Genomic DNA, 72089 nt, shown 5'->3' with positions numbered 1-72089 from the left:
TACCACAAATGGATGAAGCTCTCCCTCCTACATACAGTATGTGGAAAAAAAATCATGACAAAAGTTGGTTATAAAAGTTTCTTCAGCCTGAAGCTTCTGTAACTAATCCCTTGATTTATATGTGATTTTATGCTCCTAGTTTCCTCACAAGTTATGAAATAATCATACTCTGGTTACTCTAACCAACTGCCACATTATATCTTACTCACACTACACAACTAAAGCTGTGCAGGTAATAACCACATTTGCAGAGCAGGTACTGAATGTTTACTCACAGCTGGCAGGTCAACTCAAATTATCTGCAAAAATCCACATTAGTCATTTATTTGACAAAAAGACACTATAAAGACACACTACATGTTGGTAGAAAAAATATAAGAAAAGATGGGAAACAAAAGTTTTCTCTGTGTCTGACCTAGTGTATTATGCTCCATTTTGGATTTATCCTGAAAAGTGCTGAGCACCTTCATAGCCTTATTCTCAGTATCGATACTGTTGTCTATTTTTCAGATGCCTAATAAAGAGATGTATGGTATCTGTCTCAAAAAGAAATTGCCCAGACAACCAGCAAGAAATACATGTATATATTATATGCCTAAGAAGGAAAAAGACAACAGGAAACGGATTTGTTATTAGGTCTAGCAAAACAACACATTTCCTTTTAGGAATTATTAATTAGCTAATGTTTGTAATGTACTTGAAAAATATAATTCTCTGCTTTTTGTAAATGCTACAGGTTATCATCCTTATTATTATGACCTGGGAAAATATATTCATTAATTTTGGAGGCCACCTAGACACCAATTAGATGCACAGGTCAGCTAAATGTATATTTTTGTATCTATTATGTAGCATATTATCATATAAATAGAGAAAAAAAAAAGGACCTAGAAAGTAACCTAGTCTATTATGCTGCCAGTACAGAATTGTTCCCTGCTGTATATTTCCTAATGCATTGCATATATGTGCAACTGAGCCAAAAGCTATTACCATTAATAATTCATATTTATATACTGCCCTAAGTATATTAAGGGGGAGATTTTCAAAGGCAAAAATAGGAAGTTAGGCACCAGCTTGCATACAGACTTCCAAGAGAATTAGGCATCTAACTCCCATCAGCTCTTTTGAAAATCCCAGGCTGTATAGTACCTGCCCTGAAGATTATATAAAGTATAATTGTGCCTATTAAGTAGAGGCCCATACTGGGCAAAATGTGATCTGCACTCTCACCCCCTTCCCACCCCGCTCCCTCACTTCAGGAGATCCAGAAAGCATTATACCTCATACAGCTAATGATCAGGACCAGTAGTAGATTATTTTCCTCAAGATCAAGAGGGCACAGTTCCTTTCCTGGGCTCTTCCTGGGGCAATGCACCTCTTATTAAAGGTTAGATTTTAAAGCACTTCCTTGCAGATAATTTATATACATAAAAGCATGCTAATTTCACTAAATAAATTAATTGCAAATTGCTCCCCCAGCTCTACTCAAAGTTCAGTACTATAGGTCTTAATGATCCACAATCTAGCAGCTCTTTGTCCTTTTTTAGGTTTAGGGCAATCACAGGCCTGGTAAGATTAAGCTTCAGCATATAAAAATGACTTAAACAGAATTCTGCCTGCTATCCAACTTCATGATTTTTCTGCCTACCTTGATTTAGTTACCTTTAACTCTTCCTCCACATGTATGGAGTTTAGCTTATCTTTTTGTAGCTTATGAGTATAGACAGTTAAAGGCTTACAAGAACACCTTCATTTCAGAGTCTGAAATCTTGACTTGTGAGTTTAGTAAAAGTCATGCTGGTATCCACAAAGATATGATTATTTTTGGAATGATTTGTGTGGATTTGCCTCAAACTGCACCTGATGACAGAGATGCTTGTGCATCTTTGTCCTTCTGTGTAGGACAGGAATATTTTCCCTTGTCCCCATGTGCCTAGTGTCTCTGATTGGTGTATCTAATTGATTTTTCTGTTTCAGAGATTTGGAGAATTGCCAGTTTTCTGGGGCTGTCTGAAGCATTTTTGTAGATCTATCCACTCCCCCTTACTTTCTTTATGAGCTTTCTCCAATTGTCAGATGTGCTGTATTTAAGTAATTGTCTTTTAATTTTTGTCTTGTTTAAGTGGGACATTGAAGGGAAGCATTTCCCTCAGATCACTGCTTTGATGTGCTTCCCAACTAAGAGAGGATCCGTATTCCTCCTTAGAATGGGGGATAAATACCAGATGAAGGACTTGCTCCATAGATGTCACAAAGAGCTTCAACAGGAAAAACTGAGGGAGCTCCCCATCAGAATATCCCATAATGAGGTAGGATCAGAAGCTAAAATGGGAACAGAACAAGTTAAAAATTACTTACACATATTAGATGTCTTCAAGTCACCAGGGTCTGATGAAATGCATCCTAGAATACTCAAGGAGCTGACTGAGGAGATATCTGAGCCATTAGTAATTATTTTTGAAAAGTCATGGAAGACGGGAGAGATTCCCAAAGACTGGAAAAGGGCAATATAGTGCCAATCTATAAAAAGGGAAATAAGGACAACCCATGGAATTACAGATCAGTCAGCTTAACTTCTATGACCAGAAAGATAACTGAGCAAATAATTAAGCAATACATTTACAAACATCTAGAACAGTGGTTCCCAAACTTGTTCCGCCGCTTGTGCAGGGAAAGCCCCTGCTGGGCCAGGCCGGTTTGTTTACCTGCCGCGTCCACAGGTTCAGCCGATCGCGGCTCCCACTGGCCGCGGTTCGCTGCTCCAAGCCAATGGGGGCCGCTGGAAGCGGCAGCCAGTACGTCCCTCAGCCCGCGTCGCTTCCAGCAGATAATAAGAAGCTAGAAGATAATAAGGTGGTAAGTAACAGTCAGCATGGATTTATCAAAAACAAATTGTGTCAAATCAACCTGATAGCTTTCTTTGACAGATTACAAGCCTTGTGGATGGGGGGAGGGGGAAGCACTAGAGGTAGTATTTCTTGACTTTAGTCAAGCTTTTTATACTGTCTTGCATGACCTCCTCATAAATGAACTCAGGAAATGCAACGTACATGGAGCTACTATAAGGTGGGTGCAAAACTGTTTGGAAAACTGTTCCCAGAGAATGGTTATCAGTGGTTATCACAGTCATGCTGGAAGGGCATAATGAGTGGGGCCCCACACAGATCAGTTCTGGGTCCGGTTCTGTTCAATATCTTCATCAATGATTTAGATAATGGCATAGAGAGTAAATTTATAAAGTTTGCAGAGGATACCAAGCTGGGAGCGGTTGCAAGTGTTTTGAAGATAGGATTAAAATTGAAAATGATTTGGACAGACTGGAGAAATGGTCTGAAGTAAATAGGATGAAATTCAATAAGGAAAAATGGAAAGTACTTCATTTAAGAAGGAACAGTTAGTTGCACATATAAAAAATGGGAAATGACTACCTAGGAAACAGTACTGTGGAAAGGGATCTGGGGGTCATAGTGGACCACAAGTTTGAGTCAACAGTGTAACACTGTTGCAAAAACATGAACATTATTCTGTGATGTATTAGCAGGAATGTTGTAAGCAAGACACGATAAGTAATTCTTCCACTGTACTCCATGCTGATTAGGCCTCAACTGGAGTATTTTGTCCAGTTCTGGGTGTCATATTTCAGGAAACATGTGAACAAATTGGAGAAATTCCAGAGAAGAGCAACAAAAATGATCAAAGGTCTAGAAAACATGACCTGTGAGGGAAGATTGAAAAATTGGGTTTGTTTAGTCTGGTGAAGAGAAGACAGAGAGGGGACATGATAACAGTTTCCAGGTACATAAAAGGTTGTTACAAGGAGGCAGGAGAAGAATTGTTCTTCTTAACTTCTGCGGACAGGACAAGAAGCAATGGGCTTAAATTGCAGCGAGGGAGGTTTAGGTTGGACATCAGGGAAAACTTCCTAACTATCAGGGTGGTTAAGCACTGGAATAAATTGCCTAGGGAGGTTGTGGAATCTCCATCATTTGGAGATTTTTAAGAGCACATTAGACAAACACCTGTTTAGATAATACTTAGTCCTGCCATGAGTGCAGGGGACTGGACTGTATGACCTCTCTAGGTCCCTTCCAGTCCTATGATTCTATAACCTGTGGTTAGGGCACTGAGGTGGTGGAGCCCATTTCAAATCCCTTCTCATCAACCAATGGGGGAGTTGTTTTGCGTGGCATAGGCAACCTCTAACCACAGCCACCAGATCGAGCTCTGCTGGTGAGATAAGCAAAGCAGTGCCTATCTTCTCCCAGTTCAAGAATCATACTGGAGCTTAGGTATCTGGATGCCTGTAGCAAGACAGAGGTACGCATGCCCAGAGGCAGAAACACAAGCACCTGGAGAACTTTTACTGAAAAAAATAAGTGCTGAGTGAGCTTATGTACCTACAACATTAGGCCTCAGATGAGAGAGGGTTTTATGAATATTGGTGGCAGATAAACCTTGGACTTAGGTACCCAAAGTAGCACTTAGGCACCTAAGTCCCTTTGTGAATTTAGTCTTAATTGTGTAGCTTGATATGGGTACTAAGCAAAACATTACAGTCCTACTACCCCACTGATAGGTATAAGGGGATAGTGACTGTAGCTCCCTACAGGCCTACACTGGATAACTGAGAGGTAGGAATGATATCATTCCATCCCAATTAATCTCCACGCTCCTTTGCCACTCCTTCCCAGACCCTTTTGCAAATCTAGCAGTAAATTCATTCATGGGAAGAGAGAGGTTGAAGAATGAAGTAATCAAATATTGACTAGTTGCTATTTTTTTCCCTTTCCCCTTTGCTTTTGTTCAGAATAGTCAATAAAATCTCATCAATTTATTCTACATCTATACTGTAGAAAGTTCTTCTCCAAACAGTAGGATAGGATTTCACTACAAAATAGATTAGAGTCATTTAATTGGCTCTGGCCAAGCAATAATTCACAATCAGTAGACAGCTGATGGAGTGTATTGTTGAAATAATAAGAACAGTCAAACTTATTCTTATAATTTCAAGTTGACTAATCATTTTACATGTGTTGCATTATCAATAATACATTAAATGATAAATTGATATAAAATCCCACAAAAAGCTATGGCATTCATCAAGAAAAGGCAGCAGTAATTTAGGATATGTCTGCCTTAGTGGACAATACTAAATTTCATGGAGAGTTAAATTTGTCATCTATGATATGAGATGAGGGATTTTTTTGTTTTTAAGTAAAGCTATCCAGTGCTGAAGCATGTAACCATGCACTCATCTAGAGTATGTAAAACAAGATTGTGTAGAGCCTGTGCCTTCAGAAAGGGGAGCTTGTTCTCTGCAATGTTATCTGAAGCCTCTCCAGGTGGTTCCACTGATCCCCTTCATCTCTCTAGATCTGAAAGAAGGTCCTCTTCTAGGTTTTTCCACACAATACTGGTTTCCTGTCTTTGTTAGGAAACCTCTTCTGGTGGTGGTACTTAAAGCTTACAGGCAAACCTTGGAAAAGCCAATAGATTTGTCTCTGCAGATCTCAGCTTTTACCCACAAACATTAAAAGTCAGAGCAGGCGTCAAGGTTCCTTCCCCACTCTGAACTCTAGGGTACAGATGTGGGGACCTGCATGAAAGACCCCCTAAGCTTATTCTTACCAGCTTAGGTTAAAACTTCCCCAAGGCACAGATTTCTCTCTTGCCTTGGGAACCAGCTTAGGTTAAAAACCTGGTACACTGCCACCACCAAGTGATTTAAACAAAGAACAGGGAAAGAGTCCACTTGGAGACGTCTTCCTCCCAAACCCTACACCCCCTTTCCTGGGGAAAGCTTGATAATAATATCCTCACCAATTGGTACAGGTGAACACAGACCCAAACCCTTGTCTTAAGAACAATGAAAAAATCAATCAGGTTCTTAGAAGGAGAATTTTATTTCAAGAAAATGTAAAAGAATCACCTCTGTAAAATGAGGATGGTAAATATCTTTCAGAGTAATCAGATTCAAAACATAGAGAATCCCTCTAGGCAAAACCTTAAGTTACAAAAAGACACAAAAACAGGAATACACATTCCCTCCAGCATAACGATTTTCACAAGCCAAAAAAACAAAGAAAACCTAATGCATTTTCTAGCTAGATTACTTACTAACTTTACAGGAGTTGGAAGGCTTGCATCCTTGATCCATTCCCGGCAAAGGTATCACACAGACAGACAGACAAAAGCCTTTTCCCCCGCTCCAGATTTGAAAGTATCTTGTTCCCTCATTGGTCATTTTGGGTCAGGTGCCAGTGAGGTTACCTTAGCTTCTTAACCCTTTACAGGTGAAAGGGTTTTGCCTCTGGCCAGGAGGGATTTTATAGCACTCTATACAGAAAGGTGGTTACCCTTCCCTTTATATTTATTACAGCAGTATAAAAGAAGGAGACCATGGAGTATTTACAGGTTACTGTAGTGTGAGCATTTCTGCCAAATTCAAGCTGGAACAAATAGATTTCCCACAGAAGACCTTAGTCCAAATTTATTGGTGACATACACAGAAGTACAGTGTGGTGGCCACCATTAAAATCTTGTTGATTTTTCCTTTTGCTTAATTAGCAATACTACAGTATTAATAATAGGACTGCTGTACCACGAGTCAGATGTAAGTTAGTAAAATGAGGGGCACAAATGGTTAAAATATCAACACTGGTAATCATTTGGAATTCAGTGGATTTGCAAAATGACTAATATACACATAAGGGAGCTAAAGGGATGGTTGGACAGAAAAAAAACAACTAAAAAGAGGTTGAAGATAAAGGTGAGTCACTCGTACTTAATTTTGGCATCATTCCCAATACTCCTTACAATCTTCTGTTGCACTAAATTACTCATGTGATGCTATCTTACACCTACCTATTGGTTGCTCATCCTGATACACCCCCTCTGTTTCTGCCTTTTGACATGTACATTATGATCATTTTGCACACTCACTGATCCCTGAACATACCTTCCTTTCATAGCTACACCTCGTAACTGGCAAACTTCTACACTAGATATAACTTACTCCAATGTTTACATACTCCAGGATTTGATTCCTAATTTTGAATATTACATTTTAGACAAACAATCACAAAAATTATTTCTGGAGTGGGCAGATGTCTAACTTTTCATGAAGAAACTAGTAGCTGCTTTCTGTATGAGCTAATCTTTAGGGTTTTTTGTTAGAGCCAGCTACCAAGAAGTTGCAGTCATGTGCAGATTTGTTAGAATGCAGTTCTGACTTAAAAGTGACCAATAATGACAGTGTAGGGTTCCATGTTTAATGTCGCAACAATTTCCAGGTAAAAAGATGTCTTTACTATCTGGCAGCCTTGCAAAATGAACCTGGGATTGTGGGTCAAGCTGTGTCATTCCCTCTTACCCATCATCAGCAGTAACAAAGCTTGTGCAAGCCCAGTAATACCTTCAATGGCACCTGTGCAACCATATGGTCTTCAGATTATGGCTTCTGCAACAGCTGTGCAAACCCATTGCTTTTAATGGATTTGCACAGGTGTAAGTGATTGGCCTTGTAATTAGAATTTAGTAAACAATACTGCTGCTGATGTTGAGAGAGGAATAGAATCCAGTTTATTCCCTCTGTAACAGACTTTTGTTGGCTCAGGAGCGAAAGATAGTAAAATATTTTTCAACAAAATAGGCACATGTGGCTTTTTAGATTGTAAGACATTCAGGGTAGGGTCTGTATTTTTCTATGTTCCCTTCACACTATCTAGGACATTTTGGGAGCTACTGTAATAAATAATACAATGAGCCAATTTAATGAGTAAGAAGGTACTGTTTGTTCCATGTCACTTGTCGGCGTAGACCCCACTCCCCTCCAAGCACATACTTTAGCCAACCACCAAAGATCACTACAGAATGTGATGCTTGCACATATGAAAAAATGTTAGCGGGCAAAGTCTGTGCATGTTTTGGATGGGTATTCTGCCTGCATTTCTTCAGTCACATTTCAAAGGCAGACAAAAATCAGTAGCTGTTTGGTTCCCTCATGAACTGAGCTGGTTCTGCCCACTTGTAGTAGTCCATCAGAGAAATGACAGCGCCATGGGCAGAAAGTTGTGAATGAGATGGAAATTAATACACAGAAGTCCTCATACACAGAACTAGGGTCATGAAGAGGTGATTAGAAAACAGACATTTTCATAAAAGATAGAGCATGAGTTAATGCAACTCCCAGGAGTCTTACTACTAAAACAGGAACAATTTGTCAACCACACCACAGATAAATAATGAGCAGCAACAAGCAGCTGGAAATGAGTTTAGGAACAAGAAGCAACATTTCTATCTTCAAAATTATGTGTAAACTCGCTGATTTTTCCATGTTTAAAATGAGAGGTAACTTGTACTGTAGAAGGCACAGACTCCAAATCATGCAAAGATAACTTCACAGTTAAAACTACTAGTAAAATGAACTTTAGCATAATTGAGTCTGGATAGAATTTTAGAAGATACACAGGGCTGGATCATCCTCAGTGATCAACAGAAGCAAATGTAGTAGTAGATCAACAAAATCAAAGCTGCATGAGCCACAAAATCAGCATGAAGCCTCAAGTCATTACAAACCCCATTGAGATTCCCCTTAGTGTTATGACTAGACTTCAAACTAGACTGAAATATACTAAATAATTGATTCTTAGTAAGATTGGTTATCCACTTGCAGCATCCCCTTTCTTCTGAAAACTTTACTAAGATGCATGGAATCGTTTGATATTGGGAGATTTTTGGCAAGCTAATATATTAATATGGGTTTATTTCCCCAAGAATGGAGGGACAACTGTAGACTTGCAAGATATCTCAGATGCCAAGGAAACAGTTGGAATCTATAGGTCAGATTCCTTTCTGGTGTAAATTGATGTAACTATTAAAAATGGAATGACATTGATTTACATCAGCTGAGGATCTGGAGCATCATGACTACTGGAATAATATCAGAAGAGTAAGAGAAAATGCTGCTAAATATAGACTTAGAAAGCAAATTACCAAACACATTAAAAACAAGTTTTTAACCCCTTCCACTTACATAATTATTTATCCAGTCAGCACATGCCTTAGAGATGGAAGTTGGATTACTGCACTGCATTCTAACAAGTTACCTAAATACTTGCCCCTGTGACTTCGCTGAATGCAGAGAGCATGCTTGCTGTCAGGGATGATAGTGAGGTTGAGGGTATGGCTCAAGGGGTGAGGATGAGATTCTCCCTGCGTGTTGCCATGCCTGCACTGGCTCCATGCTGGTGCTACATTGGTTGATGTATGTTGAGTTTATAGTTCATGGGCCTTATTCTTGTTTCCTGCAGAGGGAGAACAACTTTCAAGAATGGAAACAGGAACTAGCTATTAAAGCCCAAAATGTTCTTCGGTATGTTGCTTAGTTTCTTTTTCTCTTAAACTGAAGATGTTGGGCCTAAAAGTTGATGACTATGTTTGTGCAGAGACAGTTTGGAAAATGTGAAAACTTCAAGCTAAATAATTGAACAAAACAGTAGGGTTCCTAGTGGTACTGCATCATCTATATTTAGTGTTTTTTTTAAAGGGCATATGTAATGATCGCAGTGTTAGGGAGAGGAGGAAGGAACACTGCTTCTGTGCCACTGGATCTGTGGAATGCCCTAATTTTAACACAAGAGTGGTTGTGGATGTTATCTTAAAGAACTCACTCAAAACTTGTCTATTACAGAACATGGCATGGTGGAAGATGGGGTATACATTTTATGGGATATTGATTATTTTAATATTGTACTAAATATGACACCTCCCCTACCGAGAGAAACATCCTGGGTCACAGACAATAAATCCTTATTCAGAAAAAGCTGCTGCCGAGGCTTCCATATGTTTTCTAAGTTCCAAAAAGTGGTCCACTTTGTGTTTTGTTTTGTTTTTTTTAAAAAACCTGTTCTTCCCACAGTGGATGATAGGAAGTTAACTTTCCTAAAACACATCATGGATTCGTTGATCAGCTTTCTATTTGCCTAAATGATACCCTTAGGGAACTTCGTCACTACATACACACCAGTAGCTTCATAGCACACTTATTTTAGATCAGATTCTAGTCAGCCTCTATACAGTTTTGCAAGGGGAGAGGCTGCAACAACTTATACACAATTCTACTATGTGCAAGAGCTGGCCAGGATCCTGTTTCAGGGAGTAGTCCCTTCATCCTCCTAGTGCTCCTTGCAGAAGCTGAGTACCTGAAATGAGTGAGGAAGATGAGGTGAGTGAAGGGCATTGGTTCCTTTTCCCTCTACTCTGCGGCTCAGCTTTGGAAAGGGAAGGAGTTAAGGCCACCTGATGCCCCTTGGGGAAGGACAGTTCCACTACAGGTACTCCCAATCATACTTTCAATAAAGAACAAAACAAAACACACACTCACTCTTGTTGAGGACTCCTTTGTTTCCATACAAGCTTCAAGCCTGCCCAGACCTTAGTCTTCAAGAAAGGTCCAACTGCCAAAACTTAAAGGTTCTTATATGACTCTAGTTGTTTGCTGTCCACCCAGACTTTTCCCAGAGCTCATACAGCTTGCCCTTCTGGGTAGAGAATCACCCAATTTCCCTCATAAGTGAAGAAGCTTAAACATCATCCCCCTCCTAGAGTTAAACAAGTCCCACATACTTAATATCCACCCCTCTTGAGCGCCTTTTTAATTCTAACCTGGTTTCCCCCTGTACCCTGTCTTTATGCAGGGCAGCAGGCTCCAGGGTAATTCCACTGGACCTTTCCCGTTTCAGGGTCTTTTACTATCCAGTCCCATGGCCAGCAGAGCAGATTCTACGGCAGTTTCCCTAGAGTCTTTTTTTCTCACATTTTCTCAGCAGCACTTCTCTACTTCCCTTAGTCCTCCCCAGAAATCTTCCAGCAACTACCTCCTGCTTGCTCACTCATCTGGGGAAATCTGTCAGCCCTCCCCCATTGCCCCAGCTTGACCTTCACTGCTCCAGAGAGGGCCTGCAGAGACTGTCCTTGCTCTCCCAGTAGCTTTCATTTACAAAGCTGAATGCTTTTCTTTATGAGAAGCTCCTACGCTCATATCCTCAAAGGTATTTAGGCTTCTAACTGTCTAGGTCTCCTTCCTCAGGATATGCACCCTACATACCAGGCTATAGTCATCGTCACTTTCTCTCAGTTCCAGTGGCTCTTGAATTATTATCCCATGTGCAATAGACTCAATGGGAGAGACCTAGGGAGGTATATACCGAAGCCACCAATTGCTCAGTGGTTAGTGTACTTGTCTGAAAGATGGGAGACCCTTGTTGAAATCCCTGCTCCCCTGCAGGTGGAGGAGGGAATGAAAACAGAGGTCTCCCACACTGCCAGTGAGAGATATAACTACTGGGTTGAAAGTTAAGGCATCTTGTGCTTCTGCATTTCTTGCAAGAATGGCTTAAAACACCTCCACTCCCTGAATCTAAGAGGGATTCCCAGCTTCTGACCACAAGCAAAGATGTGTGCTTCTCTTCAGCCTTCACTTTGAGAAGCAGGGTGACCTGTCTTTTTGGCATCTCCCATTGGCTAGTTTAGGGAGGGAGTTACCTAGTATGCTGGCTGTAACAGTCCCATTCGCAGGCACCTCTCTCTCCCCACATATTGTATTGGGAGACTATACACCTAACCCAGGCATTGTGGATTCCAGTGATTTTTAAGGTGCCTAAATGTTAGGTGTTTTCACACTTAAGTCCCTTGATGGATTTGGGCTCTTGTGACAACCCTCTTGAAGGTGGTATATACTGCCTGGGAAGCAATTCTGGCTGCATCAGCTAGAATCTCACTTGAGCCCTCCAGCTTCTGGACAATCCTTCTTTAAAAAAAAATTGCAGTTGTACTTACATAACCATTCAAATCAAGAATGTTAGTCTAAATGTCATAACATAAGGGAATGGCATTGTAATAGTCCATGAAGGAGCCAGGAAGCCCTTGTCAACAGATGAAGTCTGCAAGTATGTGATCTGCATCTTCTAACTGTCCACAGCAGCAAAGGGGAGAGTCACAGAAGCACTAATTATAGTCATTTGAATCACATCCAATCACTATACATCAGAAGCAATTGATCTTTGTCCTTAGATGATGTGTGTTATATCCTTGGGAGCAACAGTTTTAGGAAGAAATCACTGGACACACAGAGAGCTGTATCCCTTAAAAGCAGGCATTTATTGCCACACACTGAACTAACCAAAAACCAGCCAAAACTGGCTGGGCTACCCCCTAATAATCTAACTCAGTTGCTATAGCAACAACAAGATTCTATTACCACGACAACCAAAGACAAAACATATTCCTCCCCCCTTAATGAGAATGTCTCCTAAATAAAACAAACACTAAACTAGAGAAGGAGGGTAGACTGTCTCTGTTCCCGGCTAAACCCTGGGGATTATTTTGCCCCATAACCATGGGTTCGCCCTAGCTAAAGATCATAGAATCATAGAATATCAGGGTTGGAAGGGACCTCAGGAGGTCATCTAGTCCAACCCCCTTCTCAAAGATCCAGCCATTGAGGAGGCCTTCTGTCTCTAGGTGGATTGCAGTGGACTTCTGGTGTTGTTGCTCCCAAAAGTGTCCTGGGCGCAGGTCAGACAATGGGCTTAGGGTTCATAGGGTGAATGGGCGTGGCTGTGGTATCAGCTTGTTCCAGGCAGGGGGTTATCTCTGCCACCAGCAGTAATGGAGGGAGAAAGTCAGGAATAGGTGACTTTTGATTCCGTGTCTCACCAGAAGTGGTGAAGTCAGGCAACTCAACTGAAGATGTGTCCTGAGGACTGGTATGACCTGGCAGCAGTTGATTTACATGTCGCCGCCAGGTGAGATCCTCTGTAGTCCAGACTGTGTAGGAAACAGGCCCTGTTTGAGCGATGACAGTGGCAGGGACCCATTTAGCTCCAGAAGTATAATTCTGATCCAAAACCGGCTGCCGGGCTAAAGGTTGGGTCTTTTGCTCTGGGTGTATGCCTGATGACTTGAACTTGCTGATGACGTTGCACAATTTGTCGGGGTTCAGACAGTTTCAGCAGATCAAAGCAAGTGTGCAGCTGTTGTCCCATCATTAGAAAGGCCAGGGATGCCTTGGTTGTAGCATGAGGTGTGTTTCTGTAGGATAGTGAGAAGGTGTCCGGAAGCTTTTGAATGCATAATTGTCTCCTTGCTCATTTCAAAGCTTGTTTCATTGTCTGCACAAATCATTCAGCTAATCCACTGGTGGATGGATGATATGGTGCTGAAGTGATGTGGTGTATCCCATTTGCCTTCATAAAATTTTGAAACTGGTGAAAGACTAACTGCGGTCCGTTGTCACTCACAAGTCGTTCTGGCAGACCAAAACGACTAAAGAGTCCTCGTAGTTTTTGGATAGTACTCTCTGCAGTAGTGGACTGCATTATAGAGACTTCTGGCCAATTAGAATGGGCATCTACCACCACCAAGAATATGCTTCCTTCAAGGGGGCCAGCAAAGTTAACGTGAATACGTTGTCATGGGTTTTCAGGCCAGTCCCATGGGTGTAGGGGTGCTCACTGGGGTGCATTCCTCACACCCTGACATGACATACAAGCTCTTGCCTTCTCTTCAATAGCACTGTCCAATCCAGACCACTAAAAATAGCTTTGTGCAATTTCCTTCATGCACACTATTCCACAGTGACCGGAATGTAGCTGTTCTAACATCTGCGATCTCAGTGGTGGTGGGATAATGACATGTCTCCCGCACAACAAACAACCAGATTGGATCAATAACTCTATCCTCCTGGACATGTTGGTAACAAGGTCAGATGATACCAGAGAGGTTTGTTGAGATGTTCCATGCATCAGCAGGTCCATAACTTGGGACAATACTGAGTCAACTCGAGTTGCTTTCTTTACCTGAGTAGAGGTGATGGGTGTATTCTCTACCTGTTCAAAATAAAAGATTTCCTTCTGGGCAATATCTTGACATTTGGACTGGCAAAGGCAGCCTTGAGAGACCATCCACATTGCTGTGCAGAGTGGATTTCCTATATTTGATTTCATATATGTGTGCGGAAAGCAACAATGCCCAACATTGCATATGACTAGCAGCTAATGCGGGAATGGCTGTGTGGGATACAACAATTAAAGTCAGAGGTCAATGGTCTGTGAGAGCAGTAAACTTCTGTCCGAACAGGAACTGATAAAACTTCCGAATTCCAAAAATGATTCCCAATGCCTCGCATTTGATTTGGGCATAGTTAGTTTCTGCTTTGCTTAGAGTGCATGAAGCAAAAGCAATAGGTCTCTTTCTCCCGAAGGCATAACGTGTGACACAACTGCTCCCACTCCATAAGGGGAGGCATCACAGGCCAATTGTAGGGGTAAGGATGGATCAAAGTGTGTCAGAACTTCAGAATTTAGCAATGCATCCTTAGCTTTGTTAAATGCAACATCACAGGCTTCAGTCCACTTCCAGGCCTTGTTCTGCCCAATTTGTTCGTGAAGTGGTTTTAGCAGTGTGGCTAACTGTGAGATGAACTTTCCATAATAGTTCAATAGTCCCAGAAATGAGCAAATCTGGCTAACATTTTGAGGATTGGGAGCCTTCCCAATAGCCTAAACATTTGTGGGGGTCTTACAAAGACCTGTATCATCAACAATGTGTCCCAAATTTTCAACAGAGGGCTGGAAGAATTCACCCTTGTCTTTGCGGACTTGTAGGCCATACTCTTCCAGTCTTTGAAGGGTAGCCTCTAAATTGTTTAGGTGATCCTCCTCATTCCTTCCAGTGACCAGGATGTCGTTCAGATAGCACTGGACTCCTGGCAAGCCACACAAGATCTGATCCATAGCCCTCTGGAATAGGGTGGGAGCAGACATTATTCCGAAAGGTAGACGACAGTATTGATAAAGCCCCTTATGCACTACAACAGCTCTTGGGACTTTTCATCAACATGCATCTGTAAGTACGCTTGACTCTGATCAATCTTACTGAACTTTTGTCCCCCAGCCAGGCCTGCAAAGAGGTCATCAATGCGGGGAAGCGGGTATTGCTGTGCACACAACACCAGGTTGACAGTGATTTTAAAATCACCGCAAATCCGGAGGGAGCCATCTTTCTTCACTTTTGGAACAATAGGAGTTGCCCAGGGGCTATGGGTAACTGGTATTAGGACTCCATTTGTGACCAGACGCTCCAGGTCCGCTTCAACCTTCAGCCTGATGGCATATGGCACAGTTCGGGCTTTCAGATATTTTGGTTGACTGTCAGGTTTAATGTTCAATGTCACAGTGATTCCCTTCATACTTCCCAGATCCTCTCCAAAAACAACAGCATGTTTCCTTAGTATAGTGGGCAGACCGGTTTCTTCTTTAGTCATTCGGTGCACTTCTGCCCAGTTCAGCTGAAGCTTCCCAAGCCCAGACCTACCCATTAAGGCTGGGTAATTACCTCTCACCAAAAACAGTGGCAATTTAGCAGCCTGTCCATTGAGCTCCACCTTAACATCAGTAGTGCCCAACATGGGCACAGATTCTCCCGTATATGTCTTCAGAACAGTTTTTGTTGCTTTAAGCGGAAGATGCTGTAACTTTTCTTTTTATACACAGACTCGGGGACCAGTGAGATGGCTGCACCAGTGTCCAATTCCATGCGTATAGGTTTGCCATCCAACAACGGATTACCCAGTATTCAAGTGAGCCCACTGCCAAAGACAAAACGTGCAGTGGCACTTCTTCTTGTGATGAGGTGTCTCCTTGGTCATCCTGGGTCTGCTCTAGGGTATACTGGTTCCCCTTTTGGTCGGCCAGGCCACAGGCTTCTTTTTCTTTTGTTTACAGGCACACTCAATATGTCCCTTTTTGCCACAGTGTCAACACACCAGGTCCTTACACCAGCATTCCGATGCCTGGTGACCCGGCTTACCACAGCGGTAACATTCCTGCCTCCGCACAGTTTTGTGGGTATGTTCTTGTGACACTTTATGCACCCTAGGGGATGCACCGATGTATTGAGCCTCCTTTGTTGCCAGTTCCATGGAGACCACAATATCAACAGCCTTCTGTAAGGTAAGCTGAGCCTCTGTCAATAGGCGCTTCCATATAGCTTCACTGTACAGGTCATACACTAGCCTGTCACATAGGGCGTCATTTAATATCTCCTTAAATTCACAATGTTCTGCAAGCTTTTTCAAAATTGCTACAAATTGTACAATTGTTTCATCTTCTTTCTGGTCTCTTTTGTGGAACCTATATCTTTCAGCAATTACCAATGTTTTTGGAGAAAAATGGGACCCCAGGATTTCCACAATGTCAGTGTAAAATTTGGTCTCTGTCTTAACAGGGTGTAGTAAGCTGCGAAGCAGGGAGTAGGTCTTAGCCCCTACAACACTTAAGAATATTGGCAACTTCTTCTATTCTTTAATGTCATTTTCAATAACAAAAAGCTAAAAATGCTCAGTATATATATACCATTGCCCTAGAGTCTCCTCAAAAGGTTCCAGTGGCCATGGTTTTAGTTTCAGTCTGCACACTCAGTGCAAACAAGCCCCCTTCCAGCAGCAAAAAGGTTTTTTTTTTGTACCTTGACTTCTACTTTCTTCTGTTGCTGGGGCAACACAGATATCCCATCCTCGTTGCCACATTGTTATATCCCTGGAGGCAACAGTTTTAGGAAGAAATCACTGGAGACACAGAGAGCTGTATCCCTTAAAAGCAGCCATTTATTGCCACACACTGAACTAACCAAAAACCAGCCAAAACTGGCTGGGCTATTCCCTAATAATCTAACTCAGTTGCAATAGCAACAACAAGATTCTATTACCATGACAATCAAATACACAACAGTGTGGAAGGTCAAAACCAGGGAGATGTTGATCTGTCATGAGATAGGTATTGGTTATATTTGAAACTTATTTTTGCCACCTAGTACACCTGGAGATGACACTGAGGTTCTTTAAAGGAATTGTCTAAATAGTGTGCCTTGACCTAAGAGAGTAGATTGATGGATTAGACACATCTTTAAACAGGGGTACATGTGGCATGTCTTGCACCTTAATGAGCAGATTCTGCAAGGTGACTTGTCACCTGATGTCAGAAAAGGCAATGTAGTAAAGGACCAGCAGCCAGGCCAGGTTGGTTGGTCTCACTGTACAAGTTATTATACACATGATTTCATTCAGATGAGTGTCTACTAGTCCTGAGTGAAAGGAGACATACTGGGGAGCAATGCTCTGCTACAGAATAGCACAAGACAATTCCAGAGTTTCTTATTGTCTGCTGTTGGCTCCCCTGCTTGTAGTTTGCTGATCTGGTTGTTTCTCGTCTTCATTTTCAGTAAGGTCTTGATAATGTGTTTGTTTGAAGTCCAGCTGAGGTCAAGTGTAACACCTAGATAGACAGGCTTTGGGTCATGGTCCAGCCTCTGGATGTTCAAGAAGATGTTGAGCTCTTTATTGGCCTGTGTGTGGTTTAGATGGAAGCACCTAGAAACTGTCTTTTTGGTACTTGGTTTAAGTCTTCCTCTTTTACAATAGTGGGCCGTTTCTCTTACATCTGCATTCAGGACTTCTCTTAAGTGAGTGAAATCCTTATCCTGTACTTCCAGGCAGATGTCATCTGTGTAGGTAAAATACTTGGCAGTAGTGTAGGGAAGGTCACTTGTGAAGAGGCTGAAGTATTGGTGTTAGAACGAATCCCCCAGGCAGACCATTGTTTGGGAACTCCAGAAGCTGATTTTTGTCCAAGTGAAACTTGAAACTGGCAACCTCTCAGCAGCAGTTCCAGAGCCATGACAACCCATTGCTGTAGGACCAATAACAGTTGGTACAAGAGGCCTGTATGCTAAATTGTGTCATACACAGTAATACGATCTAGGAATAATACACCTGTCTCTGCCTGGCCTGTAAGCCATTCTGAATGTAGATGGTGTGTACTTGCACATATCACAGCTTCTGTGGTTTGTTCTGGAAACTTGTTTATCTACGCTCAGGATATCAGCAGCAGTCCCTCTGCACCCCTGTAACTTGCCTGATAAACATGCTGGGCACATCTACCCCTGTCTGAAGTATAGCTTTCTGATATATATACTCCAATCTGTAAGTGTAAAATCTGTATAGAACTGAAGGTGAGTTGATCTTGACACTTAAATACTTACTTTATATGTGTGTGACAGAGTGCTGAGCAGTAGCCACTGATTCAGCACTCTGGTAACTGGAACTCCAATTAGCTGTTCTAGAGTAGACCTGATTAAGAAGACCTGTGCCTAATAGATGGATTGGCATGGACTGAGGAGACCTGAGAGGCTAATTAGCCCATTAGGCCGAAGGTAGAAAAGATATAGGAAGGAAGTACAATGAGTGAAATTATAGAGAGAGAAAAAGGCAGGCAGAATGAGTCACAGTTCAAAGGATTTCCTGGGGGAAGGCTGTTTCCGTCTCTCCCCTCCTTGCTAAAGGAAGCTAGGGATTGTGTATTGTAGATGCAGGGCTGCCCAAGTCTGTAAAAGTATCGGGGAGGACGGTGTGAAATAAGCCACATAAGGTGGTTACTAGAAGAAGGTCTCCAAGCTGTTTGTGACTTGAAAGAGACAGGAGCAGAAACCTGTCCTGTCACAAGGTCCATCCCAAAATTAGTGCTATTGCAAGCATGCAAAATTACTCCTGCTAATTAATATGTTTTCCAAATGGAGTATATTGTTCTATAAAATCATGATCTATCTTAAATGATCTATTGTATGAAAAAAGAAAAAGAGTACTAGTGGCACCTTAGAGACTAACCAATTTATTTGAACATAAGCTTTCGTGAGCTACAGCTCACTTCATCGGATGCATTCAGTGGAAAATACAGTGAGGAGATTTATATACACACAGAACATGAAAAAATGGTGTTATCATACACACTGTAAGGAGAGTGATCACTTAAGATGAGCTATTACCAGCAGGAGAGTGGGGGGAAGGGGTGGGGAGGAGAAGAAAACCTTTTGTAGTGATAATCAAGGTGGGCCATTTCCGGCAGACATTCCTGTTAACTGCTGGAAATGGCCCACCTTGACTATCACTACAAAAGGTTTTCTCCTCTCCCGCCCCCCGTTCTCCTGCAGGTAATAGCTCATCTTAAGTGATCACTCTCCTTACAGTGTGTATGATAACACCATTTTTTCATGTTCTGTGTGTATATAAATCTCCTCACTGTATTTTCCACTGAATGCATCTGATGAAGTGAGCTGTAGCTCACGAAAGCTTATGCTCAAATAAATTGGTTAGTTTCTAAGGTGCCACTAGTATCATAGAATCATAGAATATCAGGCTTGGAAGGGACCCCAGAAGGTCATCTAGTCCAACCCCCTGCTCGAAGCAGGACCAATTCCCAGTTAAATCATCCCAGCCAGGGCTTTGTCAAGCCTGACCTTAAAAACCTCTAAGGAAGGAGATTCTACCACCTCCCTAGGTAACGCATTCCAGTGTTTCACCACCCTCATAGTGAAAAAGTTTTTCCTAATATCCAATCTAAACCTCCCCCCCCTGCAACTTGAGACCATTACTCCTCGTTCTGTCATCTGCTACCATTGAGAACAGTCTAGAGCCATCCTCTTTGGAACCCCCTTTCAGGTAGCTGAAAGCAGCTATCAAATCCCCCCTCATTCTTCTCTTCTGCAGGCTAAACAATCCCAGCTCCCTCAGCCTCTCCTCATAAGTCATGTGTTCTAGACCCCTAATCATTTTTGTTGCCCTTCGCTGGACTCTCCCGCCAATTTATCCACATCCTTCTTGTAGTGTGGGGCCCAAAACTGGACACAGTACTCCAGATGAGGCCTCACCAATGTTGAATAGAGGGGAACGATCACGTCCCTCATCTGCTCGCTATGCCCCTACTTATACATCCCAAAATGCCATTGGCCTTCTTGGCAACAAGGGCACACTGCTGACTCATATCCAGCTTCTTGTCCACTGTCACCCCTAGGTCCTTTTCCGCAGAACTGCTGCCTAGCCATTCGGCCCCTAGTCTGTAGTGGTGCATGGGATTCTTCCGTCCTAAGTGCAGAACCCTGCACTTATCCTCATTGAACCTCATCAGATTTCTTTTGGCCCAATCCTCCAATTTGTTTAGGTCCTTCTGTATCCTATCCCTCCCCTCCAGCGTATCTACCACTCCTCCTAGTTTAGTATCATCCGCAAATTTGCTGAGAGTGCAATCTACACCATCCTCCAGATCATTTATGAAGATATTGAACAAAACCGGCCCCAGGACCGACCCCTGGGGCACTCCACTTGACACCGGCTGCCAACTAGACATGGAGCCATTGATCACTACCCGTTGAGCCCGACAATCTAGCCAGCTTTCTACCCACCTTATAGTGCATTCATCCAGCCCATACTTCCTTAACTTGCTGACAAGAATACTGTGGGAGACCATGTCAAAAGCTTTGCTAAAGTCAAGAAACAATACATCCACTGCTTTCCCTTCATCCACAGAACCAGTAATCTCATCATAAAAGGCAATTAGATTAGTCAGGCATGACCTTCCCTTGGTGAATCCATGCTGGCTGTTCCTGATCACTTTCCTCTCATGTAAGTGCTTCAGGATTGATTCTTTGAGGACCTGCTCCATGATTTTTCCAGGGACTGAGGTGAGGGTGACTGGCCTGTAGATCCCAGGATCCTCCTTCTTCCAAGCCGCCAATTCCTTCAGCACTCTCGGATGCAACTCGTCCGGCCCCATGGACTTGTGCACATCCAGCTTTTCTAAATAGTCCCTAACCACCTCTATCTCCACAGAGGGCTGGTCATCTCTTCCCCATTTTGTGATGCCCAGCGCAGCAGTCTGGGAGCTGACCTTGTTAGTGAAGACAGAGGCAAAAAAAGCATTGAGTACATTAGCTTTTTCCACATCCTCTGTCACTAGGTTGCCTCCCTCATTCAGTAAGGGGCCCACACTTTCCTTGGCTTTCTTCTTGTTGCCAACATACCTGAAGAAACCCTTCTTGTTACTCTTGACATGTCTTGCTAGCTGCAGCTCCAGGTGCGATTTGGCCCTTCTGATATCATTCCTACATGCCCGAGCAAAATTTTTATACTCTTCCCTGGTCATATGTCCAACCTTCCACTTCTTGTAAGCTTCTTTTTTATGTTTAAGATCCGCTAGGATTTCACCATTAAGCCAAGCTGGTCGCCTGCCATATTTACTATTCTTTTGACTCATCGGGATGGTTTGTCCCTGTAACCTCAACAGGGATTCCTTGAAATACAGCCAGCTCTCCTGGACTCCTTTCCCCTTCATGTTAGTCCCCCAGGGGATCCTGGCCATCCGTTCCCTGAGGGAGTCGAAGTCTGCTTTCCTGAAGTCCAGGGTCCGTATCCTGCTGCTTACCTTTCTTCCCTGCGTCAGGATCCTGAACTCAACCAACTCATGGTCACTGCCTCCCAGATTCCCATCCACTTTTGCTTCCCCCACTAATTCTACCCGGTTTGTGAGCAGCAGGTCAAGAAAAGCACCCCCCCTAGTTGGCTCCTCTAGCACTTGCGCCAGGAAATTGTCCCCTACGCTTTCCAAAAACTTCCTGGATTGTCTATGCACCGCTGTATTGCTCTCCCAGCAGATATCAGGAAAATTAAAGTCACACATGAGAATCAGGGCATGCGATCTAGTAGCTTCCGTGAGCTGCCGGAAGAAAGCCTCATCTACCTCATCCCCCTGGTCCGGTGGTCTATAGCAGACTCCCACCACTACATCACTCTTGTTGCACACACTTCTAAACTTAATCCAGAGACACTCAGGTTTTTCTACAGTTTCATACCGGAGCTCTGAGGAGTCATACTGCTCCCTTACATACAGTGCTACTCCCCCACCTTTTCTGCCCTGCCTGTCCTTCCTGAACAGTTTATAACCATCCATGACAGTACTCCAGTCATGTGAGTTATCCCACCAAGTCTCTGTTATTCCAATCACATCATAGTTCCTTGACATCACCAGGACCTCCAGTTCTCCCTGATTGTTTCCAAGGCTTTGTGCATTCGTATATAAGCACTTGAGATAACCTGCTGATCGCCCCTCATTCCCAGTATGAGGCAGGAGCCCTCCCCTCACAGACATTCCTGCCTGTGCTTCCTCCCGGTATCCCGCTTTCCCACTTACCTCAGGGCTTTGGTCTCCTTCCCCCGGTGAACCTAGTTTAAAGCCCTCCTCACTAGGTTAGCCAGCCTGCTGGCAAAGATGCTCTTCCCTCTCTTCGTAAGATGGAGCCCGTCTGTGCCCAGCACTCCTCCTTCATGGAACACCATCCCATGGTCAAAGAATCCAAAGCCTTCTCTCCGACACCACCTGCGTAGCCATTTGTTGACTTCCACGATTCGACGGTCCCTACCCAGGCCTTTTCCTTCCACGGGAAGGATGGACGAGAACACTACTTGCGCCTCCAACTCCTTTATCCTTCTTCCCAGAGCCACGTAGTCCGCAGTGATCCGCTCAAGGTCATTCTTGGCAGTATCATTGGTGCCCACGTGGAGAAGCAGGAAGGGGTAGCGATCCGAGGGCTTGATGAGTCTCGGCAGTCTCTCCGTCACATCGCGAATCCTAGCCCCTGGCAAGCAGCAGACTTCTCGGTTTTCCCAGTCAGGGCGGCAGATAGATGACTCAGTCCCCCGGAGGAGAGAGTCCCCGACCACCACCACCCGCCTTCTCCTCTTGGGAGTGGTGGTCGTGGAACCCCCAACCTCAGGACATCGCATCTCATGCCTTCCAACCAGCGGAGTCTCCTTCTGCTTTCTCGCTCCAGACATATCATCTGGTCCACTCTCCTCAACGGTACCTGTGGAGAGAACATGAAAGCGGTTAGTTACCTGTGTCTGTGTTACTGGAACCCGGACATTGCGCTTACCTCTTCTGGAGGTCACATGTTGCCAAGCTTCTTCACTGGCCTCTTGGCTCCTCTGTGCAACCTGCTCTATATCTTTAGAGCTTTGTGCCCCTAGAAGCATATCCTGAGTTTTGTCCAGAAAATCCTCAGTTTCTCGTATGCAACGCAGGGTTGTTATCTGTTGCTCCAGACCTTCAATCTTCTCTTCCAATATGGAGACCAGCTTGCACTTTGTACAGACAAAGTCGCTTCTGTCCTGTGGAAGAAAGACAAACATGGCACATCCAGTGTAGGTCACAACAGCTGACCCCCCCCCCCTTCCATATCACCTTCCTACTATGAGCTTTTCTTTTTGCGAATACAGACTAACACGGCTGCTACTCCGAAACCTATTGTATGAAAGTTTCAATACTCTTTCTCCTTCCTTCTTTGGATCAACCATGTGATTGTATTTGCTTTGAGTGAGATTCCAATACACTTGCTCATGCTGCTGCACCTTGCTCCTTGAGTGGTTTCATTTATTTTAATGGAGTAAGTAAAGTGTCACTTAGAATGAAAACCAATGTCAGAATCTGGCCTTCAGATATCAGGAAAGATGTTCTATAGAGCGCAAAGAGCTCTTCAAAGCAAAATGCAAGCTGGTGCACCTAGGGAAGATCAGTATGCCAACCAAACATATTGAAGTTACAGAATACCATAATACTATTTCTATAACATGTGGTGCTGAATACAGCATATATGATGATGTGGCATGGTTTAAGGCTTTTATTTGTATGCTTTCAAAATGACTTGTGTACTTACTCATGGCTTTACCACTTGTGAGTAACATGACTGATCCTGAACCCTTGTTTAAGGCTGGTCAGAAAACTGAATTCTGTTTTACAAAGGGAAAAAAAAGTGTTTTCAATTTTTCTTTTCATTCCAGTGAATAACAAAAGTAAGTCCCTTCAATATTTTAAGAAAGAGACCCCAACACCCCACTGACCTTGGCAGTAGAAGACTTAGATTCAAATATCTGAGTCAGAGCAGGGATTTGAACCTGGGTTTCTCATATTTCAGGTGAATGCCATTACTATTTAGGTGTTGTCTATCTATGTCCACTTTGGTCATGCTGGACCTAAGAAACTTTTGTCTATACTGATACATTTCCACTAAAAGGTTAGGTCTTGACAAATCCAGATTCCCCCATGAAAATTTTTCTTGTTAAAAAATTCCCAGCCAGCTCTACTTATGCTGATAAAGGCTCAGACACATCATTGCCCTGAGACTTCCATAGTCATTTAAATCAGTGGAAAGTGAGTGCAAAAGACTACCATTTTGATCTGATGGCATTTCACACCCACTTCAGACTGAATTTGCAATGGTGTAAATAACTACACAAGAAGTAGGGCAATTGAGAAAAGAGCCTATAACCTTTACACCATGCCACATCAGCATGTGTTTTCTCTACACAGCAATGAAACTGATTCCCAAAATGCCTCATATTATTAAGTTGACACGCTTGAAAACATATCTGAATATTGGAAGGGAAGGTAAATAAAATTAAACACTGAATGAATCTTAAGTTAATGATGTAGCAGTTTTTTGTGGGGAAGAGAGATAAACCAAGATTTTACTTTCTTGAGAATAAACTTTTATATTACATTACAGGTACAAATTGTCCCCATATGAAACTTTGTAATTACAAGTTATTACTTTTTGGTGTACACAAGACCACAATAAATATTACTTTTCCTAATTACCAGTCTATGTAAAACTCTGTGGATTACATACAGTTCTGATGAAAAACTCCTAAAATATTTAATGTTTCACAACATATTTGATACCATCCAAGACAGAACTTTATCTTGTTTCCTTCTAAGAGTAAGTCTTCTTGATTAATAAAAGGACATTTGCTCTTATTTGAACATAATTGTCTCTAATTATTATTCATTATCCTGCTGCTCAGTTAACAAAATCACAGAACAGCAATCCACAAAACTTACTGAAGTATAAGTAAGTTTTATGTGATAAAATTGGGACATTTTTATTAGTTGTTAATTAATTAACAAGCATGGAACCCTAATTTCTTATCTGCAAAAACATTCACACTTTAGGAATGCAAATGTCCTAATAACAAAGCTTTTTTTGTAAGATGTGATTTTTAAGGAGTCTCCTTGAAAACAAAAAACAAGTTGCAGACCATATATTAGAATAAGAAAAAGAAAAAAGGAGCATGGATGAGTAAAACTGTAGTAAGAAGTTCTATCAAAACTGTTACTGCAATTTGTTGTTTACCAAAAATCAGGATATTGTTAAACAAACATACAAAAAAACATATTATCCTCCCATATTATCTGAAGGGGGGGACTAGATAGTGACCTTATTAGAGGGCAAAGTCACAGACAGAGGTGCCATGGTGCAAGCAACTAGCAGAAGGGGGCACCAGATAGTAGTGAGAGCTAATTCCCAAAAGTAGACAGAAGGAGGCGCACTTGTGCGGAGTGAACCCCTTCACAGCCACCCAAAAGACCTGTTTCAATAGAGAAAAGAGAACCCCGCGGAGACCACATTCCTCTAGTTGTCATCAACCACCCCACACTGGAACCCCTGTGGAGTATCAAACAACCATACTTGATGGGGACCACATCCTAAAAAGAAATCTTTCCTGAATCCCTTCCTCTGGCATTCCACGCCCCACCCCACCCCACCCCTGCAAGATGATCAATATCTCCCCAACAAACCTTTCCAGATACCTAGGTCCTATGAATGCCTATCACAACATATGATGTATCTAATCCAGTGCACTAAACGCACCAAGAGCAAGTATATGGGTGAAGCCAGACAATCGCTACACTCTCAAATGAACACACAAAGAAAAATTATAATACAAAAACACCCTATCACCCATGAGAGAATATTTTTCACAAAATGATCACTCTATATATGACCTATCAGTCCTCATCCTCAAGGAAAACCTGCATAGTACCTTCCAAAGACTAGAATGGGAATTTGAGGTCATAAGTCTGCTAGACACTAAAAATTGTGGTCTCAGACACTGGTTTTATGACTTGTTACAAAATTTGTAACCTACTAGACTATGACTGCAGAGATGTTAATTGTCTACTTCATGTCAAGTGGCTTCTTGCAACATGTGTTAATCCCTTATGTTTAACAATCTGTCCTATCTTGTATTTAGCTGTGAGTCTCTGGTTACATTTTCCAGACCTGAAGAGCTCTGTGAAGCTCAAAATCTTGTTTCTTCTATCAGCAGAATTTGGTCTAATAACAGATATTACCATAGGTGCTGACTCCATGGATGCTTCAGCCCTGGAGCACCCACAGGAAAAAAAAATTGGTGGGTTCTTAGCACCCACTGGTAGCCATCTCTCCCTCTTCCCCCCAGTAACTCCTGTGTGCCGGTGGTTCCGCCAATCAACTCATCCTTCTTTTCCTGCTAGTGTTTGCTCTAGGAGATGGATCAGATTCTCAAAGGATATGTGAAACTGATAAATAAGCTAGAAATTATTAATTGGGCTAGGCTGCTCTTAATGCCTATCATGTACTCAAGGAAATCAAAGAACCTAACTCATAAAAACAAGAATGTAAATATGGAAAGCAAAGAAAAAAAATAATATGAGCATCTGTTTCATACCTAATTGAATGAAAGGATATAAGCATTCATTTTAGCACAGCATAGGGGGAGAATTAAACAAAAAGTCTCACCTAAGCCCGATTCTGCTATCTATATCACTGAACCACTGAATTCAAGACTACTCCCAGTGTAAGCTAATAGTTGACATGAGTAAGCATGACAGAATCTGGCCCTTAGAAATTACACATAATTTCCCCAGGCCATCTGTCCCACTCACTTGAAGATTGTTTCTATCAAATTCACAAATGTAATTCAGTTCTGCAGGAACTTTTAAATGACTGCTTTTAAGTCAGGGTTTCAGAAGAATTTAGGATGAAAATGTACCTAAAATCTCAGATGTTGCACTAATGGTCTGATGAAAAAGATTCTGAAATTCTAAAGGATAAAAAGAATAGCTTGCCACACACAGCAATGTGTTATTTTTTAAAAAGGCTTATGGGATCTGTAAAAGAGAAATGTCTGTCTTTTCTGCTTTCAAAAGCACTAAATTTACTATTAATCTTAAAAACCCTATTTTGTGAAGCACATATAGTTCTTTTTTTCCCTTCTGTCTGTGCTGCACCCTCTCTCTCACACACACACACACAGCCCCACTCTTCAAGTTCAGTAAATGTCAGACAGTCTTTTTCCAAAATCTGCCATTTTCTAAGAAGTCATTCTCTATAGCTCTAAATGGCTCAGAAGAAACCTCAGCCTCAACCCAACTGCCATACAGTTTTGCACTTGTGCCTGTTCACTTTGTTTGTGGGTGAGAGGTAGGGGAACAAGGAGTGGGAGGTTGTGGATGATTTCTATCTGGAGGAAACGTTATGGAAAACTGTAGAGTTCTTTTATCTGACAGTGATATAACACGCCTAGCAGTGGGCAGAAGCAGCTGTCAGTACTAGTATAATTTATTAGTGTCTCTTTTTGAATAAGAGGGCTGACAAGCTAACATGGAAGCAAAGGGGTAATCTGCCAAGTCATTGCCTTGCACCTCAGGCTCAACCTGCTGATACCCCACTGCAGAGTGTGCACACCATTAAGTCCATACTGATTAATTTAGTGGCACAGTCCATTGACCCTGCTGTCAGTGATGAGGAAAATAAAAATAGTTCAACCCTAAGTTCAGAGAGAGTCCAAAATACAGTATGTTGTCTGAGAGATGGCTCAAGCATTGACATTTAGATTAGTTTGTAAATATGAAGATCCTGAAGAAGGTGACTTCCTGGCAAATTGTTATGGCAAGGAGAATCATAGAATCATAGAATATCAGGGTTGGAAGGGACCTCAGGAGGTCATCTAGTCCAACCCCCTGCTCAAAGCAGGACCAATCCCCAACTAAAGCATCCCAGCCAGAGCTTTGTCAAGCCTGACCTTAAAAATATCTAAGGAAGGAGATTCCACCACCTCCCTAGGTAACGCATTCCAGTGTTTCACCACCCTCCTAGTGAAAAAGTTTTTCCTAATATCCAACCCAAACCTCTCCCACTGCAACTTGAGACCATTACTTCTTGTTCTGTCATCAGCTACCACTGAGAACAGTCTAGATCCATCCTCTTTGGAACCCCCTTTCAGGTAGTTGAAAGCAGCTACCCAATCCCACCTCATTCTTCTCTTCCGCAGACTAAACAATCCCAGTTCCCTCAGCCTCTCCTCATAAGTCATGTGTTCCAGTCCCCTAATCAGTTTTGTTGCCCTCCGCTGGACTCTTTCCAATTTTTACACATCCTTCTTGTAGTGTGGGGCCAAAAACTGGACACAGTACTCCAGATGAGGCCTCACCAATGTCAAATAGAGGGGAACAATCACGTCCCTCGATCTGCTGGCAATACCCTATATATACATCCCAAAATTCCATTGGCCTTCTTGGCAACAAGGGCACACTGCTGACTCATATCCAGCTTCTCCTCCACTGTAATCCCTAGGTCCTTTTCTGCAGAACTGCTGCCTAGCCATTTGGTCCCGAGTCTGTAGCGGTGCATGGGATTCTTCCGTCCTACGTGCAGGACTCTGCATTTGTCCTTGTTGAACCTTATCAGATTTCTTTTGGCCCAATCCTCTAATTTGTCTAGGGCCCTCTGTATCCTATCCCTACCTTCCAGCATATCTACCTCTCCTCCCAGTTAAGTGTCATCTGCAAACTTGCTGAGGGTTCAATCCACACCATCCTCCAGATCATTTATGAAGATATTGAACAAAACCGACCCGAGGACCGACCCTTGGGGCATTCCACTTGATACCGGCTGCCAACTAGACATGGAGCCATTGATCACTACCCGTTGAGCCTGACAATCTAGCCAACCTTCTATCCACCTTATAGTCAATGTACATAGAAGAGAACATAAGAGGTGGATAAAGAAGACAACAAAGTAGGGATGGATAAGGAAAGGAAGAGTTAAAAACAAAACCGGTCTAATAATTATCTAAATAAACATGGAATAGGTAAACCTGTCTGTTTGGTAAAAATGTGTTGCCACCAGAGGAAATCTGGAGTGGGCACCATCAAAATGGAAACTAACCTCCTAAACTAGTCAAATTTCTATACTAAAATAAGGGAAAACTGCAAATATACAGGTAAAGGGAAACAATAGGGAGCAATGAACAAACATTTTTAATGGTTTCTACTGTCACTTTGGAAAGTACCAGCAGCACAACTTAGTTCCATAAAAACACTCCCCAACTCATCTATAAACACTGAATTGTGTGTTGCTACTAGGTAACTAATCATTATTACAAAGTCATCATCTACCACACACTGATATTTGAGATATCATGGTTTTCTCTATTCTGGCTCTTGGATCAAAAACTGTGGTAACTCCACGGTATCTACTGGCAAGTGTTAAAATTTAATGGTGAGTATTAAACCTGTGATAAAGAGGGAAAATCAGGACAGAAAAGAGACTGAGATTTTAGGAATTCACACCTCCAAATATCCTCAGCATGATTATGATCAGGAACTACTACCATTCCAACACTTCAGGATCATTATCTCAGCGAGTGTATTGTAAACCTTTTAAAGTCTTTGCTAGGCAACCAAGGAAAGAAACTGAATTAACAACTGGCTGAACTTAATAATGAAACCAAGGAACAATTTCTAATTCAATCTCTTGTTAATTTATATTGTGCTACTGGTGTAAGAGAAAAGGGTAGTCCCATTTAGTATTGATTTAGCTTATGTTTAGGGAATATTTAAATGATAATTGGTACATTTGATTTTCTCTTGTCCTGTAAAAATACTGTATACTTGTACTGAACGATTTTTGTACAGTTCTGACCCTCTAATCTTCTTCTCAGCCTGGGGAAAGTGCGTGCCTTTAATGTGAACTATACACAGTTCAGTTTTCTTTATGCACTTTTCAGTCACCTTCTGAAATTCAGTGAGACACCCTAGAAGGGTGCTCTTTATTCCAGTTTGCTTGGAGGTCCAGGCTACACAGATTGCCCCAAGTTCCATAAGCAGGCTATGCTGATTCTGCATTAAATTTTCTGCAGTCCCCTGTTGTGCCATGTAACTCTGCCATTTCTTTTCCCCATGTCTTTTAAAGAGGCACAGAATTACACTCATTTTATAATTCTATCAAATAAAGCAAACCAGTTGTAATTTTTCTATAACTGAAATGTTTCATTGAAATTTTGATGTTTTTCAAGTTTTAAAAAGGAACCAAAACACTAAACAATTTCAGGAGACTCATGGGTAATATTTTCTAATTCTCAAGCTAGCTCAATTTCAGGGTACAAAGTTTACCTTCAACTATTGGGAGTTAGGAGGAAATTTTCTCTGGGAGCAGTTTGTCATATAACTGCCCAATTTAAGCTTTCTTGCACTTCCCTTTGGAGTAGCTGGTACTGGCTATTACTGGAGACTGGACTAGGTTTTTACCACTGAATGACTGACCTGATCCAGTATGGCATTTCCTATGTTCCCAGAATTACTTATTTTTAAAATGAATGGTAATCTGTTTTGTCCATTAGAAATGCTACACTATTTGAATATATACTTCATAGAAAGCAACAGCTTTCAGTATCTGTGACTCATAGCTGTCAAGCTGTGTTTGTCTGGGGATCTCCAGTGATATTTAATGGAAGCTCTGTCTCCAGATTAATGGGTTACAGATGTGTCACAATCCCTACTGACTACTGCAAATACAACTGCTGTCTCTGGGTTCATACTGAGAAGTTTCAAATCTTGCAATTCACATGGGAATTGAAGCCAAGTGTAATGCAGGGGACTCACCACTTGAGAAACTTCTATCAGCTGGGTGTGGTACTTCAGTCCTTTTCTCACCTCTGGAGCCCCCTGCAGGCTGCCAGCTGACCTTGATGGGTCTTCCAGGGCTTGGCACTCTAGCACTGATGAACTAGGGTTTGATGTGTTACAGGTCTTGGGACTGTTCACTGAGAACACCCTTCTGCCTGCCCGTGTCAATTTAAACAACATGGCGGTCAGCTCAAGTGCCTCAGACAATTGCTACTGCCAAGGTGTCACTTGGGAAGAAGTAGGCAGGACTCTAACTGCTTTGGGCTTCATGGATCAAAATCAACACTTTAAATTTCAACAAAACCCTCAGTTTCAAACTGAAGTGATATGGAGAACACTTCATCAATTAATTGTGTCGATATAATTTTGGGGCACTTTTTATCAGATACTGAGATAATCTTTTCTGGTTGGCGAAAGTGTTTTCAGGATTGAGATTCAGCCAGCAAACTCTTATCCATATCCTTATCACAATGAGACATTAGACAAGACATCCCACAATAATGGCTAGGCCCAAATGGTCAGAAATAGACAACTCAGTCTGAACATCATTCAGAGCTTCTATGAAAAAAATGACAAGCCAAGTATAACAGTGAACTAACTAAGCCATTTGAGGTTATGATGAGTGTCAGTCTTATGTCATCCATGATCTTTTTACTGGCAGTGGATTGAGTAACGAGAAAGACCACAAAACATACAATGGACTTTCTCACAGAACTTAGAGGACCTTGACTTTGCAGATGACATTGACTTGCTATCCCATGTCCCTGAAGACATGCAACCAAAAAAGATGATCTCCAGGCAAATGCACAATTAGTAGGCTTGAAAATCAACATCAAGAAAACTAAAACCAAGAGATTCAACACACAGCACAAAAAACACCTGTAATGCTCTTGGGATTTAGAGACACAACCCCTTTAAAACCTCATCCTGAGGCAGAAGAAGTGCTAGGAAGAGGAAGTGCTCATTGTTCCAGGGCCGGAAGAGTGGAGAGCAGGAGAGAAACAGTGTGTGTGTCTGTAGCTTCAGACAGGAAGGCCTACAGTGGCCCCTACAGGCCCCTCATGAAGTGAAGCAGTCGAACACCAACCTGAAGCCTATGAGGAAAAAGCAGCAGACCAGAGACGTCCCAGGACAGGAGCCAGAAGAAGCACTGTGAAAAGGGTAAATTGGACCTGTAGCCAGTATCACCATCACCCAGAGCTGTATGGGGCCATGACTAAGAGTACTGGGGTACCTTGCATTGAGAATAAGGTGGGAAGCTGTCGCTCTGCATGAGTTCGCAGAGAGCGGCAGAAGATGGAAACAGGGTTTTTTTGGAAAAAGTTTAATGGCGCGAAGATGACTAGGAGCACCCAAGACTCACTGTGAGACAGGAACTCTGCCCAGGATTTCTGAACTCTGAGTCTGAACTCTAGATGCAGTGCTCAGCAACTACCTTTTTATATTGTGGTACCACTGGGCCCGTGGGTCATTGTGTTGAATGTGACCCTGTTTACTGCTTACCCTATCTTCTCCTACTGTTGTTTTACTTCATTAATCCCTCTGTAAATAAGTATTTCTCTTTCCTATACTCATTGTACTATTCTAGAGTGTCTGTGTGTTTATTCCGGGGGGGTTGGAACAAGTGCTCCTAGGGTGAAAAGGAGTTTCCCTGCTGCATTCCTGTGCATGCCTTTTTTTGGCTGTAGCTGCCAGCAGAGCAGACTCCATCTTGGCCACAAGGGTGCTATAGTTACACAACAATAATACTTTTTGGGACTGACATAAAAGAGGTCCACTATTTCACATATCTTGGTGGCATTCTTGGTGGAACACACAAAGACACTGAAGCCAGAATAGCAAAAGCCAGACATGTCTTTGTAACTCAAAAGCTGATCTGGAGAAACAGAAATCTTTCCCTCCAAGCTGTGCTGCCCAGTGCAGTAGTTTGGGAGCTGACCTTGTTCGTGAAGACAGAGGCAAAAAAAGCGTTGAGTACATTAGCTTTTTCCACATGCTCTGTCACTAGGTTGCCTCCCTCACTCAGTAAGGGGCCCACACTTTCTTTGACTTTCTTCTTGTTGCTAACATACCTGAAGAAACCCTTCTTGTTTCTCTTAACATCTCTTGCTAGCTGCAACTCCAAGTGTGATTTGGCCTTCCTGATTTCACTCCTGCATGCCTGAGCAATATTTTTATACTCCTCCCTCGTCATTTGTCCAATCTTCCACTTCTTGTAAGCTTCTTTTTTTGTGTTTAAGATCAGCAAGGATTTCACTGTTAAGCCAAGCTGGTCGCCTGCCATATTTACTATTCTTTCTACACATCAGCATGGTTTGTTCCTGTAACCTCAATAAGGATTCTTTAAATACAGCCAGCTCTCCTGGACTCCTTTCCCCCTCATGTTATTCTCCCAGGGGATCCTGCCCATCAGTTCCTTGAGGGAGTCAAAGTCTGCTTTTCTGAAGTCCAGGGTCCGTATTCTGCTGCTCTCCTTTCTTCCTTGTGTCAGGATCCTGAACTCGACCATCTCATGGTCACTGCCTCTCAGGTTCCCATCCACTTTTGCTTCCCCTACTAATTCTTCCCAGTTTGTGAGCAGCAGGTCAAGAAGAGCTCTGCCCCTAGTTGATTCCTCCAGCACTTGCACCAAGAAATTGTCCCCTAAACTTTCCAAAAACTTCCTGGATTGTCTGTGCACCACTGTATTGCTCTCCCAGCAGATATCAGGGTGATTGAAGTCTCCCATGAGAACCAGGGAGTGCAATCTAGTAACTTCCATTAGCTGCCGGAAGAAAGCCTCGTCCACCTCATCCCCCTCGTCTGGTGGTCTATAGCAGACTCCCACCATGACATCACCTTTGTTGCTCACACTTCTAAACTTAATCCAGAGACTCTCAACTTTTTCTGTGATTTCATACCAGAACTCTGAGCAGTCATACTGCTCTCTTACGTACAATGCAACTCCCCCACCTTTTCTGCCCTGCCTGTCCTTCCTGAACAGTTTATATCCATCCATGACAGTATTCCAGTCATGTGAGTTATCCCACCAAGTCTCTGTTATTCCAATCACATCATAATTCCTTCACTGTGCCAGGACTTCCAGTTCTCCCTGCTTGTTTCCCAGGCTTCTTGCATTTGTGTATAGGCACTTAAGATAACTCGCTGATCGTCCCTCTTCCTCAGTGTGAGGCAGGAGTCCTCCCCTCCTGCACTCTCCTGCTCGTGCTTCCTTCCGGGATACCACTTCCCCACTTACCTCAGGGCTTTGGTCTCCTTCCCCCAGTGAATCTCGTTTAAAGCCCTCCTCACTAGGTTAGCCAGCCTGCTTGCAAAGATGCTCTTCCCTCTCTTCATTAGGTGGAGCCCGTCTCTGCCTAGCACTCCTCCTTCTTGGAATACCATCCCAAAGTCAAAGAATCCAAATCCTTCTCTCCGACACAACCTGTTGACTTCCACAATTCTACGGTCTCTACCCGGTCCTTTTCCTTCCACAGGGAGGATGGATGAGAACACCACTAATGCCTCAAACTCCTTTTTCCTTCTTCCATGAGCCACGTACTCTGCAGTGATCCACTCAAGGTCATTCTTGGCAGTATCATTGGTGCCCACGTGAAAAAGTAGGAAGGGGTAGCAATCTGAGGGCTTGATGAGCCTCGGCAGTCACTCCATCACATCGTGAATCCTAGCTCCTGGCAAGCAGCAGACTTCTCGGTTTTCCTGGTCAGAACGGCAGATAGATGACTCAGTCCCCCCGAGGAGGGAGTCCCTGACCACTACCACCCATCTCCTCCTCTTGGGAGCAGTGGTTGTGGAACCCCTATCCCTAGGATAGTGCATCTCATACCTTCCAATCGGCGGAGTCTCGTTCTGCTCCCTTCCCTCAGACGTATCATGTAGTCCACTCTCCGCATTAGTACCTGTGGAGAGAACATGAAAACAGTTGCTTACCTGTATCTGCATTGCTGGTACATGGACACTCCTCTTTCTTCTTCTGGAGGTCACAAGTTGCCAAATTTCTTCACCGTCCTTCTGTTCCCTCTGTGAAGCCTCCTCTGAATCTTCAGAATGTTGTGTCCGAGAAGCATATCCTGATGTCTGTCCAGGAAATCTTCAGTTTCTCTTATGCAACTGAATAAGACTGTTGTGTTGCTTACAGTTCTGCCACTGCTGAAATCCTGAGTGTTGTGATGCACTCTTGAGGGTTTGAAAAAAAATCTCACAACTCCCTGCATCTCAGAGCCATAGCTTAAGGATAGACAGCTGTGAATTTTACCCAGGACTGTGATAAACAAGGGTAGGACAAACCAAAACTGGATACTTACACATTGATACTGAATTGCTTTTCTTTTATGTGTTTTCTCTTTTCAGGAGGATCAGAACCATTTGTGCTTTTGTCTTTCTCGTGCTTGCCTGCAGCATGACTCTATTGAAGAAAAGGTGCTTATTTGTTACACAGTATGACATATTATTTTTTGTGTGGAACTTGTCAGTTTCTCACGAACACTTAACAATCAGCAGCCAATAGTCTATAGGAATCATATTGCCATTTTAGTTTTGGTAAGATGATAAATTACTTTCTGAAGTGAAGGTAAAAGGAGATTGTATGTTGAGTATTAGAGTAGTCCTGGGATTGGTGTGTGAGTGTGTGTGATATTGAAAGTGTAAGATGAGTGGCCTGTGAAAGTGCTAAGCTATTAATAGTTAGGAATTTTCAGAAGGCTTCTAAAATAAGCTAAATTGCTGATGAGCTGTGATACATGATGGGGAGGGGAGTAGCTCCCTTTGATGAACACCCAGCCAGCCAGTTAGCTGTAAAATCCCTCTTGCTCTCTTCTCTGCTTGCTTTACCTGTAAAGGGTTAACAAGCCCACAGGTAAAAGAAAAGCAGTGGGCACCTGATCAAAAGAGCCAATGGGAAGGTAGAACTTTTTAAAATTGGGAAAGAAATTTTCCCTCTGTCCGTTGTTCTCTTGGCTGCAGGGACGGAACAGCAATGCTGCGTAAGCCTTGAACCAGGTATGAAAATTCATCTTCCATACCTAGAAAAAATTATTTGGATAGAAAATGTTTAGTTAGACATAATCAGGTTTATTTTTAATTTTGGCTTGTGGATCTCCTCTGTGCTAACCCCAGATGCTTTTATTTGATTGTAACCTTTAAGCTGAACCCCCAAGAAAGCAATTTTGGGTGCTTGGTTTTTGGAATTGCTCTTTTAAAATCTAGCAAAAGCCTAAGTACCAGATGCAATTTTTTCCTTTTTGTTTTTAATAAAATTTACCTTTTTTAAGAACAGGATTGGATTTTTGGTGTCCTAAGAGGTTTGTGCATGTTATTTGACTAGCTAATAGCCCCAACTAATTTCCTCTGTTTTCTTTCTCAGCTCTTCCCTGGAGGGGGCATGAAAGGGCTTGAGGGTACCCAACAGGATGGAATTCCCAAGTGCTCCTTCCTGGGTTCAAAGGTGTCAAGGTTCCCTCCCTACTCTGAACTCTAGAGTACAGACGTGGGGACCAGCATGAAAGACCCCCTAAGCTTATTCTTATCAGCTTAGGTTAAAACTTCCCCAAGGCACAGATTTCTCTCTTGCCTTGGGAACCAGCTTAGGTTAAAAACCTGGTACACTGCCACCACCAAGAGATTTAAATAAAGAACAGGGAAAGAGCCCACTTGGAGACATCTTCCCCCCAAAATATCCCCCCAAACGCTACACCCCCTTTCCTGGGGAAAGCTTGATAATAATATCCTCACCAATTGGTACAGGTGAACACAGACCCAGATGCATTGGCTCTTAAGAACAATGAAAAAATCAATCAGGTTCTTAAAAGAAGAATTTTATTTCAAGAAAAGGTAAAAGAACCACCTCTGTAAAATCAGAATGGTAAATACTTCACAGGGTAATCAGATTCAAAACATAGAGAATCCCTCTAGGCAAAACCTTAAGTTACAAAAAGACACAAAAACAGGAATACGCATTCCCTCCAGCACAGCGAATTTACAAGCCAAAAAACAAAGAAAAACCTAATGATTTTTCTAGCTAGATTACTTACTAACTCTACAGGAGTTGGAGAGCCTGCATCCTTGATCCGTTCCCGGCAAAGGTATCACACAGACAGACAGACAAAAGCCTTTTTCCCCGACTCCAGATTTGAAAGTATCTTGTCCCCACATTGGTCATTTTGGGTCAGGTGCTATCGAGGTTACCTTAGCTTCTTAACCCTTTACAGGTGAAAGGGTTTTGCCTCTGGCCAGGAGGGATTTTATAGCACTGTATACAGAAGGTAGTTACCCTTCCCTTTATAAATATGACAAAAGGATTGTTTTTTTTTTTTTTGCATTTGGGTGGTGGCAGCATTAACTAAGCCAAGATCAGAGAAAAGCTGTAACCTTGGGGTGTAATACAAGCCTGGAGTGGCCAGTATTAATTTTTAAAATTCTTGTTGTCCCCCACTTCTGCAAGCAGAGTGACAGAGTGGGGATTCGGCCTTAACATGAGCCTTCTGATTTTTTTAATGAAGTTGATACTTTGTATATACTTGGAAGGATAGTGCCATTCTTTTTCAAGTAAGAAAGAAGGAACTCTCATTGCCTCTGCCCAATCTGTACCACTTCAGTGGGAAAAGGTCATCTCACTGACAATCAGCACCTTTCACGGTCACAGAAAGTTGAGTTGGTAGCTCAACTTTCTTCCTCAAGTTTTGTTCTTCCCTGAAAAGAGACTTTTAAAATATCATGTAGTTTCATATTTAGTATCTCTTTACAGTAAAAAGGTTGAGTTAGATGTTATTTTCCTAATTGACAGGACTGCAAACTCAACCTAATATCTAAAAATTAAGCTTAGTTGTTTCTTTCTTATGCATCATCATCTAGTTTTAAAGGTTTGGCAGTGCAATGTATGCCCTCATTTACCCCCATACAACCTATGGCAGAGGGCCTGGGGAATATCAGTAATTTTATGGCATGGGAACTTGATATATGTACACTACTTCTGTGATCAGCTGAAATAGAAACTGGATACATCCAGCTAGAGGGCGTGATCTGACTCTTACACATAAATTAAAAGAATACTAATGTGAAAAGTCAATCAATTTGACTGGGGCTGTCTTTTTCAAAGCAATTAAAGGATCAAGCCCCAGACACATTAATGACCAAATTTCTGCCTATGAATCAGTATGTCAGATGTGCTCTTCTGAGCCAATGCACAGAAGACCAGGATAAAGTGTGTGAGAGCTCAGGACAAAGCTTTCTCAGTTGAAGTGATTTGGCTATGGAACAAACTTCGCTCAGAAGAGAAGGTGAATCCAGATCATCTTTAAAAATGCTGGGAAACCTTCCTTACCTAAAAGGTCTTTCCACCATAGGGATGATACTGACAATGTTTACACCCCCTACTGCCCCAATATCCCACAGTAGATATACCCACAAAACATACCCTACCCCAAGCAGAATTTTTACCTTAAACAGGAAAAATGCCACAGACCCTGTGAAGTCCACTAGGGACTTTGCTATTGGAACAGATTTTATGTGGAAGGTGCTAAGCTGCTATGGTGATGACTGGTAGTATAAACCCCTATGTTGAATAATATGGTGTCTAAGGAAGTGTAGGGCAAAGCGGCTTGTGAAATGCTAGACTTGGAGACATGAAGCTAGGGGAACCTCCTAGAGGATGATTAGGGGACAATAGTCCATGTATGGGGGACATCAAGACTGTTGCAGTGCCTCCAGGTGGTACTCCTGATCAAACTTCTTGTAGAAATATTGATGTGACCTCACCCTGATAAGATAATAAGCTCTAATACCAATGCAAAGTATATTAGGTGAAGGTTAGTGGGACATCTATGGACCAGTAAGGAAAGACTCTCAGGACTGATCTGGGGATGAGCATTGATTGCTAGCAATGTGGAGGAACAAGATGGGGAAAGGAGTCCAGGAGAGCTGGCTTTATTTTAAAGAGGCCTTATTGAGGGTGCAGGAACAAATCATCCCATTGTGCAAGAAGAATAACAAATATGGCAGGTGACCAGTTTGGCTTAACAGAGAAATCTTTGATGAGCTTAAAAACATAAAGGAAGCTTACAAGAAGTGGAAACTTGGACAGATGACTAGGGAGGAGTATAAAAATATTGCTTGAGCATGCTGGGGTATCCCAAGGAAGAAACCCAAACTCTCAAGTCAGCTGTTTTGCTGGCAGTATTCATAATTCTATGTGCTTCATAGCCTTTATCACTGAACAACTCCTCATACCCAGATATTGTTTAGGGAGCAAACATTGTTCTGTGAGAGAGGTTGCAAAAGGTTACTTTAGCTGAAAAGGAAGAAATGGTGTTGCAGATATAAAGATACTAGCTTCACATCCTGCTGATGTCCCATGTGAGGGATGGGGGTTTCAATATAAGTACATCTGAAGGCATTTCTGGATATTTTTAAAAAGAAAAAGTGAAAAGAACAAACAAACAAACAAAAACACAACCTAGGAAATTACACACCAAAAATTTTTATTACAAGAACATTATGGTTGCAAAATTAAACACCCAGAGATCAGGAAATGGCAGAATCACGGTTGCCCATGGAGTGTTAATCCTGCCCCCTTGTGCATATACATTATGAAACATTCTTTAATTAATGGGTTCTATTTTTCTTCAGGACCACTGCCACTTTCATGTTAAAGACTAGACAGTGGACAGTCGATGCCTGCACTGTACCTAAATGGGGGAATGTTGTCCAGGATTGCTGGAGGAAGGTAGCAGTGTTTTACGGGTGTGTGGGGGAAGGAGGTTAGAAATTGCTGCAAAAAGGTGTGTGTGTGTGGGGGGGGAACAAGCTTGGCAATGCTGACTCATCCCCTGGGATGTAAGGGCAGAAGGTTTAAAAGGTGCAAGCCAGGGTGTTAGAGACAGGCAGCAAGCAAGGCAGCAGCAGAAGGGGAGCTGAGCATTCAAGCACACTAGGCAGCATGGTTACACATGGACGGTGAGAGTGGGGAGGAAGCAGGGTAACATCCCCCCCTTCCCGTGCAGAGAGGGACAGCCAGAGTCAGGGTAGAAGTGGCAGACAGAGAGGGATGAGTCAGTGAGTGAGATTGCTTGGCACTGGATATGATCACTGGGAAGCAGAGGGAGAGGGGAAGGAGCTTAGTTCCTCTGTGCTGCAACCCTGCTGTGAGTAGAAGCATGGGGGACCAGGTTTCACTTTTTTTCCTGCTATGTGCAGGTTAGGGCTGGGGGGAAATGTACCTTCACTAGGAGGGGGGAACAAACACTGCACAGGGAGTCCAAGTGGGGTTGAAGGGGCAGATGGTAACCCAGGGGTAGGGTCATCATGACAGGGACAAGGGATTGGTCCCAGCATGGGGGCTGATGGAGACCAGGGTAGTGGTAGTATGTTGGATAATTGGCAGCCTCATGGAGTGAGCACTGGGGATGCTCCAGGGGAAGCAACCGCACATGTATGTGAGCTGGCTGAATTTGCTAGTGGGACAATCAACAGTGATTTGATGCAAGTGGTCAGTGATGTAGTTTCTGAGGTTGTTTCAATAGCATTACAGAGCTCCCAAAGTGTACTGGGTAACCCAGAACCGGGACAGTCTTCTCCACTGAATGCAGGAGATGGGGGTAATGCTGATTTTGAGGGTGAGTGTGATCTGCAACAGACAGAGGTTGAGGGGACAGGTGATACTCTGCCACACAGTGTGGCAGCTGGAGGCAGTAGCGGGGCAACAGTGAGGTGTGGGGTCTGGGCTCCATTTGGCCCATTCAGCCTGTTCTTGCCAGAGTGTTAGGGGACGGTCACATGGGGTATACAGGATTGGGGGTGGGTCAAGTGCCAACCACAGGTTTGGCTCAGCTGGAGCAGGTTATGGGGTGCACAACACAAGCAGGGGAGGGGGAACAAGCTGGGGGTGATGCAATGGGGACAGGCACCATCGCAAGTTCGGTCATAGGTGTTAAGCGTTTTTCTATGGGATTACCTAACAGAGGAGATGGGGCGGATTTGTGGAAGAGGTTTACTGTGGGATTTTGGATCCCCTTTTTGGGGAGTAGGACTCATGTGATGTCAAAAAATTTGAAGTCAGTTGTTGGGATGGGACATTGTTCAAGAAAAGATTACATGGGAATTAAATGAGGGCAGGGTGGCAGGGCCATTTGATCAATTACCTATAGAGAACATATAGGTTTCCCCCCCTGGGTTTGGTCCCCAAGGAGACTCCAGGGGAATATTGATTAATTCATCACCTGTCGCACCCATGAGGTGGCTCTGTTAATGATGGGATAGATCCAGTGCTGTTTTCTATACACTATTCCTCCATTGACAAAGCTGTTTGTATCGTTGGTGTCGTGGCCCAGGGCCACTAATGGCTAAGTGTGATATCAAGTTTGCTTTTCAACTGCTGCTAGAGCATCTGTAGGACTTCAAACTTTCAGATTTCTCTTTTGAAAGAAAATTTTATTTTCACAAGGCTGTGCGGTATCCAGTTCAGCATTTGAAAACTTTAGAACCATGTTGCACTGGGCAGTGGTGCGGGCAGCTAGACTATACCCAGTAGTGTACTGTTTAGATGACTTTTTGTTAGCGGGACAATCTGGGTCAGATGAGTGTGTTCATCTCTTGGACACATTTCAGGGCCTGGCTAAACAGCTGAGGGTACCCATAGCATAAGAGAAAACATAGGGCCTTTCCACTACACTGACATATCTGGGAGTTGAGCTGAACTCAAGGCAGGGCATATCACAGCTCCCTCAGGATAAGTTTTGGGAGCTAATGGGATTGCTCAGGAGAGCTGTAGGATACAAGAAACACACCATTCTGTGCCTGGCTTGCCGTGACAACAGCGGAAAAAAGCCAGGTCACACCATTACGTATGAGTTAACAGAGAGATGAAGGAAGACTTGAAGGTGTGGAACAGTTTTTGAGTCAATTTAATTGGGTGTTGTTGCAGCGGAATGAATGGCTATTAGAGGCAAATTTGAAAATCCATTTGGATGATTAAAGGGTATGGGTTTTGCGGTGTTTTACAAAGACAGATGGTGTGTCCAGAAATTGCTTGCCATCTGGTAGCAAAGCAGAGTAGTGCGTGACATGACTTTCCTAGATTTTTTTCTCCATTTTAGTTGCAGTGATTACTTGGGGACCAGAGTTGGCTAATAAAAGAGTGTGCTTCTGATGTGCTGCAATGTTTAAGCCTTAAAATCTGATTTTTTTTCCCCAAGCATGTGCCCGGGGTGGATAATGGCATAGTCGATGCCTTGTCTCATCTTCAGATTGACAGATGTCAGGAGCTTGCACCAGGAGCGAGCAATGAACCGGAGTGGATGCCACTGGTGATATGGAGTCTTGCCATATGATGTTGTTGGTGGAATGGAGATCTTTGTGTATGGGCAGATGGCTGAGCTATGAAGGAAATTTGAATGAGTTCTTCCAGTTTCAGGATCTGGAATGCTGGTCACCGATGTGGCCCATCACAGAGGGGTGGGTGCTATGGTACATGGTCATTGGCAACCCAGTTGCTGGCATCTTCAATTATCCTGACATAGAGCAAAAGGGCAGCCAAGTTCTTTCAGGAGGATGGGGGTTCACCTGTGAGACCTGGGGGCTGACATGTTTTTGGCTGCTATATCAAAAGCTATTGGGAGTTGTCTGGCAACACAACTGGGTTGAAGGGGCAGGCAGCCAAGCTAATTGTTGGTGCCTCCTTGAGACAGATGTCCAGTACAGGTACTCCATAGGGAAGGCATCCAGTGACCAGATAAATGGTCTGGTAAAGGACTTGCTGGTTAAAGGAATGGAATGGGGTGGGGGAGTCGGGCTCCTATGACTGATATGGCAGGGAGCCAATCCCCCTGTCTTATAGCACATCTTAACCCTCCTAAGAAGGGAGGTGCATAGGAAGGTACAAGCCATGGGTTGGCTGGAGGATCTGGATGGAAAATGAAGGGGGACTGGTGGAAACCCCAGGTAGTTACCTGAATGAACATGGAGTTGCCTGCACTGTACTCTTTTATCTGCCAGGTAGTCCCAGACATCTAATAATAAAGTTGTGGCCTGATTAAAATCATATCAAGGGTCTCCTGTCCTTCTTTCGGTAAAGCCGGATAAGGAGGCAGCTGTCCAATATTAATTTTTTAGCCTCACTTTTCAATCCGCAACACTTGCACACACCATTTCACTGCTAAAATAATAAGTCAAGTTTGTCCTGCCCTTTGGCTGCTGTCCTCCACTTCAACCCAATCGACTTTAAAATGAGAGCACTTGTAAAAATGAACCATGCTGAAAATGTTCTTGATGATGTTGCTGTCTCCTGGTCTGCTCACTACGCATCAAAATGAAGAAACACATACATCCTTAGAAAGTTACTGAAATGTGCCTGTATGGAGGAATGTGGTGGCAGGTGCAAAATGAGACTGTTTGAGACTGGCATGCAATGCTGCAGCTGCCAACAGTGACTGATGTCTATCATTGAATAGTATTAGATGCAGTAAAGTGAATAATTATATAATACATTGCACTGAATAAGTGAATTTGACTGGACAGTTATTTCTGTGAAAATAATGGAGGTCTATCAAAGTCAATAAGATATGATGACAGAATTTCTGATAACCTTACTATATACATTAAAATAGGTTTCTGAGAACTCATTTAAGAATAATTAAAATAATTTTTAAGTTTGTAAACAATTCATAAATGACAAACTTCTCATTTATTCACAGTAAAAGCAAAAATATATGCCTGCTAATAGTCAACTTAGAAAATTTGACATCATAGGAAATTAGTGAAAGTGTAAATAGTTAAAGTAAGCATTATTTCTTCTTCCAGTGGTCCAAAAGCAACATCATTGTCTAATTATGGTTGATGGTTGTATCAACATTTGATTAATTTTTGACTTAGTCTGTTTGATTACATTTCCATTTCTGTTAACCTGAGTACTTTTAATGAATGATCACCAAAAAAAATTCCACTCGTGTATTTTATTTTAAAATACAAATATGTGTGCTTCCTAATTTATTTATTTATTATCATTGGTTCACCTGAAAAATGCATTTAAAAATCATTTCCTTCTTGTTTATTACAAAAATGTAAATACAATGTAGGATGGACTTATTTTTATTCATTTACTGTTAGGAGTTCACCATTTCATTTCATTTCATTTCATCTATCTAATTATAGTTTTTTCCATTATTATTTATTATTATTGTTTCTAGTGCACCAACAGAAGGCTAGGTGTTTTACAGACAAATAAATGATGTGGCCATAAACCTGAAGAACTTGTAATCTAAACATAGAAGCAACAAGGATGACAAGTTCAATAACACTAGAAAAGGCAGGAAGAAGTGAAGGAGACTGGGGAATATGAAATAAGAAACAAGGTAATTGTTTTGCTGTGCTCTGCTTTTAATTTTTTAAAAACTCATTTTAAAGACCTTTGGTCAATTTTTTCAACTTTAGGAGACTAATCTTAGGTACATAAATCCATAACTTCTCCTTGAATGGTCCCTTAGACTATGTGCTAGCTACTTATGCTAAACTATCTGTTCAACTTAATTTCTGACACTCTTGAGTACCTTTTCCAGACCTGAAGAAGAGCTCTGTGTAACTTGAAAGGTTCTCTCTCTCACTAACAGATATTGGTCAATAAAAGACCCACCTTGTCTCCCTAAAATACGGAAAATACGTTTTGGCATTTACAACATTTTAAAATTGAATTTCTAACTAAAATGTTCCCATGCACAAGAAAAAGGACTTACCTTAAATTATTGATTTTTCCATTCATTTCTCCCTCACATTACAATTCCTTTATGTTTTACCCTATTCATCTCCCCATCAAACAGCTACGGCTGAATTTACTGCACAAGAGTCTGAAAGCACTAGAGAACTTTCTTAACACAGTAGAACATATACATTCAGAATTTCCATCCTACCAGCATAATTGCCTCTTTTTACCTGCCAGATCAGGATCAGGATTGAAGCTTCCAAAGTTTGTGAAGTGGACAAAATAAAGACGAAAAAGTCCACATCTCTTTTCATTATTGTTTCCAATACAAGGAATAGTAGCAGAGCTTATATAAAATGTCCTGTAACAGTACTAGAATCCTTTTAATTGGCACGTCCCAGTGGAAATAGAGAGTGCCAATTAAATAATCATCCCAATTATCAGCAGCTCATGGGACTACACTGTACTGGTTTATAATCATTTTCATTTCATGGCTTACTTTAAAAAAAGGCAACAGTATCATCTTTACAGCTTAATTCCCTAATACAGATGATACCAAAACATTTATTTTATAGACATAATAAAACTTTTTGCCCTTTCTGTGACGAAGTTAGAACCTGCCTCATGCTAAAACTAATGAAATTGATTGTATAGTATTTGCCTCAATAAAATAATGCCCATTCACTTTTCCTCTGGCACAGATGAATTCTTTATGGTTGATGAAAACTCAGTGGTATAGGTGGAATCAGAAGAATGTATAACAAAAACATAATTGTTTCAGTAATATCTTCCAAAATCAATGAAAAAAATACATATTGAGCTCCACCCAGATCCCAGAGAAGTCCATGGGAGCTTTGTGCTTGACTTCAGTGGAAGAAGGATTATGCCTTATGTGTTAATCCTACGTTAGACATAGGGGGTGAAATCCTGGCCCCATTAAAGTAAATGGAAAAATGCCCATCAACTGCAAGAATGTCAGAATGTCACTCAGAGAAATTATGGAATGAAGAATACTAAAAAAACATAGTTAAACCAACCTATTCCTTTTCACAACACTGAAAGCCCAGTATCTGGGGAAAAAACTCAGGGTGACCTAATCTTAGGGTAAGATGTGTTTTTCTTAATTTAAAACCAAAACAAAATTTTAATCTTAAAGAATTTTTTTGTGATTAACAGCACTGTGTAACTGTTTTAGATTTTTCAAAAAAGACAGAAGGTTGTGGAAAATAACTTGTATGACTGAAACAAGCATTGAGTACATGTATAAAAACATTAGATATTGAATGTATCAAGTGTTGTGTCCCTGGTTTCTAAAAACTCCTTCAACCAAGGCACCAAGAGGCAACAATAAGGCATAAAACTATAAGTTTTATAGTTCATGTTTACACTGTAGAATCATTCAAACAGCACTTCCTAAATTGCAAAAGTCTTGACCTAGTATGCAATAGACTATTAGTGTTAAAGGTAGGATGGACTTCTTTAAAGACAGGCCTTACTTTGTGTTTTCCAAAATCTTGCTCATAAATCTTGCACAGATATTTTCAGAATAAATATATCCAGTTCTATCCCCAGAGGTAATATCTCTAGGATGTTGCATCATGGACCAAAGAATCAGTAACTAAATCATTGTGTACCTGAAAAAGTGTTGGGACAAAGAACTATGAATGCTGAGATGAGAACTGGAATGGAAGCAGAACCAGTGATATTTTTACAAATTTATACCTGATGTAAATTTAGTGAGGTCAATGGAACTACACATCAAGTGAATTTCGCTCATTACATTTGCTTAAGGAATGCTAAATTACAAGGAATGTAACATGCAATATTTTGCACACTGTTCTGGAGATATGAAGTTCTGAATAGATTGTGATTAATGTAACCCTTCTGCCTGTCAGAGTTGGCAGCAACAAGGGCCGGGTTCGATATCTAGGGGTTCCATTCCAATAACACAATGCAAACCGGCTCGAGCCCCCACCCAGTGACCTGGGACAAATATATACCACCCCCGCTGGGCGCCTCCAAGAGGCAATACTTCCCCTCTCGCAAACACATAGTCTGAGTGTAGCAAAAGTCTTTTAATAACAGAGAGAAACAATGTGGCATTATGTTGGGGAAACACCACCAACAGGATTCATAACACAACCCATGAGCAAAAAAAAACCCACCCCAGGCAAATTGGGGCATGCCCTTTTCCCTTTGGTTCTTGAGTCCAGCAACCCCAAATCACCCAAAGTCCCAAAAGTCCAATGCCCCAAAAGTCTCTGTCCCTGGTCAGGGCAGCCCCAGAGTTCGAAAGTTTATCTGCGGAGCTTTACCTCCCAACCTGGGTGGAAATGGGACAGGGGTAAGAGGCACCTTACGTGATCTGAAGCTGACCGCCCCATAGCTCCATAGCGGTGCTCCACTCCGCCAGCCGCCCCACAAACTCCTTCGCTCAGCTGCGCTCCGCTCCGCCAGTCGCCCCACGAACTCCTTCGCTCAGCTGCGCTCCGCTCCGCTTCGCTCCGCCAGCCGCCCCACGAACTCCTTCACTCAGCTCCACGGCCCACAAGCAGCTCCTGCCATCCACACACTGCGCCGCGTCGAACTGCTTCACCAGCCGTCCCGCAAACTGCTCCACAATATATCTTCAGGCTCCCCCACTACTTAACACAACACTCAGTGATTTCAGCTCTTAGGTGAATTCAGCTTATAATAGGGGAGCCCCAGTGCTGGTGCACTGTCAGCCCAAAGTAAGCTCAGCAGCCTATAACTAGACTTCTAATGAAATCAAAATTAGGTCTGATATTCCACAGTGGAGAGAGGAGGAAGTGCAATTAGCATGTAAGGCCCTCACCAAGGGGCCCATGCCACCAAGTATTAATACTTGTCCCCAGCCTCTCTCCATTCACACAGTTTTGGAACCCATGACCCTTGCCTAGCGAGTGCTACTTAGTTGATGGTGAATCCCTCCATCATAACAAAAGGCCACGTGCAGTTCCAAGCACAGTTCCCATAATCAGGGTAATAACAATTTATTCTTCCTGCCCCCATAACAGAGGCACTGGGGATCCCACAGCAGCCAAAGTGACCATTTGGGCAGCTATGGTCTCATTCTAGGCGTGGTGGGTGTGCCTATGCAAATGAGATCGGCCCCTGAAGTTCTTTTCCACAACTTGCTACACCTCACCACCAGATGTCAGGGTGGAGCTCATCCTGACACTGCTTACATTAAGAAACTGAAGGGCTAAAATCCATATGCTGTTTATGTTACAACCTAATATATAGACTGTGTCAGCTCTTTTTACAGGCCCCAAAATCCAGAGTTTGGTCAAGAAGACAGAGGCCTAGCAAATAGTGAACAATATTAGCTAAGAAGCAGAAGAAACAAAGGACAACATTGTTTTTTGCTAAGATAAGCTTGGTCAGCAAGAAGCCAGGTAGAAATTATAATTGGGGGCTTTATCTCAAAGTTGCAAACAGACCAAAGGAATGAAAGGGGCCCTGTTTCTTCTGTAGAAGAGGTGCCTTCCTACACACCAGCCTTGAGTTATGGAAGAGGTTCAGACATATCAGTATGAGATATGATATCCTCCCTCTCACAGATGTGCACCTCTCCTCCAAGCCATTGCCAGTGCCTATCTTAAAAACACAAATGAACAATTAAAAGACAATCTTTATTGCTATATGCTTTTCATTTGTCCTTTTGCTTTAACTCCTAGGTGTGTACCTGTCGGACAATCAAGGGAGCTACTTCATTCCTATGGATCCCAAATCAGAATTCAACATATATATTTTATACTAACACAGTCTATATATTGTTTAATGGAAAACACCTGTGTACTAATTGTCATGTGTTAACCTGAAACCATGGGTGGAGACATTATGTAACCTTTTGGCCATTGGCTACTGTGCTTATCTTGTCTTGCTGCTAGACCTATCCAGGGGTTTGGGACTGCCTACCCCGTCATTTCCCTCCGCCCATGGAAAATCCATATAATCCATTGTAATCAGTTGTTTGGCAGTGTCTCTGAGCCTAATAAGCAAGGTGACATTCCGCCTTCGCTGTGCGTAATAAACCCAAGTGCTTGATTCTACACGGTGTCCATATTTTGTTCCTTCAGAAACAATAACTTATACTAGAAAAGTTCAAAGCAGTAGTCACACTTCCAAACTTTTCAACTGGGCTTAGATAAATAGATATTATATGGTGCTGTATACATCCATTCCGAAATTTCCATCTTTTCCTTGTCTTTCAAGAAAAAAATGTCTTAAGGGAAGCCTTCTATTAATGGTAATCCAAGAACAGCTGATCTTACTTCTAGCCCTCAGCAATTTAATGTTCCCTTCCAATCCGAGAGGTGACAACCTGTTCCTTTTATCCCTTATGTTTTATCTTTCTGTACAACTGCTGCTTCTAGCAGTTTTTTCTAACATTATTGCTTATTCATGTAGAGCCTTCTTTGGAATGTAGCATGTTATCAGTTAAATACAGTTCCTGAAATTTCATTTTTCTTTTCTCTCCAGGTATCAAAATCTAGTTAAGTAGTCCATTACAAGAGTTTCACTCTCATGGTAGGTTTCATGGCTTTCATGACTCTTAAGGAGAAAATTTTCAGGGTGATGAATGGGGAATTAGATGAGAAACTCCTATTATTGTTAATGGAAATGGTGGTGTGATTTCCTGCACATTGCACTGACAATTTACCCTTTGATGTCTAGGTCATGCTTCAGGGCATGAATAGGCTTTCAGACATTATAATTGACAGTGGAAAATTAAAGAAACAAATCTGTGATTTCTTAACTCCAAGATACAGTGCTTTTGATTGACTTCTAGGATATACAAGAAGCTATGCAGATGATATAATTAAAAGGACACCAAAATAATATTTCTAATACCTATCTAACGGTTCTAATTTCTAATATTTTCTAATCTGAAAATTATTTTAATTTGTTAGGTGGGTGTGCTTTTGCAAACTTTTTTCCGAATATTTTCTTATTATTTAAGTCAAACCCTGAATATTCACAGTATCACTTCATTTCTTAAAACTTCAGTTAATCAGAGCTAACATTGATTCTTGCTAGGAAAATATCCTCTATAACTATTATAGATAGAAAACTATTTTTAAAAGAAATTGCTGTAGTGTATTTATTTCCTGAAAGAAATTATGCACTCGAATTTTATTATTTATTTTTTAATTTGATGGGAATGCCAAACATTCTCTTTTTGCTAAGGATGAATATAAAATTATAGCACAAGCATGTATGGAGAAAGTGAAAAAAGGCTAAGGCACAAAATGAGTTACACCTATCAAGAGACATCATAGACAATAAGAAGAGGTTCTATACTGATATTAGGAGGAAAAAAAGGAAAATAGAGGTCCACTGCTTAATGGCGAAGGACAACTAATAATAGATGGCATCAAAAAGACTGAGGTGTTGACTGTTTATTTTGCTTCAGTCTTCACTTAAAAGGTTTATTGTGCTCAGATACTTAACACATTTTATATTAACAACAAGGGAAAAACAACACAAGCTAGAATAGAGAAAGAACATAGTAAAGAAAATTTAGATAAGTTATCTATATTCAAGTCACATGGCCTGATGAAATTCACCCTTGAGGACTTAAGGAACTAGTGGAAGCAATCTTGGAACAATTATGATTATCTTTAAGAAGTCATGGAGGACAGGTGAGATCCCAGAGGACTGCAGAAGGGAAAAGATAGTACCTATCTTTAAAAGGGGAACAAAGAATTATAGACTAAACAGCCTAACTTCAATACTTGTAAAGATACTGGAACAGATTATTCTATAATCAGGATAATAGAGTAATAAGTAATAGCCAACATGTATTTGTCAAGAACGAAGCACAGAAATGTAGAGCTGGAAAGGACCTCAAGAAGTCTTTAAGTCCACCCCCCACCCCCATGCTGTAGCAGGACAAAGCAAACCTAGACCGTTCCTGGTAGGTGTTTTTCCAACATGTTTTTAAAAACCTCCAATGATGGAGATTCCACAGTCTCACTTGGAAGCTAATTCCAGAATTTAAGTACTCTTACAGTTCAAAAGTTTTTCCTAATAACTTGCTTGCTGTAGATTAAGCCCATTACTTCTTGTCCTATTTTCAGTGGACCTGGAGAACAATTGATCACCATCCTCTTTATAACAGCTCTAACATATCTCAAGATGGTTAGCAGGTCTCCCTCAGCCTTCTTTACTCAAGACTAAACATGAGCAGGTTTTTTAACCTTTCCTCATAGGTCAGGTTTTCTAAACCCTGTTTTCACTTTTGTTGACAATAATCAAGTCAGACCAAACTAATTTCTTTTTTTGACAGGATTACTCACCTGGTGGATGTGGGGGAAGCAGTAGAAATTATATATTATTTTTAGTAAGGCTTCTGACACAGTCCCACATGACTAGGGAAATGAGGCCTCGATGAAATTACTAAGGTGGGTGCAAAACTGGTTGAAAGACCATATTCAAAGAATAGTTATTAATGGTTCTCCATCATACTGGGAGGATGTATGTAGGGTACTACTCAGCATTTCCACTAGTGATTTGGATAATGGAGTGGAGAGTGTGCCCATAACATCTGTAGATGATACCAAGATGGGAGGGGTTGCTAGCACTTTGGAGGACAGGATTAATATTCAAAATGACGTTGACAAATTGGAGAATTGATCTGAAATCAACAGGATGAAATTTAATACCAACAATTGCAAAATATTACATGTAGGAAAGAAAAATCAATTGTACAACTACAAAATGGGGAATAACTGATTAGACAGTAATATTGATGAAAAGGATCTGTGGATTATGTTGGATCACAAACTGAATATGAGTCAACAATGTGATGCAGTGAGAAAAAAGGCTAATATAATTCTGGAGTGAATTAAAAGGATTATTGTATGTAAGACGCAGGAGGTGATAGTCTCACTCTACTTGATACTGGTGAGATCTCAGCTGGAGTATTGTGTCCAGTTTTAAGCAACACACTTTAAGAAAGATATGGACAGTTTAGAGAGAATCCAGCGGAGACCAAAAAAAAAAAAAAAAAGGTTAGAAAACCTGTCCTACAAGGTTTAATCCTGGGAGAATTCTGCACCAACAAATTAAAAATTCTACATACAACATTTTAAAATTCTATAAATTTTGGCATATTTTATTTGTCAAAAAAAGGCAATATATCCACACTGGTTTCAATTATTTAGGTAATTTATTTAAACCACAATACAATGGATGCAGAATGGGAGTGGGGAGCACTGGAGGAAATATCCAAATTCCCTTGCTTAATAGTAATGTAGCTAGGTTTGAACCTTTATTTCTAATTATTAGTCAAAAATATATGAAGCCATATGCTCAGTGTTACATCATAGGCAACTGAAGATCAAGTGAGGGCTGGGCCACAGTTCATGGATCACATTTTGATAAGAATTTTTTTCAGCTCAAATATTTAGACTGGTTCTAATCACTAAAGCACCATAAACATTTAAAAGGCCACGCTGTCCTTTACACCACTCTGGCCATGTAAAGGAGCCTTAAAACTTTTACATCTGTTTTATACTCCTGGGGGAATTCACGAAGACAATGGGAGCAATTCACTAAGCAGGCAGGCTGCTACTTCCGCTCTGCCAGAGGGAACAGCTTGCCCCATGCCTACCTTCTCAGAGAGATCCGGAATCCCTGCCCCTCCACTTGAATATGCCACAATAGCAAGCAAGAAGGTCATAGTATCACTCTCTCTCACAAACACAACTGTCCACCCCTCCACACATACCCTGACAGTGATTTACACCTCTACTGGCTGTTCCAGGTACCAAACTGACCTGCCTATGCTGCCGTGGAGGAGTGCATGACTGCTCTTCTGGCTTCCTTTGCTTCTCTATCAGAAGTCATTTTTCTGCAGGGAAGCAAAGAAATCTGCGGGGGACATTAAATCTGTGCACATGTAGTGATGCAAAATTCTGCCAGGAGTAAAGGTTAAAAACACTGTATGATTAGTCTAGAGAAACAAAAACTGGGGGACGGAGAGCTGATAATAGTCTTCAGATTGGTTAGGGATGTTATAAAGTGAATGGTTCTCCAGCAGGTTTAGATTAAATCTCAGGAAAAAGCTCCAAACTGTAAGAACAATATGACAATGGAACAGACTGCCTAGGGAGGTTGTGGAAGCTCCTTCACTGGAGGTTTTCAAAATGAGTCCAGATAACCCTCTGTCTTGGATGGTTTAGACCAGGGTTTGGCAACTTTTGGCATGTGGCCGCCAGGGTAAGCCCCTGGAGGGCTGGGCCGGTTTGTTTACCTGCCGCATCTGCAGGTTTGGCCAATCGCGGCTCCCACTGGCCGCAGTTCACCACTCCAGGCCAATGAGGGCTCTGGGAAGCGGTGGCCAGTACATCCCTCGACCCACACAACTTCCCGCAGCCCCAATTGGCCTGGAGCAGCAAACAGTGGCCAGTGGGAGCTGTGATTGGCCAAACCTGCAGACAAGTAGGTAAACAAACCAGCCCTGCCTGTCAGTGGGCTTACCCTAGTGGGCCGCATGCCAAAGATTTCCGATCCCTGGTTTAGACACAATAAATCCTGTATCTTGGCTGGAGGTAGACTTATGATCCCTTCTATCCCTATGATTCTATGTCCGCTGAAGGTAGAAAAAGAAGTGTTTCTATCATTCTTTAGAAGCTAGATTTGCCAAGCCAGTTTAAAACTGGCTTTGATAAACAATGACTTGTTCATCTCTACATAATTAAAAGGAATTTAGATGGGGAAACTCCAATTCTCATAATATTCATTTTAATATTAATAGAAATATTGTAAGTCCCTGCTCCAGCAAAGCACTTAAGCACATGCTTAACTGTAATAACTTCAGTGGGACTATGGGCTTGATGGTAAGCACTTGATAAGTGCTTTTCTAGATCAAGGTCTAACTGATTTACAGTAATAGCAATTTATATTTAAAATCAAATTTATGCTCAATGCCCCTTTTTTGTACTAAACACTGTATGCAGGATTTCTACACATTTTACTAATAATTAATTTTTAATGCAAGTTGTTTTGTTACTAAATGCAGAAATTATATTTTACATCTTGAAATCTTAAAAAAAAAATAAGTCATGATATAAATTGCAAGACTATAAAAAACATACTGAACGTATAATCCAATGTGCTATTATTTTACGTGCTTAGGCAATGAAAATGAAAACATTCATTACCCTAAAATTGCTTACTAAAAAAACCCAACATTTTGCACTGAAAATTATATATATTTCATACTCTCTATTTTCTTTGCAACAATAACAGATATTTTTACTGATGTAGATTCTGAAAAAAAGCAGCAAAAGCACTTTCGAGGATTCTGTCTACCACTTTCTCTAGTGTAATTAGTTTTTGGCATCATCGATGGGTCTGATTTAATGGTACCATACTTAGAAATTGCACTACTATTGTTTTCTTGTAAAACAAAATGCAGGGATCAACAATGATAATAAATGACAGTATAAATCAGTAGTATCTCCACTGAAGTCACTAAAGTTACATGTCGTTTACACTAGTGTAAGTGAAGATAGGAATCAGATTTCTGTCTGTAAATTCATCAGTGGGACAGAACCATAGGAAGTCCACATCTAAAAACAACCAAAATGTGAAATTCCCTGCTGCACATATGGTCAGCCCTTTATCCTTTATTTTAATGTTTTAAGTAGGACTGAGGCAGGATGGCCTAGTGGTAAGGGAACTAGCCCAGGACATGAAAGACCTGGCTTCAGCTCCCTACTCTACTAAGACCTCCTGGGTGACTTTGGGCAACTCAGTTAATTCCAGATACACAAAAGTACTTAAGCATCTAGGGCTACATTCACAAAAGGACTTCTATGCCTAGGTCCCAGATTTAGGTGCCACTGGTCTTCACCAAGCCCCCACTGAGTTGCTGCCTAAACTTCACTTGATGCCCCCCACCCCAAATCCAACAGCTATTTTCTTTGTCTTCTTAGGTGCCGAGAATATGGTGGGCAGGGAAAGAGAGAGGAAAGCTGTTACTTTTTCTTTCAGCTCCATGGCTTGCCAATTGTTAGCTTCCTGCTGCTGCTCTTCTGTCTGCCTTTCTTTGATTTTCATCTCTGCTTGCCACTTTTGGTGTTCATGTTCTTTGTCTTTTTCTTCCTTCTTCGATCTGGCCAGTTCTAGCTTAGCAGTCAATTCGCTGATGCTCATGACTATACTTTACTCTTTCTATGTTGTCATAAATATAAAGGGAAGGGTAAACCCCTTTGAAATCCCTCCTGGCCAGGGGAAAGCTCCTCTCACCTGTAAAGGGTTAAGAAGCTAAAGGTAACCTCGCTGGCACCTGACCAAAATGACCAATGAGGAGACAAGATACTTTCAAAAGCTGGGAGGAGGGAGAGAAACAAAGGGTCTGTGTGTCTGTCTATATGCTGGTCTTTACCGGGGATAGACCAGGAATGGAGTCTTAGAACTTTTAGTAAGTAATCTAGCTAGGTATGTGTTAGATTATGATTTCTTTAAATGGCTGAGAAAAGAATTGTGCTGAATAGAATAACTATTTCTGTCTGTGTATCTTTTTTGTAACTTAAGGTTTTGCCTAGAGGGGTTCTCTATGTTTTTGAATCTAATTACCCTGTAAGATATCTACCATCCTGATTTTACAGGGGGGATTTCTTTATTTCTATTTACTTCTATTTTTTATTAAAAGTCTTCTTGTAAAAACTGAATGCTTTTTCATTGTTCTCAGATCCAAGGGTTTGGGTCTGTGGTCACCTATGCAAATTGGTGAGGCTTTTTATCCAACATTTCCCAGGAAAGGGGGGGTGCAAGTGTTGGGAGGATTGTTCATTGTTCTTAAGATCCAAGGGTCTGGGTCTGTAGTCACCTAGGCAAATTGGTGAGGCTTTTTACCAAACCTTGTCCAAGAAGTGGGGTGCAAGGTTTTGGGAAGTATTTTGGGGGGAAGGACGCGTCCAAACATCTCTTCCCCAGTAACCAGTATTAGTTTGGTGGTGGTAGCGGCCAGTCCAAGGACAACGGGTGTAATATTTTGTACCTTGGGGAAGTTTTGACCTAAGCTGGTAAAGATAAGCTTAGGAGGTTTTTCATGCAGGTCCCCACATCTGTACCCTAGAGTTCAGAGTGGGGGAGGAACCTTGACATATGTCCCTTAGCTGAAATAAGCAAACAGAAAACAACAAATTGTAACCTCTCTTTGACTGTTTCCAGCCACCACACTTGAGACTCACTTAAAATTGCTATTCCAGTGCTTAGAGTCTATATCTCATTTAAAATAACAAGCTGTCCATAAACCCTAGTTCACTGTGCCACTGTGACATATCAGGGTACAATCCAGACCAGTGTGGAGCTGTGTCACGCCTGCCCTGTGACCTGGGTGCATTGCAATTCCTTATGATTATAGTCTTCAACGTGGACTGCTTACAACCAGCCACCAGCATGCAGGCCAATCCCAAATGTGTTTGTGGAACTACAGCCTGACAGTCATACCTTGCATCTCACCATCCTTGGTTATATTGCAGGGGGACAGTTACACAAACACATTTAGGAGTGAGCTGCATGCTGGTGACTTGTTGTGAGCAGTTCAGGTTGGAAGCTGTAACAGTAAGGCATTGCAAGGCACCCCAGATTACAGGGCAGGGGTGACACAGTTCCCCACTAGTCTACATTGTGCCCCGGTATGTCACAGGCACCTAAATCACCTGATGAGAATTCCCAGCTGTGGACTGAAAGCAAAGATAGAATCTGATGTCTAAATCCAGGTTGTCTGAAGGTGTCTGTTAGAAGGGTGGGAATTAAAACACACCTATCTCCTCGGCATGATAAGAGAGGTTCATAGAAAATGAGCTAGGACTAGAACATAAGAACATAAGAATGGCCCTACTTGGTCAGACCAAAGGTCCATCCAGCCCAGTATCCTGTCTTCCGACAGTGTCCAGTGCCAGGTGACCCAGAGGGAATGAACAGAACAGGTAATCATCAAGTGATCCATCCCCTGTCGCTCATTCCCAGCTTTTGGCAAACAGAAGGCTAGGGACAGCATTCCTGCCCATCCTGGCTAATAGCCATTGATGGACCTATCCTCCATGAATTTATCTAGTTCTTTTTTTTAACCCTCTTATGGTCTTGGCCTTCACAACATCCTCTGGCAAGGAGTTCCAACGGTTGACAGTGTGTTGTATGAAGAAATACTTCGTTTTATTTGTTTTAAACCTGCTGCCTATTAATTTTATTTGGTGACCCCTAGTTCTTGTGTTATGAGAAGTAGTAAACAACACTTCCTTATCTACTTTCTCTACACCAGTCATGATTGTATAGACCTCAATTATATCTCCCCTTAGCCATCTCTTTTCCAAGCTGAAAAGTCCCAGTTTTATTAATCTCTCCTCATACAGAAGCTGTTCCATACCCCTAATCATTTTTGTTGCCCTACAAGATGTCTCTTCAAAGTAAGAGGGATACTAATAGGCTCATAGTTATTTGACAAAGTGGAGATGAGAAAATATTTTTTAAAGGGCATTTAACACCTTCCCCTGAATCTTAAACACCAACTGGAATCTGAAAACAGGTTATAATCTGAGTTTCTGTTCAAAATAGGTACTGTTTAACAGTCAAAACAGTTCCTTGCAAAAAAGATTAAAGTTACAGTGGGGGTACAGACAAACTACAGATAAAGTTGGATCCTTTACAATGGGGTTTCTCAACCTGTGGGTCGGAACCCAAAATTGAGTCACCAGAATGTTTCTAAGAGTCGCGTGGCAGGTCCTATCCCACAAGGCTGGCTGGCTACCCTGCTCCAGGCACTGCAACCTCTGGGGTCCCAGAGACACTCAGTTTTGGCCCAGCTGTCATGATGATGTGAGTCCGGGTAGGCCAAATGTGAGTGAGTGGCACTGCAACCCCATGAGCCAGGTCACAACTCCACTCACACAATTTTGGTCCAGACAGGGGGACAGGGCCAAATCAAAGTGATGCTGCAACTCTAGAGGTTGCAATGCCCAGAACCAAAAGCCAAGCCCAGCCAGCCACACAGCACAGCAGCTGCAGTTGCTGCTACTGTTGGGTGAGTGCCAGGCAGGACCCAACCACCCCACTGGAGGGAGAGCAGGAGCCAACCAAAACCACCCACGGACTCCACCTCCAGACTATTTACTGGGTTATGACAGGCCATAAACATATACAAATGGGTCCTGAGTCCAAAAAGTTTGAGAACCACTTCTTTATAACATCATTGAGACCTGCAAAATTAGAAAAGGCTATTTTTTGGGCTCACCATATACAGCACAATGATTTGTTAACAGGATGCTCTAAGGCATCTGCATAATCTTTTCAATGGCATATTTGTTGAATGTTCCAAAGTAGCAGACTGATGCACATCATCAAAATAAATTACTGAGAATCTGTGGAACAATTTTTGTTTAGTAAACAAGCTTAGGTAGACTTTGAATATTAAGATTAATGTGAGATCAGGATTATTTGTTTTTTCACGTTGGCATTTTTTGTTCTTTTGTGATCTGAGAAATGTCAGCATGTATTTGAAAGTCATTCCATTCACTTGTTATAGGGATTAATCTGTACCCGATCTATTCAGAGGCACAGACTGTAAGCCAAATTAATTTCTTACTTGTGCTGCTGGCTGTAAATCAAGAGTATTCCACTGCATGGAGTTACTCCTGATTTACACCAGAGTAATTTGGCCCTGCACCTGTTTTTTGCAAGCAGTGCCACGATCTGTTTCTGGAATTTCATATTTAAAGTAGGCAGCCAGACACTGGTATCCAATGCTTTAGGCAAACTCACTTACATTCCAGCTGTCCATCAAGTTTCATCTCAGTTTCAGTACTTTTAAGGTTAAGAAAAACAATCATGATTCATTACATTTCTGAGTATCTGTCAGAGGTACCTAGAATGTTCAGAAAGGTATTTCTAGTTATTTCATAAATCTAAATAAATACAATGCAATTCAGACTCTAAATCAAACAAGGACGCAAGCATTGAAAAGCACATAGGGCTCTCACTGAGCAGAAAGAGTAGCAAAAAAAAAAACCCCAAACCCCCCCACTGATTGTGACAAGGCCCGTCATCAGTGTGGGCAGTGGAGTTTGTAGAATTTGTCTGGAATGTCATTTAAATATATGGAAGAATCCCTTTAAGGAATTACAGAACATTTTTAAAGAATTCTTGGAACTGACTCGAAGTGAACTAGTAATAATAGTTTTCTGACTTTTTTTCATTTCACCTTTTGAACTGATTCCTGGAACATTTTTGAAATGTCATGTACTCCACAGCTTGGCTGGGTCTTGGCCTAAAACACCATAATTTCATTAGAAATGGTGTATGATACTGTATGATACTGGCTGATGAAAAGTTACACAATCCTTCTTGTGCCATGAACAGACAGGGATCCTGTGTCCTTCCATGGGTGTAACAGACTGTACTCTTATGACAATCCCTTTTACAAGACTATGATAAATCTTGTACTGTGAGGTATCATTCGAAAACTCATAACTCACTGAACATCACCATCCTGGTAAAATATGTGTGACAACACTGTATGTAAAGTTATAAGGTTTTATTTTATAACATTGCTATAACATGGTCCAAGTTTAGGAAAAGCAGGCCTAAACCAGTTTTTCAAAGAGAAAGACACACTGGTGCGCCAGCCCAATATCAGTGTAATCAAATGAACTATGATAGACTATCACCTAGTTAAGTGGCCACTCTGTGGTAGGAAGAGAGGTGTAAGCAAGAACGTTGAATATTGACAATAGAACAGCTGGGAGCTTCAATATAAGCTGACTACCTGTCTCCTGAACCCCCAGGGAGATAATCCTGATACTGGGGAGAAGAACTGAAGACACACACAACACAAATTACCTCTCTCCTCTCATTTCCCCTCATGGGAGGAACAATATTTAAAAGTCATTGAACTGAAGGGGGGGGGTGCCCTTGGCTGAAGCAATTCCGCCAGACTGCTGTAAGCTTTTTGTGAGAAAACCCTTTTTGCTTTAAAGTCCATTTGACTTGTTAAATTAGACATTAGTTTGTGATTTAACTTTTTTATTTTCTTTGTAACCAATTCAGACTTTTATGCCTCATTACTTGTAATCATTTAAAATCTATATTTCTGTAGTTAATAAACTTTTTTGTTTATTTTATCTAGACCAGTGTGTTTGAATTGAAGTATTTGAGAACCTCCACTTGAGATCAGGGTCTGTGTATATCATTTTCTACTGATGAAATAATGGACTTTCTATGAGCCTGTATTGTCTAGGAGGCTGCTGGATAGTACAAGATGCACATTTCTGGAGGAAGGTCTGGGACTGGGAAGTTTCTGGTATCACACTGTATGTAATTCAAGAGTGGCTGGCCAGGGCATTCATGTAATTCAGCTGGGAGTGATTTTGCATGTCACTGTGTGTGAGCAGGACCAGGAGTGGTTAATCTCACAGCAAAGCAGTGTAAAAGTCACCCCAGGTTGGAGATTTGAGGTGATAAAGCTGTCCTAAAGTCAAGATTATACCCTGGAGAATGTCACAATTAGCCTGCAGGAAAAACACTTACCAAATACCTGAACATGTTTCTTTTCTAAAGTAACACCTATTTTTGCCTGCAGGCAAAAAATAAACAAAACAAAACCAAACCTCAGCAGGCTTTGATGTTCTAAACTGCCAGACAGAATCTTAAGAAAATTTAGAACATTTTTGATCACTTTCAGTGCTAGTGAAATATATCACTTTAGAATAGGAAGAAATAAATTTGATAGAGCTTTAGTGTATCACATAATGCTTCATGTAACAAGTCACCAACTTAAAACAAAAACAGAAATCCACTTGGAATGGCCAACACCCATTCCCAATTATTCATTTGAAATAATCAGAAGGGTCACTATATCTTAAAGTGCACTTCATTGACTTGATTTTCACTGAAGTAAGATCCAGTATGTATATAGAGAAGGTGCCTAATCTTGCAACACTTTTGTAGGTAGACTCAGATCCACAAAGGGACATGGACACCTAAACCACAGATTTAGGCATTATTGTAATACACAAAACCTCTGCTCATCTACTGCCTAATCCTGCGGGTGCCTAAATTTTCATTGAAAAAGTCTGCAAGGCACCTAAGTTTCTCCCTCTGTACATGTACATAACGCCTCACTCTAGACATCTGGATACCTATTTCATGCCTAATTCCCAGGGTGAGCCTCTAGTCAGAGGTAGTTAGGTGAGGGAATGTACAGGAGCACACCTACCAGATCAGGGAGCAGGCCTAGCAAACCAGGGCTCATTCAAAAATTTGCCTGGAAGTAACGCCTCCCTTATAACTTGGCCAAGTGGTAAGAGCATTCACCCATAATGTGAGAGACCTGGGTGAAATTTCCCCTTCTGCATGATCAGTAAAAGATCTGAACAGGGGTCTCCCATCCCACTCCACTCTTATTATTGAACTATGGGATATTGAGATGTCAGACTCTCTCGGTCTCTTCTGTTGCAGCTGTTCCTCTTTAGATAAATAATCAGAGTTATTGGGCCAAAGAGTGAGAATGTCCCTGCAGTCTGGTAGTTAGGGCACTCATCCGGATGGTGGAAGAGCCAAGGTCCAGTAATCCCCCTGCTCCAAAGACAACTACTTCTCTGGCTGGATTTTCAGTAGCTGCTGATCTACCTCCTCTAGCCAGATTTTGAATGGGCTTTCATCCTGTAGGCATATTCTGAGGATTGGAGGGGTCAATCCAAACTAATAACTATTTGGCAAAGCACTGTAGCTGCATTCTTAGCAGTTTTAAGAGCAGAAAAATCAAAAATACAAAGCAAAAGTCAGAATCCTACAGAAGAGCTTCTAATGGTTTTTCCCTCCAGAGCAGTCATCCTCACTTCTGATCAGCAGAACAAAGGTACCAACCTTCCATCTACTGAACATAACACCCTCCTTTTGAGGCACTGAGCCTATTTGGCTCATTTTCACTTAATTAGCTCCCAGATGACCATGCCTCCTTGAGCTGATTCTGAAATCTGACTGGGGAATTAATTCCCAAACCTCAGGGTATTAGCTGAATTAACAGGACATCCTTACAGGGTTACTGGAAAGGGAGAGTATGGTAGGGGTCACTTACATGAGAGAGGGGTTGCAGGATCAGAGCCAGAGTAAAATGACCTTTATCTAAAATGCTAACTAAACTATTTTTGAGGTTAAAGAACAAGTCTTTAACTTCTTTGATCCTGTTATTTTTTCAGTTTTGTGTGCCTCTCTATTCCCTGTTTTGGGCTGGAGTCAAAACCAGAAATTCTAATATACTTCGAAATAGATTGTTCTTTTGTTATTTCTGAACCAAACAATAGAAAAAGTAATGGAAATCTATCAGAAAAGCCTGTCCAAGTGAGATTTCCACATTAATTTTACAGATACAAGAGGCTAAAGGTGACCTACAATGGACTTTTTAAAAATTGGGCTTCTGCCATTTGGGGGATTTTTTTTACAATGTATAAAGAGAACCTAATTTTTATTATTTTTGTAAAGAGGTATTTGATTTTTTGGCTTCTTATCTACCTTAAAAATATCATGTATGCTAATTCTGGCCTACCCTGGTATTGCTGGAGGACAACTTCTGGGTTTCAGAGCATGTACATTGTGAGCTCTTGCTACTTAATTTGAGATGGGCTTTTGAATCTTTAACTTTCTTTTTCCACATTGTTGATTAGCCACTAAAGGCAAATAGTTGTTAACACAAGCAAAAAGTATTTCAAACAGCCTGACTAAAACTCACGTCCATTTACAGTTGTTCAACTCCTTTGCTCTTGTGATGTCATTAACCAGTTACTAGAACGTCTCGTAGAATAAATAGGACCTGATTTTATAATTTAAAGGTCAAGCAAAAAAAAGAAAAAGAAAAAAATAATTCCGGGCCTTCTTTGTTATTCATCATAAAGAAGCCAAAAAAAAGAGCAGGTCCAGTTTTTCATCTTTATACATCTTTCTGAGTCTTGATGCATGTAGGCTCAAATCCACAGTGAACAGAAGTATATTTACTATTGTCTGTTACCTGGAAATAAATTGAATCTCTAAACCCATCACTAATTTTAATCCAGGAGTGAAGCAGTAATATGTCTGACTGAAAACAGAATAATATTTGATTTATAAGACTGACTTTCTGTACAGAACCTTACCCAGTAATTCCTGTATCAAGCTCATAACTTCAGTTACCTTTGGGTTAAACTGAAATATTCCTTGCTGTCAACTGTTAAACTACAGTAGAGGTTGGATTGTCATGCAGAAATATTGATACTTCCATGATGCTCCAACACAAACTAAATATAGTTTTAAAAATATCCTCCTGTGACACGTATGTCTCTTTGCTGTCTCTGAAACTGGCACCTGATTCCTCACTGTGCCACTGCTGGCAATGAGAGGAGTACCGACGAAAGGCCCTGTGGTGCTGGGACCAAAAATGCTTGCTGTGAAGTCCCAGTAGTATTATCAGGGCCTTAGCAGAAGAATTTAGGAGAAGGGCAGTGATAGCAGCAGCCCCCTTCCCACTCACTGGAAAACAGCTGTTTGGAGCTCTGTGTTATGGCAATGTGTTTGTCTCATCAAATTTGGCTATGGCCCAATATTTTTTACATATTGTCCCCTTTGGGGTTTATTTTTGCCATTGGTCAGGCAATGACCAAGCTCTAAAAAAATTCTGAACTAAACCCTGCATAATGTGAGTCTTATTGCTTTCTCATACTACAGGTTTCAACAAATGCAGAAGTTGTTTTAAAACCAATTCAGCCTTCATAAGTCACATACTGTCAGTCTTTTATAATTCTGTCTCAAATTGGAAATATCTGTATATCCATCATCACAGAACTTCCCTGTTCCACCCTTTCCTTGGACACCCTTGCTTGCCAGCCCCGTCCCCCAGTGCTGACTGCAGTATTTAAACATCTGTCTGCCTCTGTCATTGATTACAAGGTTATAATTTTAAAATATTTCCCAACGGAGAGAACCAGTTAGAACGATCCCCACCCCCACTTTTATTGAAATATGCATACTTCTGGGGAAAGGTTCATAAAGAACTGCTTTTGATGAAAGAGCACAAGGAAACATAAATTATGTTTCTAGATGATAAATGACTATATAATTATTAAGCAAAGGGTTCTGGAAAGGTTGTTTCTATTGTGATGAAAGGGGCTGACATATTGCATAAGTCTAATCTTTTCAGACTGCACCTGCATTATCTTCAAAGATGACTGTGTTTTGGGGAATGGAGAGCTTCAGGTAAAAAGCCTTAGCTTGGCAGAAAATCAGTATGAAGCAGTTTGGATTGTTTCCCAGATTTGCTGTACCTTTCATGCTGTATAGTGACATCAAGCATTTTATACTTCAATATTTATTCTAGGGAAAAAATTATTCTCACAGCAAAATAAACAATATCATTAAATTGGCAACTTTGTTGCGGAAGACAAATAGTGAGTTGCTATATATAGTATATGCGGTATGGTTTGAAAGAAGTAGACAGACGTATCAAAAGGAATTGCCCTTTTTTTCCAATCCAAGGTGTTTTATCAATTTTCATAACTGTGGTGATTCATATAAAGGTTATCGAATTTTGATAAGAGGTGTTTGATCCCATCACAAGCTGGCAAAATGTAAAGTAATGAGCTCTGATCTTGTTCAAAGGCTAAGTTCTTCCTGGTGCAGCACACACAGACTGTCTGCCTGCATCCAAGAAAGCAATGTTAGCAACAAAATTACAAAAGACAGTATCCCTTAGAGTCCTGACACATGACTGCTGCAAAGTCATAGAAATGATGACAATACTTGGACTAAGTCTGTGAGACTGAGACTAGACACCTTATGTCACTTTGGGTTGTGATTTAAGCAGAGCCAGGCATGGCCATTAGTTAGACTGGAATCATCCAAGGCACTCCAAGCAGAGGTGCAATTGATTCAGCAAGCCCACTCTTTCTCTAAGTACTCAACCAGTGCTCCAGTATGACAGCACTGAAGATAATGTATTGTTTAAGGTACTATAGATAGGTGAGTCATAAAACTGAAGTTGTGATCACGTGTGCTTTTAAAGATTACTTAGCACTTTGTTATGATGTTGTAGGGGAGGTTGTACTGGCGTGGTCTCATTTCTGACTGGGTAAAGGGATTCTGCCTGAATATTTGGATAAAGTGCTCCTTAGTTTTTGCCCCAAAGTTTTGAGCTGTGTTTCTATGCTCTGTTCTAATGCTACTGGGTTTCTAAGGCCATAGGTGATGAGTTTCTAATCTGCTGTGGGGTGCTCCCCCCACCGGCTCTGCCCAGGCTCTGCCCCCATTCCACCCCTTCTTGTAAGGCCCCATCCCGCCCCTCCTCTTTCCAACCCTGCCCAGTTCCGCCCCCTCCACCAGCACGCTGCACCCTGGCTCCTCCTTTGTCCCCCCCAGCGCCTGAAGACACCGCAAAACAGCTGATCTGCGAGAGGCGCTGTAAGGAACAGGGAGGTGCTGATCTGCGGGGCCCACTGGGGGGCAGGAGGCGCTGGAAGGAGGGAGAGGTGCTGATAGGAAGGCTGCTGGTGGGTGCTCAGCACCCACCATTTTTTTCCTGTGGTGCTCCAGCCCCGGAACACGCATGGAGTCGGCCATTATGCCTAAAGCCGTTGTCTTTAAGTGATTAGTGAAGTAATTCTTCTCTTTATTTATGTGTATCATATATCCAACTTCTTCTTTTAACATGAGAAAAACCTGCTTGTCCCGAAAATGGGAATGCAAGAATATCCACCAAAACACAGCTTGATTTGTGCATAAATTCTGGCCAGCATCAGGTTGTGTGTATCAAGGGGAGCCACGCCTCTGCTAACTTAGTCAGAGAATTTAAGGTCAGAAGGCCACCACCACTACCCTGCACCCATCAGGCAAGGTGCCCTGCACCTCCCCTGGCCTATTATACCCATCTCCCATGCATTTAGCAATGCTCACTTTATTCCTACATTTCTTGATTCTCAAGATATAGCTAACTATGCTGATCAATTCCTTTCCCCATTCCCTGTAGGAACTCTGCTGATCAATCCCTTTTTCCATTCCTTATAGGCTCTCTGCTTTCTCCTAAACTTTTTTGTTTTGAGGTGGTTACTCATCCAGTTGGGTCTGGAGCCTTTCCCTACAGGTTCTTTTCCTCTTGCTTGGGATGCAAATTGCAAATAGTTTTTGTATGGTTGATTTTAAAGACATTCAAAGAGTCCTCAATTAATTTCCTGAAGGCTGTGCTTTTGAAATAAAAAAAACATAGTTCATTACATGGTTTTGATTATCCTTCCATTTAATTTAAATTGAATCAATGCTTGGGTGTGCTATCCGAAGTTATTTCCTATGACCAGATCTTCTATGATGTCCCCATTACTTACTAATACCAAGTCTAAAGTCACTTAGCCTCTTGCTGGTTCAGTGGCTTTTGATGAAGAAGACTGTCTTCTATCACATCCAGGAATAACTGGGCCCCACTAGTATTAGTAGCATTTATTCCCCCATTATGATGCAATTCCAAGAGGTATTTATTTCTTTAATATTATTAAAAAGCTCTCCATCCATAGCAGAGTCTAAACTTGGGAGTCTATTGCAGACTGTTATCACTATCCCAATAGAATGTCCTTTATAATCCTTCCCCAAAGTGATTTTGACTCAAGCAGATTCAGTTTTGTTGATATTATCACTTATTTCTTTACAGCTTACTGCCTCGCTGATTTACACCATCACCCTACCAATCCCTTATTGCTATCTCTCCTAAACAGCACATACCCTTCAATACCTCTATTCCAGTCATGAGAACCATTCCACCATGTTTCTTCAATCCCTATAATACATGTTTTTACCTCCTGAATTGGTAGTTCCAGTTCATCCATTTTATTGCCCAGACTCCTTTCATTTGTGTACTAGTATCAGCAGTTTCCCTTGGACATCACCCAGTTTTCCAGCTAGGTTAGTTACAGTGCTTTCACTAACTGTATCTTCTACCTGAGTATTACTCCAATCAATATTTCTGCTCTCTGTGCTGCCAGTATTCTTACCTTTACTGCTGCATCTTGCCAGTACTGCTGCATTTTCTTTACCACTCACTACATCTTTGTTTAGCAGATTTTCCTTCTGTGTATTAAAGTCAAGGCATGGAGATTACATGAGTCTTTCCCAACTTTCTCCTCTCACCTCTAATTAAAGACCTTCTTCTCAATCATGCTAACCTTGATCACAGAAGGTTAATACCTCAGCTGCGGTAGTGGAGTTCATCAGTCAAGAATAGTCTTTCTGTGAATGTCTCCCAAAGGTTGATCACCCACAAAATTTCCTCATGAGCATCTTACCCATCCTTGGTCCATTCCAGCTAGACTCTAGCAGTGTCATTGGCCACAGCGTGGAGCACAGTCAGTGGATTTTTCCTGAGTCCTCTCACAACCCTTTTCAGCCTCACGCCCACAAATCATATCTTGTTCCTGGCACACCGGGTACTCTTCTTTGAATATGGTGTGGTGACTGGCCTGTTCATTCTTATTTACTATGAAGTCCTCAGTCCCATAGACCTGTCTCTTCCTGGTGTTGACCTGCATCAGCCTTTTTTTCTCTTGCAGTTGCCTATACATAACCCACATTTTGCCTTGGGTTCTGTTCCCTAGTTATCTCCATCACCTCTTTTTCTCTTCTGCAGGAACTGGCTTCCCTTCTTTTCTTCCTTGCCACCCCATCTTCCTCCTCTTTATCCTCCTTGTTCCCCAGTGCAGCAAACCTCTGTGACAGAAAGCATCCTTGATCACATCCTACACACTGTGAGGTATCGTTTGAAAACGAAAAACTCACTGGTCAATAATATCATGTTGAAATGATGAATGTAGAAACAATATATGTAAATTCATGAACTTGAGATGAAGTTATGACTGAAATATTTTTACCAGACATATCTGGGGGATGAGTAAACCAGTTTCTGGAAGACAAAGGACAAGCCTCTAGCCAGGTGTCATCAGTGTTGACTGGCAATCACTGGTCAAGTGGCCATTCTTTGGCAACAAAGGAGGACAGGAAGACATCAATTTGGAACCTTTTTCACCACAGACCTTGTGTCTCCATCTTCACAGCTGGAAGAAACTTTAGGGATAATCCTCAAGAAAATACATTTATTTCAAAAAGTGACTGGAATATAAAGGGGAGGGGAAAAACACCCCATCCATGCTCTCTCTCTCTCTCTCTCTATCTCTATCTCCTTCACGTGAGAAGATAAAGGAACCAGCCTTTGGCCTTTGGTAGGGGTTCTGACCTAAGAATTTGGTCAGCCCTGTTGCTGGAAACATGTGGCAAGAATTTTAGTTTGACCTTAGTCTAGTTTTTTAAATTTAGTTACTAGAAAGAGCTTTACCTTTATTTCTCTTGTAACCATTTCTGACTTTAATGTTTTATGATTGTACTCTTAAAATATCTCTTTCTTTGTAATTGAATAAACTAGTTTAATTTTTTTTATCAAAACTAATCCAGTGTTGTGTTTTAACTGAATTGTTTGTTAACTCTAATTAAAAAAGCAAACTGTTGTATTTTGACCCATTAGAGGGATAACAGACCTAAAATCTGAACTGTCCAGGAGAACACATGTTTTTTGGGGGAATATCCATGACTGGGAGTATGTTAGAGTCACCGTGCAAGTGGTAACCAAAGTTAGTGGAAGCCAGAGTGTGACTGCAGGGTGCCGGCAGGCTGCAGTTATTCACAGACACTCAAGATGTAACCTCCATGCTGGCTGGCTGTTTGTGAGGGGCCCAGGTTGGGAGCTACAGCAGCAAATCATTGTGAGGCACCTAAGGTTGCAGGCTAGATGGTGACACAGCCCCTCAAAAGTATGGAGTTCACCCTGGCATGTGATAATCTACTAACCAACTCTTTCCCCTTCCTTAGCCAGTCTCTTCCTCTGCCCTATATTTGTGGTCACATTCTTCTGTGGTTTCAGAGTAACAGCCGTGTTAGTCTGTATTCGCAAAAAGAAAAGGAGTACTTGTGGCACCTTAGAGACTAACCAATTTATTTGAGCATAAGCTTTCGTGAGCTACAGCTCACTTCATCGGATGTGAAGTGAGCTGTAGCTCACGAAAGCTTATGCTCAAATAAATTGGTTAGTCTCTAAGGTGCCACAAGTACTCCTATTCTTCTGTGGATCACCCTCTTCTCGAAGTCTTCCCTCCAAGTCCTTTTGGTTTTACAAATCTTGGTGTCTGCAAATCTTGAGTTGTCTTTACCACCTCCACTCTCCTCTCTGCCCTTATACTTTCAAATCTCTGTCTGAATTTCATTATTTTCAGCTGCATCTCTAATCCTTCTCTACCATGAGCTCTATCATGCATATGTAGCATCAGATACCCATTGAAGAATAATGTACACCCCAACTTCTGCATCCAACTACCTTCTTTGTCTCCTCTCATCCTTGTGCACTTGTTGTGCTGCCTCAGTAGCCATTGTCTTCTCTTCTCTTCCTAATCCTGACTCCTAGAAAAAAAGCTGTTTGCATGTGACAGCTACAAAATTTACTTATGCACATTCATTACTCCATATAACAAAGGCAGATTATTTAACCATTTTGCAGAGAGAATAGGGTAAAGTCTGTTAACAAGGACCTATTTGTGCTCATTCAAATGTTGGTAATACCCACACATTGCTTCTTTGTCTTCCACTGTAAGGTTCAAATTTAGGGTGGAATTGTGCCAGTGAGGCATAAACATGCATTGGGGGTTGGTAGTAGAACTGTGGATTTCAAAGGGGAGCACTGAGAGGGAGAATGTGCACTCTCCTCAACAGCCAACATCTCACTTTTTTCTCACCAGCCTCCTCTGATACATGTGCACAACTGAGCTCTCAAGTTTTGTTTAAGGTAGATCCATTATTAGCTGTTTTCCGCATTCACTTTTTTTCCTGGAGACAGCCTATACAGATTTCCTGCTAAAGTCTGGTCAGTATTTAAAAAAATAAACACTTTGGATTCTTTGGGGATGAAAGGAATATATGTAAGGTTATTAGTGATGGGTGATGCAATGCACAAAAGACTCAAGGGTAATTGGTCTGGCACAAATAGAATTACTGACATTTTGAAAAAAGTTACAATGCTGAGGAACTCTATCAGTCCAACCTATTGTGTTTTGGAGCTAGAGATATGTTGTTTTCAACTGACTGTCATAAGGAAGCTGTATGAAGGTTCAGTTGCATATTCTTAAAAGCATAGATTTTTTTTTAAAAAGCATGCATTGATTTTCCATTCCTGGAACAGAAATACATAATACACTGTGAGGTTGAAAGTAACAAATGATGAGATGTATCATTTTACATTCAACCCAAGAATACCCAGGGACGTTGTAATCTACCAATGATAGCTGTTAGTATGTTCATGTGTGCTTTATTTTAAAACCATTTAGTTAGCACAAGATGTAATACCTCTGAGGCACTATAAAAAGCAAAATTTTAAGTATTTATTGCTTTAGTGGCTATTTGAATTTCCACAATAACATAATTTTTTTGCAAATAAAACATGCTGCATACAATACTAATTTCCTAAGAAGGTCAGACTACTTACATTTTGCAAAACACACAAGCAAAGGACCATATATTTGGGCTACTCTGATTTACAGGCGCTTCCCGACTTACGCAATCGTTCCATTCTGGAAAGCCTTGCATAACTCAAATTTTGCGTAAGTCGGAAATGTATACCCGAACGTTACTCCAAGTAAGAAAGAAAGAAAGAAAGAACTCTTATTTCTAGTTTATGAAACGTTTTCCATAAGTGCGAATTTGCGTAAATTGGATCTTGAATAACCCAGGGAGCATCTGTACTATAAATCTAATTGTAAAAGAACAAAACAGTTATGTAACAAGAGGATTAAGACACAAACTTTCTTGAAAACAAAATGAAGGGTTTTAGTTATTTTTCTTTCTATTTATTACAGTAGTATATCCTCAGAACATGGACAAATTCTGCCATCCCATAAACCAATGAAAACTGCATACCTGCATAGCTGAACTGGGAATCCCTGAATTGGGAGCTCTGCTGTGCTGTTTGAGCTTTACACAACAGAAACCTACCCCACAAAGTATTAAAATAACTATATCTAGATTCATACATAAATACATTTGGATAAAATATACAAAGGATAGAATAGAAAAAAAAAGAAATTAACTATATATGGATACTGATATGGCACAGAACAGAAATAAGAAAAAGCAAAGTAATACAATAATGTCCTCTTTAGGATAGGACCAAATATGGCTGAAATGGAAGATCAATACATTTATATCCCATAGGCACAGTTGAGAAAAGTAACATAACATCAGATTCAGCAATTATGTAAAATTAAAATTATATTAAAAACTATGGCTACAATCCTGTGAAGAATATTTTATGCTTGATTCTGGGCATTATGAGCAAATTGTGGAGTTCCAGAACCAGGGTGGATAACTTCTGTTGTACACTTCTTCTTCTGTCTGCTCGTTTTCTGGACTGTACTTCTGCATATATGCCAGGTAGGATTTGATATATAGACTACAGATCTAGGCATTATAGCCCGTTCTTAGTTAACTCTGAATTCTCTTCTATACATATGGAAATTTATGTGTCACCAGGAGAACAGATAAGAGTACAGTGATGCAGTGTGGTCTAGAACAGTGGCTCTCAACTTTTCCAGACTACTGAACTCCTTTCAAGTGTTTAATTTGTCTTGTGCACCACCAAATTTCACCTCACTTAACAACTTACAAAATGAGATATAAAAATACAAGTCACAGCACACTATTACTAAACAGTGCTTACTTTCTAATTTTTACCATATAATTATAAAAATAAATCAATTGGAATATAAATACTGTACTTATATTTCAGTGTATAGTATACAGAGCAGTACAAACAAATCATTGTCTATGAAATTTTAGTTTGTGCTGATGTCAATAATATTTTTATGTAGTCTGTTGTAAAACTAGGCAACTATCTAGATGTGTTGTTGTACCCCCTGGAAGACTTCTACGTACCTTCAGGGGTACATGTACCCCTGGTTGAGAACCACTGGTTCTAGCAGATAGGACATAGCTCTTGAAGTAAGAAGACCAGAGGTCTACTTTCCGCTCACCCTCTGAGCTTGTTCTGGCAAGTCATTACACTTTTGTGCCATTTTCACAAGTGACTTAAATGCCTTCAAAAATATGTCCCTAAGTACCTAAAGATGCAGATAGGTGCTTTTGAAAATCTCACTAGGAATCTCTCTCTAATGCCTGGAGGCTGAGATAGGCTAGGGGGTAGTCCAGAGCAGAAGTCAAATGTGTGTGGCTGCTCATGTAGCCCAGAAGGCAATGGTCTATTGCTCAGACAGCTTCCTCTACCTGTTGGGGCCTTTGTATTGTCCAGTTACCCACGAGAGTGCTGCCTGTCCATCTAATTAGGCCTGGGGCAAGGCTACTGTGGGTCTGTTGTTCCAAGGCTGTTGGTTGGGGCAGCAGTTAAGACTTCTATATCAAGATCTGGTGAGCTTGGTTTCAGTAGCATGATCCTAACACTTCCACTATACCTTTTTGATTGATCAAAACCAACTTTTTTTCTTAATTTTATTTCATGGAGAATTTTGAAATCTTGTCTCATTCCTGTTTAGAGAAAGCCAAATTTCAGAATCTCAGTTCTTTACAAAATGGAATGTCCACCCTCTGCTGAGCGCTAATGGCCAGCATGTCTTATGTAATCTAGGGATTTTTCTATTTGGTTT

This window comes from Lepidochelys kempii, chromosome 3, assembly GCF_965140265.1.
Source record: "Lepidochelys kempii isolate rLepKem1 chromosome 3, rLepKem1.hap2, whole genome shotgun sequence".
In the NCBI taxonomy this organism is placed as follows: domain Eukaryota; kingdom Metazoa; phylum Chordata; order Testudines; family Cheloniidae; genus Lepidochelys; species Lepidochelys kempii.
The sequence above is the reverse complement of the archived record's forward strand: the minus strand, read 5'-3'. Positions refer to the sequence as shown.